This window comes from Papaver somniferum, chromosome 3 (genome assembly GCF_003573695.1).
Source record: "Papaver somniferum cultivar HN1 chromosome 3, ASM357369v1, whole genome shotgun sequence".
Taxonomy (NCBI): Eukaryota; Viridiplantae; Streptophyta; class Magnoliopsida; order Ranunculales; family Papaveraceae; genus Papaver; species Papaver somniferum.
Window position 1 is genome coordinate 138595969 of NC_039360.1, and position 72089 is coordinate 138668057.

Genomic DNA, 72089 nt, shown 5'->3' on the forward strand with positions numbered 1-72089 from the left:
TAAGTTACATGAGATGAAGATGACGTAAGTGGTGATGTATAATTGTTGATGAAATTATAGCAGCATGTGAAGAACATGAAGAACCAGCTGAGGTTGTGATACAAAAGGGTTGGTGAAGATGAAAAGGTGAGCTGCTAGTGAAGAGTGGGTTGTATTGGTGGTATGGGATTGATCAGGTTGTGGCTGAGACAGAGATGAGTTTAGAACTGGAGTATTGCGTGGTTGTTGGCATTAAAGTTTTTGATAGAGATGTTTGAACCTGGGATGGCAGGTGGTGTTTGGTTATTGAATACATGGATTGGAGGTGGTGATGGAACTGTTGTGTTGGTGAATTTGATATAGGAAATGAATCTAGAGTTTCCCAGAATTGCAGGGATGCAAATTAGAAGCATAGGATTCATGAAGCTGAACTTGATAATGGAGAACATGGTTGAATGTATTTACAGATACACTCTGGTAGTGGAGTATCTGCCTGAAATGTAAATGGTAATGAATTAGTTTGCAGGTGAAGTAGTCTTTGGTTGTCGTGGTGCTTGAATATATAGTTAAACTCAGTTGGAGAGGATATTGTAATTTAGGGTTTTAAATATGATAGAATATATGAAATACATGGAAGAGACTATTGTGATCAAACTGAATTGGCTTTGGAGGAACGAAGTGTTACAGGAATTATGGAAGTGTCCATATGTGTGTGAAAGAGTCTGAGTTAGTTTGAAATTATATGTTGGTAATTGCAGATATGAGGATTGTAACTCTGAAATTAGTGTGATCGACTATTTGGTAGATGAGTTTCAACTAAGAATTAGATGTGCAAATTAGTTAGTGTTAATGAAGTTTCTGTTGAGAATGAATTGGATTTGTAATCGAGATTGCATCTAGAGTTAATGTGCTTTTCAGCTAAGAAGTTGATTCTACTAGGGTTGTACCGTTGGATTTGAATTGTATGAACTTTTTTTTCTTGAATAATAAACCTGTTAGTCATCCCAGTCAGATTCTCTGACTGATTCTGTTCTTAGTTGATTCAGGGTATCTTCCTGAGTTGAATCGGTTTGACTCAAAACCAGCTCAGTGAGCCAAGACCAGACTAGACCTTGACCTTAGTTGGACGTTGATTGTTAGTTGAATCCCATTGACTGTTAGTGACCGTTAGTTGACCTTGTTGGACTGGGCCTTGGATCATTGGGCCAGTTTGGTGGACTTGGGCTTAGAGCCAGTCTTTCTTTTGAACATGAACTGGACCTTGTGGTCCGAATTAGCTTTTAGTTCCTTTTACAAAATTGTAGATACTCATAAGTCCTATCAAATGGAATAGAAAACCAACCTAATTGATTGGTAAATCTTTATTTGTACTAAAGATAGATGATGAAAAGATGTAGAACCATCAAATAGTTCACTTAGAATATAACTAGAGAATTGTATGAGATTATGTTATGAGCCTTGCGTGAGCCTCTTGGCTAATCCTTAGGGTGCTTCTATTATTAACAGTTACTCTGTATTAACAACGATCGATTCAAAGGATGATCATGTAGACTTCGGATCTTGAGGTAGGCGAGGCTTGTCTTCAGAACAGGTGGGAACTCTTGTAACTCTCTTGTAATCATTAAGTTACTTTAAATGGTGAGCATGATGTGTCTTATTAATTTTGAGCATGTTTGAATGTAGCTATTTGTTTTTATGCAATACATGTTTGAGTGCAATTGATTGTGTATGTTGCGTATATGCATTGTCTAGTCTCCTCGCGAGGATTGTCTGTGTTCTCCACGGATTCTCGCTAAGCGTTTATAGGTGGGGAAGGCCACGCACTCGTACATAGGTGAAGATCAGTACCCAATATTACTATAGGTCAAAGCAACCTATAGATTACATAGACCCTAGAAGTTGTCTGTAGGCAGCTATGGGTTGATATTACTATTTTATACCTATTTTATTATAGGGGGAATGACTCTCTTCCTTGAGGGTACCTGCGGGACACATTAGGGTATCACTGGGTAGCGGAGAATAATAAGCCCCCAACTATCGAATATATGTGGGGAGATTGGTCGTTTGCATATTATGCTTGATTGTTCAGTCTTAGCAGTATGACTGGGTTACTATGATCTCGACTCAGGAAGAAATTTTAGGTTCCTGGTAGGATGGGACCTATTGGGAACCTGCTGTGCGGGGTTGAGTCATAGTAATAAAACTTTCTTATATATTCTAGACTTAGATGGTGGCATACGAATTTATGAGGAGTACGCATTCCATGAAAACATCATATGGTACCTGGATTCATGCTATCATTTGAGACTGGAGTTATTCTAGCATCTTATCCTTCACTAAGTGAGACGAGGTTAGGATGACATATGTTTAGGTTGTTTTATTTCATCTCCGTAGATCCGTCCGGTGGTGGATCTTTTACAAATATTGTTCATGGACACAATATCTGGAGAGGAGAGTTGGAGCAATCTTCTGCTTTGTGTTGTGTGTATCAGATGTGCAATCATTTTTTTTAGTAGAACTGTGAAGTATGTTAGTGATTACCTGATTGTTATAAAGGTATCCACTGAGACCCCTTTTGGGATGATGCGCTCACTCGTTCCCACTTCAGTTTTTCAGTTACCAGAAGATATGGTGCAGCGAAGATATTCGTTTCCGTCTCTTAAAGATTTTAGAGTTGTTGCGAATTGTTTTAGGATTTGTACATTATTTTTGTAATCACAAACACACTATTTTATTTATATAACTTGAGAGATTTTTCATTTATAATTGTTTCGAGTGATGGGTTTACTTTTGGGTTAAGTTTTGTATAAGATTTTCTATTTGGAAGTTAAGATATATGATTGAGATATTTAATGCCTCATTAGGTAGTTAATCTCTTGGATTAATAAGTAGCTTAATTTTGGCGTCACAAATTTGGTATCAGAGTTCACTATTAGATCTTACATGGGAAACAATAGATAATAGCCAGTGCCAGATAGATTATTAGATTACTTTAAGACTGGGTTGGGTTTGTGAGATAAATCTTAATCACTAAAAACAATCAATAACTAAAATACTTTTGAATTGATTGATCAGTTGATTTATATTAAATGATGGATTGCTTATTATTTGTTTTGTGCATATATGTTACGTTGATAAATTATGAAGTAAAATTGTAGGTTGAAACCAAAGACACTATAGTTTAGAAATTTCAATAAAGAAATACAGATTAATTGGTCTCAATTATTCAATATTTAGATAATCCAACACTAGGGAATAGTGAGGCTTGCAGTACATGTGTGTTCTTGTGGTATTTGTTATGTAGGTAGGTATTGTCAGGCGTCGCGAACCTAGACATGGAAACTGCATTTTTGTATTGCTATACATAGAAGGAAAACTTGCTCTTATTAGTTAACCGATAGGATCCCAAATTTTATTTAGATTCTAATAGAGTACCTTTTCTCGTAAAAAAACCATTAATCTATTAAATTAGAAATGAAATTAAATTGTAAGAGTAGTTAAGATAATAATTCGACCATTAATGTTAATAATAATAAATGATAATAAGATCACTAATAGTTATAACAAAAGTAATATTAACACTATTCAAATAGTATCGTAATGAACTTTATCTAATTAAAATCTTATTGGTAAATATATAACGATAAAAGTAATAATTAGGATCAAGTAGCTACGCAAAATTATTAACAATTATTTACAGTCAGATTTTGTAAATTAAATAAAATTAAAATTACATTATTTTGCGTTTGAAGTAACTACCATATAGTTAATATAAGACTTATTAGGTTAAGATTTAAGAAGATGCGGATATATTGCATAAAATAGAAAGACTAAATTTCTTAGTAATTTTATACCCAAATTAACTTTAATATAATAACTGATTCAGTAAACCACTAAAATACATATGAAGAAGTAATAAAATATTTGGATGCTTAGTACAATGTTAGACTTAAAGGAGAATAAATTGTATATGAATAAGATTGTTTTAAATTGAAAGAATTTTTTTTAAAAGACTATTAGAACACATTACAATTTTACGTTGACCTAAATTGAAATAATATTAAGTTACCAACGCCAATATTTAGTAAGATATATATAGTATACCGACTCGATATGAATAAGTAAAATCAATTATAGTGATTGATTTTTACGTGAATGTAGAGTCATTTTTAGAGAATTAAGATTTAGTGTACCAACTGGGATATCGACAAACCAACAACGATAGTAATAACGATAGTGAGTATAATACTACAACTGATAACAATATCTCAATAATTATGTTATTAGCAAATTTAAAGTAGACAATGTTTAGAAAATTAATATGTTGTATAACCGTAAAATTAAAATAGTAGATATCATAGATTTACGTGAAATCAAATTTGAATTAGTTATATGGATAAATTAGATCAAATTAATAAATTATTAAATATGAGACTTTAAGCATTAGCGTGAAGAACTTGGATATACTTATCTGCTAGAAATTAGTTCTAGAGACAATCAATTCATGAAATAGAAATTAGACTAATGAACCTAGAGCTACAAATTATAAATCTTAGTTGTAGAAAACCATATAGGCTTGTGTTTCATTTCTTGTTACCGTGAACTCATTTAAAATGGGTTGAGTTTTTCGCGTGGTTGTAAGATGAGCAGTACTTGCACTTAGTCGAGAGATAGTATTTTTCTTTAAGGTGGAGAGTTTTGAACGTTTAGAAGGACGGTTCAATTTTCGAGGACGAAAATGTATAAGGTGGGGAGAATGTAAGGACCCTCAAGCTCGTCAACGCTATTTGACTGGTCTAGCGATGATCAAGTCATGATTTAGCCGCTAATGAATCGATTAGATTAACAGAACGTTAATTAATAGAAATTAAACTAATAATTATTTAGATTCGAAACTAGTATCACTAGATAGATCTCGAAAATTTACGCGAAATAGACTACTCGAACGTGTCAATCGGATACCAGACGAAGAAGAAATCTTCAGTTTAGCATGAGGGGCAAAAATTGCATCTAAACCGTCTGTCTGCCCTTATCATTTATCGGGTGCCTTTAGCAATCCTGGTCGGCCTTATATACACCAGATCGAGGAAAATCACTTCATCTCTTCTTTTATCTTCTTCTCTGTTCCTCTTCTCCTTCTCTTTCTGTCGATCTCAATTCGAAGAATTGAGTTGTTATCGTGTGATAAATTGCTCGGAAACTCGTCAGTAAGTTGAATCAAAAGAGTAGATGAGTGTACTGTGGTTGATTGAGCTTAAGAAGGAGGAGTTTGAGTTGATGTTGCTGAATCAAATTAGGGTTTTGTTCATGTGATAAAGATATCCAGAAAGGTTGATGAATCTTGTGAGGGTTTGGTGATTTATGGTGGTGTTGATTCGAGGAATTAATTCAATCTCAGAGGAACGGTAAGATAAATTAGGGTTTCAAATTAATCCGATTCTCTTCTTGCAATTGTTGTTATTTGATTGAATTATTATATGGTTTTGTGTTTGATTGAAGTCTAAATTGATGTATGAAGTTTAATTTGATTTCATAGAGAAACTAGAGTTCCAGTTCTTCCCTAAATTAAATTAGAAATTAGGGTTTGAGTTTTAATTACGAATCACCTAATCGGTACTTGAAGGAAGATGAATTGATGATTTTGAGTTAGGGTTTTGGATTGTGTTTTGGAATTGAGAAGTTATAGTTGGAAGTTAAGTTACAGGAGATGAAGATGAAGTAAGTGGTGATGTATAGTTGTTGATGAAATTCTAGCAGCATGTGAAGAACATGAAGAACCAGCTGAGGTTGTGATACAAAAGGGTTGGTGAAGATGAAAAGGTGAGGTGCTAGTGAAGAGTGGGTTGTTTTGGTGGTATGGGATTGATCAGGTTGTGGCTGAGATGGAGATGAGTTTAGAACTGGAGTATTGCGTGGTTGTTGGCATTAAAGTTTTTGATAGAGATGTTTGAACCTGGGATGGCAGGTGGTGTTTGGTTATTGAATACATGGCTTGGAGGTGGTGATGGAACTGCTGTGTTGGTGAATTTGATATAGGAAACGAAGCTAGAGTTGCTCAGAATTGCAGGGATGCAAATTAGAAGCATATGATTCATGAAGCTGAGCCTGATAAGAGAGAACATGGTTGAATGTATTTACGGATACACTCTGGTAGTGGAGTATTTGCCTGAAATGTAAATGGTAATGAATTAGTTTGTAGGTGAAGTAGTCTTTGGTTGTCGTGGTGCTTGAATATGGAGTTAAACTCAGTTGGAGATGATATTGTAGTTTGGGGTTTTAAATATGATAGAATGTATGCAAGACATGGAAGAGACTATTGTGATGAAACTGAATTGGCTTTGAAGGAACGAAGTGTTACAGGAATTATGGAAGTGTTCATATGTGCGTGAAAGAGTCTGAGTTAGTTTGAAATTAGATGTTGGTAATTGCAGATATGAGGATTGTAACTCTGAAATTAGTGTGATCGACTATTTGGTAGATGAGTTGCAACTAAGAATTAGATGTGCAAATTAGTTAGTGTTAATGAAGTTTCTGTTGAGAATGAATTGGATTTGTAATCGAGATTGCAGCTAGAGTTAGTGTGATTTTCAGCTAAGAAGTTGATTCTACTAGGGTTGTACTGTTGGATTTGAATTGTATGAACTTTTTTGTCTTGAATAATAAACCTGTTAGTCATCCCAGTCAGATTATCTAACTGATTCTTCTCTTAGTTGATTCAGGGTATCTGCCTGAGTTGAATCAGTTTGACTCAGAACCGGCTCAGTGAGCCAAGACCAGACTGGACCTTGACCTTAGTTGGAAGTTGACTTTTAGTTGAATCCCATTGACTGTTAGTGACCGTTAGTTGACCTTGTCGGACTGGGCTTTGGATCATTGGGCCAGTTTGGTGGACTTGGGCTTAGAGCCAGTCTTTCTTTTGAACATGAATTGGACCTTGTGGTCCGAATTAGCTTTTAGTTCCTTTTACAAAATTGTAGATACTCATAAGACCTATCAAATGGAATAGAAAACCAACCTAATTGAATTGGTAAATCTTTATTGTACTAAAGATAGATGATGAAAATATGTAGAACCATAAATGGGCTTAGAACCATTAAATAGTTCACTTAGAATATAACCAGAGAATTATATGAAATTATGTTATGAGCCTTGCGTGAGCCTCTTGGTTAATCCTTAGGGTGCTTCTGTGATTAACAGTTACTCTGTATTAACAACGATCAATTTAAAGGATGATCATGTAGACTTCGGATCTTGAGGTAGGCGAGGCTTGTCTTCAGAACAAGTGGAACTCTTGTAACTGTCTTGTAATCATTAAGTTACTTTAAATGGTGAGCATGATGTGTCTTATTAATTTTGAGCATGTTTGAATATAGCTACTTGTTCTTATGCAATACATGTTTGAGTGCAATTGATTGTGTATGTTGCGTATATGCATTGTCTAGTCTCCTCGCGAGTATTGTCTGTGTTCTCCACGGATTCTCGCTAAGCGTTTATAGGTGGGGAAGGCCACGCACTCGTACACAGGTGAAGATCGGTACCCAATATTACTATAGGTCAAAGCAACCTATAGATTACATAGACCCTAGAAGTTGTCTGGAGGCAGCTGTGGGTTGATATTACTATTTTATACCTATTTTACTATAGGGGGAATGACTCTCTGGCTTGAGGGTACCTGCGGGACACATCAGGGTATCACTGGGTAGCGGAGAATAATAAGCCCCCAACTATAGAATATATGTGGGGAGATTGGTCGTTTGCATATTATGCTTGATTGTTCAGTCTTAGCAGTATGACTGGGTTACTATGATCTCGACTCAGGAAGAAATTCTAGGTTCCTGGTAGGATGGGACCTATTGGGAACCTGTTGTGCGGGGTCGAGTCATAGTAATCAAACTTTCTTATATATTCTAGACTTAGATGGTGGCATACGAATTTATGAGGAGTACGCATTCCATGAAAACATCATATGGTACCTGGATTCATGCTATCATTTGAGACTGGAGTTATTCTAGCATCTTCTTCTTCATTAAGTGAGACGAGGTTAGGATGACATATGTTTAGGTTGCTGTATTTCATCTCCGTAGATCCGTCCGGTGGTGGATCTTTTATAGATATTGTTCATGGACACAATATCTGGGGAGGGGAGTTGGAGCAATCTTATGCTTTGTTTTGTGCGTATCAGATGTGCAATCATTTTTTTAGTAGAACTGTAAAGTATGTTAGTGATTACCTGATTGTTATAAAGGTATCCACTGAGCCCCCTTTTGGGATGATGCGCTCACTCGTTCCCACTTCAGTTTTTCAGTTACCAGAAGATATGGTGCACGTGAAGATATTCGTTTCCGTCTCTTAAAGATTTTAGAGTTGTTGCGAATTATTTTAGGATTTGTACATTATTTTTGTAATTACAAAAACACTATTTTATTGATATAACTTGAGAGATTTTTCATTTATAATTGTTTCGAGTGATGGGTTTAGTTTTTGGTTGAGTTTTGTATAAAATTTTCTATTTGGAAGTTAAGATATATGATTGATATATTTAATGCCTCATTAGGTAGTTAATCGCTTGGATTAATAAATAGCTTAATTTTGGGGCGTCACAGATCCCTAGAAGTGTTACATTGTCCTCCCATATCCACATACATCCTAGGTGGTTGTGATGCCCCCATAGTAGACCTAGGTATTTCTGTAGAGGGCTGAGGACAGTGCGATGTAACCTCTCCGACATGAATATACTTGTTTTTCGTCCAAAAAGGTTCTTAAAAAACCCAGTCTATTTCTTTTGTGTGACTGGTACTTGTTATTCTCTTGGATGAAAATTTGGTTTTTCTTCATCTATATCACACACAGGGTTCCATGGCTCGTTATGATACACTTGTTCTAAATCATCGTAACCATATTCTGCTCTTTTTTGCTTTTATTTTTTCTTCCACTGTAACTTTAGCAAAAAAAAATCACCGCTGGCGGCACTTGCTTGCCCGGGACAACTGTACCTCTTTTTTGTGCTAAATGCAATTTGAAGCGTGAAATACCTGAAGATGTTTCCCTTTCACATATATTACACTTTAATTTTTTACCATCACCCATTACAGTGCAATATGCATGAAAAGGATCTCGTTTGGCAGACTATGTGGATGTCGATCCTTCCATCGTATTCTATAACTAGAACATTTTACTCGGCAGTAAGTGACATATATTAATAAGTTCAATGGTCATATTCGATCAATATAAATATTTATAGTGTCGCATTTGTTACAAAAATGAAAAGTAAGCAGAGAAGTAGAAGATTGATTTCATTTTATTTCTCCTCTTTTAAAGGATAATTATTACCGAAGAGGAATAAAATAATAGTATCAAACTATTTGTTTCTCCTTATTCACTAGTACTATTCTTGGCCTTTACTCAATTTGTGTCCATAAATAGAAAATTCTAGATGTCTATTTTGTAGCTAGGTAATCAATATACATATATTCTTAAAACAATAGGAAATTTGGTTGCATGCGTATAAGAACATAGGCTAGATAAATCTTTTGATCATAAAGACAATTTTTTTTAATGCTTCTAACTTTTGACCCTTTTTGAATGACGAATTAGTTATTGAGCATGAAGACATTTCGTTAAAATGATTACACTTGTGTAAAGTAACAATTATTTAACCAAATTTAACTATATTAGTTAGTGTTTAATATGTTTTAACTAACATGGATATTAACATCCTGCTGATTAAATTTCACTACTTTTAACATGCATGTATGAAGTTATATTTAATTAGCATAAAAACTAACACCATGCTAACTTATTTCATCATGCCATCATGCTAATTAATTAATTAATTCATCATTATGAAATTTAAAGTGTTAAACTTAAACCTTATGCATATGAATTATTATTATAGTAGTTTGGTTACTTTCTTCTTCTTTTTTTGGCATAGATTTTATTGATTAAATTCAAATTATCTTGATTTTTCTTCCTCTGATCTTGATTTGAACTTTTGTTATTTCCTTGAAATTTTATTATAAAAGTACAACATGGAGAAAATGACGAAAACATTGCAAAAGAAAAAAGAAGGCAACTACTAACTTAAATGTTCATATAAGAAAGTACATGTATAGTTCAAAGATAACATTCGACATCAACATCCGGTATCATGAAGAAAAAAGTCAATTTTGCTTATAAATAAACCACATAACAACAAACAATAAATTTATCGATAAGTACTTAGTTAAAATGAAAATTCGAATAAATTTAAAAGTACCTCTTAAACTTGTAGTTGAAAGTTGAAACTTGGAAATTATAAAACATAGAGGAGTGAAGAATTTCTCCGTGAAAGAAGCAGAGTAATAATGTTTGTTACTACAGTAGTACACATTCTTGTATTTTTAAAAGGTGAACATAAAGAAGATAAAGGAAAAAAACAATAGTATAATCATGATTTTGTCTGCTAAAAGAGGGAAAATGAAAAGAAAAAAAGTAAACAACGGATGCGACATATTGTTGGTTACCTCCCCCAATTGGATCAACTTGAATCTTCAAGTGAACCAAGTCCAATTCTTTGTTAAAACTTAAGATGAGATAAAAATTATAGATGCATCATCATCCAGTGGCAGTGTGGGGTACATGACTTGGGAGTCTTGGACGTAATAATCATATCATATGATCAGAAGTGGAATTTGAGATTGAATCTATTAATGGGTTGATTGACTCTACTTGACTGACCATGCACATGCCTAGTTTATTCCGTTTTTAAGCATTCAATGATTGAGTTTTAGAAATTAGTACCTTATTGACGAGTTAAAACCCTGCCTACTTGTTGGCATCTGAGGGAAATTATGCAATCTAATAAAGGGACAAGTCTACCTAGCTAGGTTATACACTCTCTTAAATTGGATTGCTGCTTGTTTCTTTCTTCACATTACTTATGCATGTATTGCTTGCTGACAAATTTTAGTGGCTATAATTGGCCGTCAAGAATTTTATCAAACTTTCGTAATTTTTATAGTGTAAAGAATTTTAAAACACCTGCGTAAGGAATATAAACATGACTATCGAATTATACATATTTCGTATACTAAAAATAATCAATTAAAATGGTAGTTTTATAAATATCCCATTTTTTTATGATATAGGTCACCTATTAGTGCGACAAAATTTAAAAATGAACATGTCATCTATTTAGGGACGAAGGGAATATTAAAAAAGAAAAAAAAAACTAAGTAACAACGTTTTTTAGACTCGTTATAACGTTTCACGCATGTTATAACGGTTACATAGGAATTTCAGATCATAATTTTTCTTTAAAATTTTCTATTTAACTGTTATAACGCCCGTTATAAAAAAAAAACGTATAGAAAACGCATTTCCCTCCCTAAATAACGCGTTTTTGCTCAAAACGTGCTCATACCTGTCAAAACGCGTTATAACGGTCACGCCTACTGCTCGTGACCTGAGACGTGAGACGTTTTTCAAACCTTGAGTTTAATCACTAGAGTATTATATATTAAAGCTTCGCATGTTATGTTTTTAATATAATAAGACTTAAAAGATATGTTAGGAATGGAAACAAGTCAAGTCAGTATTACTAACCTCAAGTGGAAGGATGATGTCCTCGTTGCAGTCCTTACTTCGTCTCATTCTTCAGCTCTTCGGAGTAATACTTGTATGTCTCAACATTTCTAAACGTTCTAGTATAACCTAAACGAAGTTGACTCTAGTATTTAATCAAGCGATCCTAGATGAGTTTTGATACTAAGATATGACAACCAAACTTGACATATCAACGCTTGGTAGGTTCAACCGAGCTATGATGTGACAATCTCGTTCTCATATAGGTCAATTTCGAGCACACGCCTCAGCCGAGGCCAAACGTCTCGCCTCCGCTGTGTACATATGGCAATTGCTAGAGGTTGATGATACCTTGCAGTACGACACAAATTAGTCGTACTGCTCTCCTCTATTGTGTATAAATGTCCACTGCTAGAGGTTGATGATACCTCCGGATTACATCAACGATGGGTTGATGACACCTCGGTTATGTTGTTCACCTTCAGGTCATAGCGCCTCCTTGGGGACGAACTTTCCCTAAGCCTCTTCACAGAGCCGTCCCTATCACCTAAAGGAGAATGTTTGCAATTAGGTGAAGGATAGGCCTCAACCAAGCTTGTGCTCTCCACACGACCCACACAACTACAACAAGTCTTCCAGAGCTCTTCACATGACTCTGATTGGATTCTATACGTGCAAACACATTCATTCCTCCCTCCAACTTTGCGAAAACTCGGAGTTAATGCTAACACATCAGACAACACATCACACACAAAGGATGATCACATCACAAATGGGGGATAAACTTAGGGTTTTGGTCCGGCGGTCTACGACAACGTGTGGTTATCATCTTACCCCACACAGAAAGAGAATAGTCGGTCGTGAGGATTGATATTAGGATAGACTAGACAGTTTGTCTATCCTTAGCTATTCCCGGGATCTAGGAGAAGGTGATGATCCTCTCTCCTGATCATTATCCCACCTACTAGAGATTAGGGTTTTGCTGAACTATAAATAGACCTACTTGGTCATTCTAAAAACAAGAACACATAATATTTAGAACAACAACAAGTTCCCTGGAACTATCTGTCTCTTAGAGTATTTTTGTATACAACACTTTGCAACTGAGAAACTCTAATATCATCTCTTTGGGCTTCCCTCCCTAGACCAACCATACCTCCCATCTGCGACTGAAGCCTTCATCTTGGTTTAGGCAAGGTGTAATACCCAGTTTCGGTAGTAGTTAGCTGGATGGAGTATAAGTAATGGTATGTCATTTCCTAACACCGAGGGTGGGTATACTTGAATGAGTTATGGGAAAAACTTCTCAGTTAAACATGCTCGGCCAGGAGTAATCACGGGATGAGGGACCTCTCGGGAAGCTACTGTTGGATGACCGCAGTAGTGCCGTTAAAAGTCACACACTGCTGGAAAACCGTAGTGGGTAAGTGGGATCAATATCGGTGGTAGTTGAGATACATCTAGGGAAGGGTCACTTTTACTCGTGTGGTAGAGCGGTCTCACATGAGGCAGTGAACGTCAACATTATACCGAGGCCTTTTCAGCATAATTGTCTCCAGAGTTGGCAGAAAAATCTGCAGTTAAGCGTGCTCGGACAAGAGTAATCCAGGCATGGGTGACCTCCCGGGAAGCTTCTGATGGATTATCGCAGCGATGCCCGTTGAAAATCCCACACTGACGGATAATCGCAGTGGCTAAATGGGGACAATATCGGTGGAGGGTCGGGTCATTACAAATGGTATCAGAGTTCTAGGCTTTAGATCTTGAATAAAACCGTAAATAAAATATTTTTGTATATTGTTGTGCATGCTTGATTTATTTGATTGGTTAATTGCTCTTTCCATGTTTTAAGTTGTATTCTTGATTTTGTGGAATTCATGGGAATACCTAGTTGTGTGCTGGATTGAATTGTATTGTTTTTTATTATATTATTTATACTTTGTGAAATTTAAAAATTGTATATTCTAAATTTTGGGACGAAATTTCTTTTAAAGGTGGTAGAATGTAGTACCCAGTATTTTTAGTTACCGTTTCAGTTCGGGTTTCATTCAAGTTAGCTTAAATTATTGTTTTCTTTGCCTTAGCCTAGTTGTTTGCTTGAACTAGAAAGTTAAGGGTGAAAATAGAGTCACCTAATTAATTTTAATAAAAATAAAAAAGATAAAGAAATAATTAATGAAATAATAAATATTAGACTTAGCAATAATGATAACATAAGTATAAAGTTTATTATAAATGGAGAGAAAGGTATCAGAAAAGTTAGAAACCAAAAGCTATGGAGAGGAAAAAGAAGACGAGTTAGAACTAAGGTTCTAGAGGAATATTAATTAGCAAAATCAGTAGAGGGTCCATATGATTGAGGTAGAATGCAAAACCCTTTCTTTTTTGGCGTTTATCTTTGGTGTTTATTTCGTATGCCTTTGTTTTGTTAAGTTCTGTAATTTATTTGAATAAATATATATCTCTTATTGATGATCAGTCTTGTTCTATTGATAGATAACATGATTAGATATCTTTTGTTAAAATTTGATAATTTTCCAACTTAAATTTACCGTTGAATGTTTCATGTAATTTGGAGCAAACTACAGGAAGAGAGAACACTGTCATCACAATACAACATAGACTATTTGTCAAGAAGAAGATCTTCGTTGAGGGTTATGTGTATATTCTTATTGGTCCATAGAGAGGATACACATAAAAGAATAGTCACGTTGTATATTGATGAACATGAAGTTCATCAGAGGTGTTGATACACTCCTTTTTACCCTCTTCACCTACACTAGAATTATTAGGAGAATGACAAGGGTTACCTGGATCAGCTGCTTTCCTTGCCTTCTTGATCTTGCGTTTGAGGCCGTTGATACTGGTCTTGAGTTCCGAGACACGATTATTGATGTGAATGTAATCAGGAATATCAGCAAGATCATTATTGAGGGAAAGAGAGAAGTTTGAAGAATTTTTCTTTCTTCGACAACTTTTTCTTCTTACAGGTCTTTCAGAATTATCAGTCATCCACACAACATTGTTCCCTTTACAGTTGTAAGTAGAAGAAATGTTGTGGTCATAATCATAAAAAGCCTTTATGCAACCTTTTTCATGATTGTGGGATGAGTTTTTAACTGGACACTGAGGAACAGGTTTAAATACTTCTTTCGACATCCAAATAAGAATGTTGTGAAGTTTTTGATTCTGTATACGAAGCTGACATCTTCTTTCAACATAATCTTTCTTTCCGCAATAATAGTAGTTGACATGAGAGTTTTTATTTTTCCTCAACTGAGTCATTCTTGTAGGCTCACGAACTTTACTATCAAATATATCTACGGTAGTAGAAGGATTTTTTGCCTTAACAAAACTCATTTCACCTGTACTTGGAGCTTCTATATCTTTATAGCCCAGACCACGTGTATCACGATGTTCCTTGCAAGCTCCAAGCATAGAAGATAGTTTTGTAGAGCTAGAATTGAACTTTTTCAAATTCTCTTCTAATGCCTTGATACTTTTAAGAGTCGTACTAAGATCAGTCTCCAATTGTTTTTCCCGTGTGAGAAAAGCCTTTTCTCTGACGTTGAAACATTCTTGTTGAGAGACATACTTTGCATTGGTTTCTGCAAGTCTTTCTTTCAACACAAGGATATTCTGACGAAGATCATTATATTCAGAAATTCTTGAACATGTATCTCCATTACGATCTTTAAGAGTAGCTTGTAATAAGCTATAATGACCTTAAAAGAGTTTTCTCAATTTTCTGTTTTCAACACAGAGATGAGTTAGAAATTAAGCCAAGCAGGATGTTGACTTCTTTTTCTTTAGAAGACGATCAAATAGGAGGATGTACTGTGACACTTCATCTTCAACATCTTGTCCCTCTTCTAAATCGCTCCCATCAGAGAGATCATTTAATTGTTCGTCAAGACGAGCTTCCCAGTTAAGAGTGGGTTTAGACGATGAAGAAGATGTGAGAGGCATATCAGGATTTTTAGCCAAGCTTTCCTGAACTAGTGATGCGTGTTTAGAGATAACACCTCTGTCCATATCAGATCGCTACAAACACAGACTTGTAAGGTCTTTAACGTGTTTGCCTGCTCTGATACCAATTGAAAATGCGGGGTTCTAACAACCACACCCAACAATTCGTTTGCAATCTTAGAGGACTTACTCCAATACACTTTCTAGAGAATCAACTAGACAGTCAGACTCAATCTAGAATAAAGTATACCAAAGAGTTTAATATCTCTAAGATTTCCAATCACTTTCCAATACACTTTCCGCATTATATTTTGCGAGCCCGATTGAATAAGAGGAGTAACTTGAACGGTACCAAAGACCAATGTTCAAGTGTCAATCAATGTAAATCAACAACCCAAGGTTGGATATTCTAATTGATTGATCTTAACACACAACCTGCGATATTTCAATTATATAACAAAATATAATGCGGAAAAGAAATAACACAGACACCAAAATTTTGTTAACGAGGAAACCGAAAATGCAGAAAAACCCCAGGACCTAGTCCAGATTGAACACCACACTGTATTAAGCCGCTACAGACACTAGACTACTACCAATTAACTTCGGACTGGACTGTAGTTGAACCCTAATCAATCTCACACTGATTTAAGGTACAATTGCGCTCCTTATGTCTCTGATCCCAGCATGATACTACGCACTTGATTCCCTTAGTTGATCTCACCCACAACCAAGAGTTGCTACGACCCAAAGTCGAAAACTTGATAGACAAATCTGTCTCACACATATAAGTCTATAGGATTGAATAAATCTGTCACCCACAGAAATACCCAAGAGTTTTTGTTCCGTCTTTTGATAAATCAAGGTGAACAGGAACCAATTGATAACCCGGACTTATATTCCCGAAGAACAACCTAGAATTATCAACCACCTCACAATAAACTTAATCGACTAGCGAAACAAGTTATTGTGGAATCACAAACGATGAGACGAAGTGTTTGTGATTACTTTTCTATCTTGCCTGTCGGAGATATAAAATCTCGAGCCAATTATTTCAATTGTACTCAACACGATAGAAACAACAAGATCAGATCACGCAACTACAAAGATAATAGTTGGGTATGGCTTCACAATCCCAATGAAGTATTCAAGTCGTTAACCTACAGGGTCTCGAGAAGAAACCTAAGGTTAAAGGATAATCGACTCTAGTTATGAAACTAGTAACACACAGGAGGTGTGGGGATTAGGTTTCCTAGTTGCTAGATTTCTCCTTTATATAGTTTTCAAATCAGGGTTTGCAATCCAAGTTACCTTGGTAACAAGCATTCAATAATCACCGTTAGATGAAAAACTTGATTTAATGAAGCTAATATCTTTCAACCGTTAGATCGAACTTAACTTGTTACACACAAATGAAATGTACCGTCATTTAGGTTTATGTAACCACACTTAAACGTGTACACCATGTTGGTTCACAAACAGTTAACCAAGGTTAGCCATATGATTACTCTCATATTCACCTTATTCATCTCAACCATAACTAGTTCAAATGACTCAAATGAAACTACTTAAAGAGTTGTTCAATTGTTATAGAAAACATAATTGAAACCAAATCAGTTTGATTCACTTGAATCAATCATGAACATTATAGCCACACGGTTTGCAAAGATTGCATTCCTTATGATTTAAATGTTTAAGTCCATGATCTGACCGATTTGACCAAGTAACCGGCTTAAGTATGCGTGCGGGTATGCGTACTTAAGCAACCAAATTTGAGTTTGTTAAGTTTCCAAACTCAGCTGAAATTTTCGGTTCGAAAACTTCCGCCAGTATGCGTACGGGTACGCATACTTAAGGTGACTAGTTTAAGAGTTTGTAAATCCCAAACTCGGCAGATATTTTCGGTTCGAAAAACTTCCGCCAGTATGCAGAAGTTTCGGGTACGCATACTTATCTTGTCTCCTTCACCGATTTGGTATACACACATATGCATACACTTGGTTCCCGGTTTCTGGATTTATGCACTAATGTGCGAACACACTATGTATGCTTATATCCAAACATGGTTACATTCTCAACTCTTTATTTCAATCATTGAAACATTCTTCTATAATGACAATAGCCGTTTTCACACACTATTAGCATCAAAGCAATTTTCAAGATATTGAAATAATCACTATCGAAACATTCCAAGCCTACATCAAATGATTGTATCACACAAACCATGTAATATGTTACTCGACAATTCTCATGATATAAGATGAACTTGGTCGAAGCGAAAGCTTACCAACACATATTTCAAGAAATATGTAAGCGAGATATACTCAGCTTGAAATCTCAATTGTGTATAGAGAAAACTATATCTTAACACGACTTATGTCTCAATATAGGAGATAGTATAAATAGACTTTCCAAGTGATAGATGAGTTCAAGTCTCCACATACCTTTTGTCGAAGAAGTTCCACAAGCTCCCCTTAGTAGTTCTTCGTCTTCAAATGATGAACTCTGTGAAATCTAAGCTCAACTACACTATCTATGTCCTAGTCCGAGACATCTATAAATAGGTTAGAAATCAAGACTTATAGTTTTGATCACTAACATCGACAAACATGCTTGAGATAGCAACGCATGCGAGTTCGACCGAGCAGTGCTCTAACACTTACTGACTATGAAATGAACACTGGAGGTATGGAGATCTTTTGTGATAACTCTAGTACGATTTGAATTACTAAGAATCCCATCGAGTACTCAAGAACAGAACACATTGACATAAATATCATTTTATCAAAGATCTCTTTAAAAATGGTATCGTTTAAATTGAGTTTGTGCCTTCTGAACGATAATTAACTGGTATTCTCACCAAAATCGATAGATACTAGAACTTTCCAGGGTCTTCAGCAAGTTATTGGCGTTGTTCTATATCATGTGGTGCCATGTTGTGCTTAAACCTTAGCGAGCACAATACAACTCGCTTAGGTGGTGCCTCTAGCCATTAACCTTAGTTGTTGTACCGTTAGGAGTCCAAATTTGTGCACCCCTCTAAAACCGGGGTGCACGTTACAGCTATCTATATTGGATGATTTTTTTAGACAAAACCACCTATAATCATTTCCAAAACTGAGGCGAAAATTTCATTTTTCTCTCCCCGCTCCCTTTATCTTGTTCTTCCAGTATGTGTTTCTGGATCTGGACTATTAAATAGTTTTGATAATCTTGTTTGATAATGTTATTGATCAGAAACACAGATACAATTCGGATATACCAGTAAGTCTTTGTAATTTAAAGATCCCGATCTATTTACATAACTCTGGTGAATCTCTTGGTCCAAACTTAATCAACCAACATGTGAAGCAGAAACTTATGGGAGCGTTAGTATTGTCTATAGAATGTTTCGAAAACTTGATCAATTGGGGGTTTAGGCATCTTATTTGTGATCAAAAGCATTTAGTCGATTCAAAATTTTGATGAATTGGAATTATGGGTGATAAGCTAGGATTTCTAGTATTGCATCAGAAAGAGGATGATGTTAATGATGGTTGTGGGTAAAAGAAAAAGAATTGCTCAGTTGCTCCAATTTTTAGGTCGAACCATCACCGTTTGAATCAAAACACCAGATGCTTTGTCAACAGCAAGGAATTGATTGTTCGAAGTTTGAACTTCACACCAAGTAGTTTCAATGTCTTTGATCCAAATTTCATCTCAATTTTTCTCCATCTCCATTGATATCAAATTTAAGTAACCCATCCTCAAAAAAATTAGTGTTTCATTTAACTTAAAGAAGGGGATTCATTATTGGGATATTGGTATAAAATTACTTAATGGTGAATTAGATTTCTTTTCCATCGAAAAAAAAAATCAGAGAGACCCATGTTCAAAGAGAGCTAAACAAAGGGAATGGTAAAAGACAGAAAATCAAGAAACCAATGAAGAACAAGGAAGGAATTATATCTTATGTGTATCAAAAAATTTAATTTGGCAAAATTTTAAGATTTGGATGGCAACCAGAGAAGAAAATATGAAGAGGATGCACTTAACCTGACAAACGATATAACAAGTGAGAGAAAATATTTGTTAGTTGTGCTGCATTACTGAGGCTGGTTTTGGATCGAAAATCCCTCCAACAAAGAGGGCCGGAATGCGCACCCGATTTTAGGGGGTGCACAAATTTATACTCTACCGTTGGCGTGCCGGGACACACTTTACTCCCCTGCAAATGGACATTCTCAAAGGGCACCCAAACAGATAAGGGCGCTACATTTGGCACCAACTCATAAAATAAGATAAGACATACAGACACAAAATAGTCTTGTTTCAGAAGTTCAATACTGCTCCCTATCTATCCTATTCCCGCTCTGAATTCGATAAATGGAGGGTTTAATTATGACTTCTGTGGTTCAAACCCCAATTAATTCAAAGAATTTCTCGATTGAATGTGGTTTCTATGATGTTAGGAAGAAGCCCTTTGGAGTGGTACTTAAACCTTCGAAGAGTTTTAGGACTTCAAGACTTGTTTGCATGGCTGTAAGTGTCCAATCACTCAAATTATCAGTAATCTAATTTCAGAATTTCAATTTTTTTCTCCCTTTTCAGTTTAGTTAAACCCATGTTGTGAATTTAACGAATTTGCTATTGTCTCTCTATTTTCAGGAACCGTATCTGATAAAGAAGTTGGATTCTGCTGAGAAAACTTGGAAAGAATTATCTGTAAGTAACTTTGTTGTTGAATTTTTACTATATTTGTCAAGCACTCATGCTGCTTACGGTAATGACTATGAGAGGTTACAAAAAGTCAAAGTGGATTGGCCTGGGTCAATCTGGACTAGTTGAAAGGAGAGTTGTACGTTTATGTCTGGTATTTTGATTTTTCAATATGTCTATCTACTTCATATTATCTGTATTAGAAATCCTTCAATGATTCAAACATCAAAAACGCTGAACAGTAAGGAAATGTAGAAGGCAAAAGATGATGAATCAGAATGAAGCTGACTGCATTTAGTTCAAATTTTTGTCAAATTGTTATTTAGCACCTAGACATGTTGTACGATATTAGGTTATCATTTGAATCATTAGATTATAACCATTAGGTGATATTTCATTGTGATGTCATTATTTGGTGGAACCATGGTAACTATTGTGTTGCAATTGTTCATGAAAGGTTTAACTGTTATTGATTTTAGGTCAAGCTGGCAGATCCTGATGTAATATCGAATAATAGCGAATACCAAAAGCTTGCACAGTCTATGTCAGACCTTGATGTGGTATGGAATACATTTCATTCTTATGATAGAATTCATGGGAACTTATACTTCTGTAGTTTAGTCTAATAGCAGTTGAATTTGTTTTGTAGGTGGTGACAATATATAGGAAGTTCAAGGATTGTGAGAAGCAATTGGAAGAGGCGAAAGGTGTTTGTCCTGTATCCTTCTGCTAGATGGTCTTAGTTTGTTCTATAAGAGTGAAGGGTTGTGTTGACATATATTTGTGACAGTTTTGAAGGACGAGGGTGGTGATGAAGATATGGTAGAGATGATTCAATCTGAAATAAAAACTTTATCCGACCAGCTTAAAGAATTAGAGGAGCAGATAAAGGTTTTGACTTCATTGTTGATTACCTTTTATCCATATTCTCGCTATAGAGATTATTGCTTTGCTTTCTATTAATCTACACCTTCCATGTGCAGGTATTGCTGCTACCTAGTGATCCTCTTGATGCACGAAATATCCTTCTTGAAGGTACACGTTTTTCTTTTGGTGTTGCAGCCATAATCTTTTTTCTTCTTGGTTATTCTTTGTATCTCACTTAGAAGTAGATATCAATGTCTTCCATTGGTATCAAAGTGCCATGCAGATTGGTTTAGTTTACTAGGTGTTGGAGTGGACGTTGAAGTTATTGCCTTACTTGATTTTGAGTATCTATCAAGAGAAGATAATAAATTTATTCGTGAAAAATAAATAGGTGACCATGTATCAGGGACCATGAAGGTTTGACCATGAAAAAGGTAGTTTAGAACAGAAAAAGAACCAAAAATCGTCTTAGACGATGCTCTTAGAAAAAGTATCTGATGCTGACACTCATTATCTTTCTAAATTTGTCCATGTAAATATCCTCTTTGCAGTGAGGGCAGGGACTGGTGGTGATGAAGCTGGAATCTGGGCTGGTGATCTTGTAGGTACATTTACTCGTATCCTTTGTAATCACTGCAAGTTTGTAACAATAGCAATGTCATAATGTTGCAGTAGCTTATAATAGGATATAGGATCTTAATATATGGGTAAGAAGGAGAATCTGGATCTCAACATTTGTAAAATTAATCTCTCGTCTTCTCTTCTTTTAGGTTCGTATGTATCAGAGATATTGTGAGCGTACCTCTTGGAAATATTCACCACTCTCATGTTCAGAGGTATGCATGTTACTGCTTACTCTATCGTGGAAAAATTTATAATACCCTTATAATTTGATGCAACTAGCTGAATATATCTTTATTTTCAGGCTGAAAAAGGAGGTTATAAAACATATGTGATGGAAATTAAAGGAACTCGTGTCTACAGTAAATTAAAATTTGAATCTGGGGTACACCGTGTTCAACGCGTTCCTCAGACAGAAACACAAGGTCGTGTGCACACTTCAACTGCAACTATCGCAATTATGCCAGAGGTTTGGCTCAGACATAACACATGCTAATCCATGCAACTGATATGAATATCAGTACCATATATATGGTTTTCCTTTGTCATTTATTTTGTTATTACTTATTAAGTAAATAGCAGTTTCTATGTTTGTATTGTCAAGTCCAACTATATATTCGTGACTAGATCATGGTAAGGCAGTTAAATAGATATAGGTTGCCTTCCATTCGTTGACCTGGGTATTGTTTGTTCTAGTGTTTCTTCCATTTTATCAGGAAATTAAAATCTTAAGTTTGATGCTTACTGCATTAGCTGTTGTTGATTCAGGCTGATGATGTTGAAATCGTAATTGATCCTAAAGATATTGACCTTACGACAGCAAGATCGGGAGGTGCCGGAGGTACTGCTGTAATATTGTAGTCACTGAAATTAGATGATGAAAATTTAGAGTTGTGATAGTTAGTATCCCATGATTGTTTTGCATGCATCTTACCATATTTTAATCGCTATGCAGGACAGAATGTCAACAAGGTGGAAACAGCTGTTGATCTCTTCCACAAACCAACAGGAATCCGTATATTTTGTACAGAAGAAAGATCTCAGCTTAAAAACAAGACTCGTGCACTTCAGCTACTGCGAGCGAAACTGTGAGTATAATGATGGGCCTTTCTTCCATTCTTATGTTCTCCTCAACTTATTGATGTCTAGCGTAGTGTCTTCAGTTGCAATTGCTCTCCTACTTTTCACTTCCATTCTGGTTATATATTCATTCCTTTGTTTGGACGGATTTCATTTGGTTCTTCTACTTCTCATCCTGTATATCAATACTAATTCTATGCTCGTTGCAGGTATGAAATAAAAGTTAGGGAGCAACAAGAGTCTACAAGGAATGAACGAAACTCACAGGTTAAAAAATAATTGATATATGAGTTGAGCAAACTTTGTTAATCATATTAGTTTTCAAGTCTTCCATTCTTGTGAAAAGAAAATTCCATTATCCTTTTCTGTATAACAGTCTGTGTTTACAATTTTATGCTATTTCCTAAAATTACAGATTGGTACTGGAGCTCGATCAGAAAAAATTCGGACCTACAATTACAAGGTATGCTCTCCCTTTTGACTTTCCATTGCCTAAGTTACTATCAAGGTTCAGATTCAGTGTCGTCATAATTGATATATCTCCTTTGTGTTGCTTTTTACAAACTTGAGTAGGATAATAGAGTTACTGACCATCGGCTAAAGATGAACTTTGAGTTGACGTCCTTCCTTGATGGTGATATTGAGACAGCGATTCAGGTATAATTGTATATCATGCCAGCTTTTCATCTCAGTTATGTATGCCAGCATTACACACCAAAACACGCACATTTGTTTTCCATGTTAATTTCTTTTATGTGAATTTTCATGCCCAATTACCGCACTTGCCTTTTCTTGCAGTCATGTGTCGCTACAGAACAAAAGGAACGCATGGAAGGCCTTGCTGAGTCTGTGGGTGCAACCAGTGGTTAAATTACAGCTTCCCTTTGCCGAATGAAGAAGCCCCAGGAAAAACATAGGTATATCAATCAACATTTCTCATCTTCACTTTTTGGATCCGTGTAGTATAGTTTCAAACATGTGCATTTCTCCACAAATCAAGAACCCAGATTAAAATATAGGATATGTATCATTTTACGTATATTATAAAACGTAACTGTCAAATTTTAATCAAGTCTGTGAAGAGGATATTAGAATTTAATATGTGTTAGTTTTCTCCCAAGCAGATTTTGTCCAATAAAATATTGGAAATTTGGAATTGACTCACTCCAACACTGGCAGATTCAGCTGGAAGTCACTGTAGCTTTCGTTTGGATTCCGTATCCAAAGTATGTTCAAGATCTCCCTGGAACATGCTCTGGATTTGGTACATTGGAGTCTCCTTCGGGCCCATAAAACTTGATCTTCTAATATTTTCATGGATTTTCTTTATATCTAAGATTTGCTGGAAAAATAATCAAATTTTGAGCACTAAAGCCAGTATCCGCTCAATATGTTTTTTTTCCAGATTCACCTAAGAAATGATAAAACTATAATTCAATTGGCTATAATATCCCTCAAGACATTCTAGGACCTTTTCCACTAAATTAGCAAATAAATAAATAAATAACAAAAAATATCCCAGTTCCTTCCTCATCGCCAAAATACCTAGTTCCAAGACCTTAGGACACATTGAAGCCTTGGGAAATCAGTAGATGCAAAAGCTTACAAACCTGAACATGATCATCTACAAAATTGTCAGGACTGATGAAACATTGGTGATATTAGGATCCTGAGAGTTGTTCCCCCTGGTAGGAATTAACGTTCCATCCCACTTTGGTTGGGGCTTCTACTCTCTGGTCCTCTCTGCTGGTGCAACCTGATAATCCTCGAGGCAGGTGTGCTTAATGAACTTGATCAAAGATTAGTTAGAAGCATATGTACCACACGGCTCAATGCAGATGGAAATACAATTGAGCCTGAAAATGGACCAGATTAATTAAGGGTATGTAGTGCCTAAAACAACCCTACAACGTAAGTAGTGGACTGTCGATGACAGCATCATTCCCTTGTATCTTAAGTACTCCTGTATCCAACTAAGATATACTTAATTAATTAATTATCCTAAATTAATTCCCATGCAGGCACTACTAATTAAGTATATCTAGCTTGCTTTGTAAAAACCCCGATCGCGATTTTATTTATATCATCATATATATCAGAATATATAGATAGAACCAGCTCAATCATAATCATAGGAAATTAAATAGTCAAGCGACATATTTATTTCATGGATAGAAGCTAAGATCCTCAACAGAAAAGAGTTCAGGCCAAAGGGAAGGAACTTCACCACCATAGATGGTATTAGTAGTTGTTGCACTAGCGGTAGTACTCGTATTCCAAGCATCACTGCTCTCGCCGAGACTACTACTTGCGCTTCTTCCATTATTATGAGCAACTGTAGGGGTAGGATGGGTCTGATCATCTGGAAATGATGATAGGAGACACCCTTGTGATACTTTTGGTGTTCTTTCATCTCCTTGGTTAAGCAATGCAGAATCAGAACATCCATGTCCTGGACTTACAATATCACAATGACTATTGTTCAAAGATGTTTGGAAATTATCACCAGGGTTGTAATGTAGTTCAGCTGGGAAATCATGAACATTATTGGGAACTACCATATTATCCAACTGAGATGAGGAATTTATCATAGAAGATGTGGAGTTCTCTTTGATAGATGAAAGAGAATTCATGAACAGATTCAAGGCTTGAATATTATCTGCTATGCTGGTTGGGTAATTAGTACTGATTCCCATAGTTGATTGAAGAAGACACTGAATATATTGAACCTTAACCATATCATTAACAGCTTCAGTCTGTATTAATCTTGATACTAACTCTTCATATGGAAGCTGGTTACTATTGTCCATAAACTCTTTCAAACTTGCCAAAGCTATCAGTTGAGGCAAGCTCGTTAAAAGATCGTTTATCGGACGATGTGTCATTGGATCAAAACCCATCTGTATAAGTTTCTTCTTCATATGTGTATTCCAGAAGTTCTTGATATCATTATCGGTTCGTCCTGGTAGGTGTTTTGCAATGGCAGACCACCTTATTGTAATAAAAGCTAGAATTAGAAAAATCATTCTATCATATAGATCAACAATAGCCTTAAAAGTTAACGGATAAAGTGTGAAGCTGCCAGTGGTATTATTATTATTACTTACTTGTAATGAAAGCTAGAATTAGAAAAATCATTCTATGATCATATAAATCAATAGCCTTAAAATTTAAAGTGAAGCTGCTAGTGGTATTATTATCATCTTACTTGTTGCCAAGGATGGAGTGAAGATTGAGAATAATGTCTTCTTCTTCTTGGGAAATTTTTCCTTTCTTTATGTCAGGACTCAAGTAGTTTGTCCATCTTAATCTACAGCTCTTTCCACATCTGTTTAGACCTATGAAATTAAAACTCATGCATGATTGTTAATACAAACGGCTATATATACGCAGAATGCTGCAAATGTAACGTAAGAGAGAAAGATGTACCTGCAAGTTTAGGGAGAGTTCTCCAACATCCATGACCATGAAGTTGAATGTGTGAGACAAGTTTTTGGTCTTCTTCAGGGGTCCAAGGACCTTTCTTAATGCCATTATTATTCTCATCATCACGGGGAGGAGGAGGATATCTTCCCATATTAATTTTGATTAGTTGCTTGCTGCATCCTCTCATTAATTCATTCTTACCGAAACTAAAGCTACCCATTTATATAGTAATCCGCATGCACATTTTTGTTAGGTTTGTTTCTTCCTCTTGTAACGTATAGTTACATTTTGACACTCAAAGGAGCATCAAAACAAGGATTGACTACTATTTTTCTTTCGGTAGATAACAAATGTATCCTTTTCTGGTGTTAAGTGACTTTAAAGTTTGTGACAACTTGAAAGAACTTGATAAAGACAGTGAATCTGTGATGGAATAACTAGTAAATATAATCAAGATCCTACGTTCTATATATTCATGGTTTTTCTTTAGTGAATACCAAGACGTTTATACAAGTCTCTGGGTGGTATATTGGAACCAGATAAAACAGTAAATTCCAAGACATTTTGTTACAAGAATCCAAATGAAAATTTGTTCCAAGGAATTTGTATGGCAAAGGGATAGAGTACGCAGTCTTCGTGTGAAGAGGCCGTTGAACTACTTCTACAGAAGGAGTTGTTTATTGGTCTATTACTTGCTCTTCAGTTGTAAATGTGTATTTTAAGTTTTCCATTCATTTTTGTCAACTAAAATTTACATAAGAGTACTGTTTATTAGCATCTCAAATCAATGAATGCCTTCTTTCATTAAAAGAGACCAGAAGAATAGCAAACTTGTTGGTGACAAGTCCGATTCCAGCCCATTTCTATGGGATTACGTATTGCACAGTTTTGTAAAACCTTTTTTCTTTGCTTCTCGCTGTTTTGACTCATCTGATCCGTTGAGACTTTAAAGGCAAGTTACTCTCGGCACACTAAATAACAAAGACTGTTTGTCACCTGGCTAAAGAGGACGCCGGTTGAATGTTGGGTTCATGTCCAACTTTTATGCACTGATCAAGCTAGGCCCAGTTGGCGAATATCAGGTGTCACGAGAATCCAAAGGAAGTCTGTCAAAAGAGAAGGCCTCCCCGGCGGCGAAGGTGGTCTAAAGAGATGGTCTCCCCTTAGCAAAGTGGTGGTCGTTGAATAGCAAAATCTATTGTGAAGTACACTGTACTTTACGGATAATGTTGGTAGTCTTGTAAAACAGGAGAACAAAAGTACATGTGTAAGCCATCGGATGATAACCTTTCTTGTAAAAAGAAAATGTCATTCTTTTTTTTTCCTAATAAAAACCCACTAAGACTAAGGAAAGTTACACACGGATAGTCTTTTTTTTTTTTTTTTTTTTGGAAAAGGTGAATTTATTAACTAGCAAATATAGTAGATTCATGATTTCATCTCTATCGAAAACATTAGGGTTATTTTGCGTTTCCTCCCCTCCCAATATGGCTAATTAGCGTTTCCTCTCCAAAAAGATTCAAATTAGTGTTTCTTCTAGTCGTTAGTTTTTCCATCCAATTTCCAGTTGATTGAGTCAGCACTATTGCACACGTGGTAAAAATATACACGTGTCACACATAGTTCCCGAAATTCCCTTATCTTCTTCAGTCGATGAAAAAGACGATAATTTCCGCCAAATCGGAAGATTATTCCCTTCTTCGTAATAAATTCAACCAAAAACTCAATTCAAGAAACAACTCCCGCAGATCCAATCACTTTCTCTGCTAAATTCCTTTTTATTGTTTTCTTTACTAAAATTAAATATTCCCCTAATGAAGGGGTCGTTTCTAACCTCTATTTAGAAATCCTAACCCTAATTGACAACAAAGGGAGGGAGGCTCAGATAGCAAATTGGTTTCAGTTACTTAGAGATCCTTCTCCCAATTCCAGCTAACATACAGACCAATCTCCATCTTTGCAGCACCAGTTCTGCAAATGGGTTGTACCAAATTCAATGAACACCAGCAAACTTTAATTTCCAAAATCAATTATTTCCGAAGTACAACCATAACATCAATTTCTATTCTAAACCATATGAAACATCACCAATTTATGTTCATCAAGGCATCAACAACTCCATCTATTGCTTCGACTCAATTTCAGTATATATAAGAAACCTATTTTAGCCGACAAACGAATTCCATCACCACCACCGGTTGTTCATTTTTTCTTGAGTACTTTAAACGAAACCCAATTTCAGTCACATCCAGAAATAACCAAATCCATGGTTCCTGTCAATCACCATTTAATCAAGATCCATTCTAGGAAGTTAATAATGGAAGTTAATCAAGATCCATGGTTCCTGAAGTCTCAATTTCAGTCACTTGAGCATGTCTTCCATAATGGAAGTTAATAATGGATTCAAAGAAGCTTATTGCCTGTTTTTTATGGAACAATAACAACAGCTTCCCTTGAAGATAATTCAAAGAGTGTTTGATTTGATTAAAGAGAGACTTAGTGGAATAATAAATTGATTATTGAATGAAGTAGAGAAAATAAAAACCCGATCTTTGAATTTGGATGTATGGATCGAGTTGAGATTGGCTATATAGAACAACATTGGGTGTTTAGAGCAGGAGTATCTACTTTACCTACCGAACAAAGAAATGAAATAAACGAGAAATTTCGAAAACAAAAGAAATGGCAAAAGCTTTGGGGAAGAAGATGAGGGTATTTTAGGTAGTTCGCCATAAAAATTTATATCTTTGACACGCGCACATGATTGCTGACTCAGGTAACACAACAATGGACGGAAAAACTAACGATGGGAGAAAACACTAATTTTAATCTTTTTGGGGAGGAAATGCTAATTAGCGATCTTGGGAAGGGAGGAAACACAAAATAACCCAAAACATTATAAAGAATGTTAGAAACCTGAACCTTTTGCTGCAATTTGGATGACATGAGCTGTATATTTTTTATCCTTGCTTCTTTAGCTATATAGTCCGCTGCAGAGTTGTATTTCCTTTGAATATACTTTACCTGAGCTAGAGGTAGATCTTGCAACTTAACCTTGATTTCCTGTAAGGTGTTTTCGGCTGACCATGAGAAATCTGCATTTATCATGTTGATAGTGTCAATAAGAGTTTTGCAATCAGACGCTATTAATACGCTTGATACTATATTTTATTGCAGCCAAGTGACTGCCTTTAGCAAGGCTATTGATTCTACATGTAGTGCCGAAGTTGTCTTCTCCGAGCCTGCCGACACGTGCATGAAAGACGCATGATCTACAGAGTAAAGGATAAAGGAAAATCCCATAGACTGATCCTCTTTTTTATAAGAGGCATCTATGAAGATTATCCAATCCTATTTTAAATCCGACCATTTGTTATTTCCCTGATCCACCTTCCTAAGGTTATTTCCATTTTGAAGGGATTTTGGCGGAACCGATTGCAAGAAACTGCGTATCTGATTGATGAGATCCATTGGATTAGGAGAAATTTCCTCAAACACTATTGAACATCTGTATTTCCAAATGAACCACATAACTGTGGCTATTTTTTCTACTCCACTCTTTGTTTCCTTTACTGAAATCCATCCATTAACCCAGTTCTCAATTGTATCATTATCTCCAATTGCGATGAGACTGTCTAGCGAGAGCCCACACCAAATAGCTCTAGCGAACGGACAAGCTCTGAAGAGGAGATTTTATGTTTCGTGAGCTTGTGCATCACACATCTGGCAGATAAGGTTGAAATCTTTGTTGTGGGCTCCAAGTCTTGCCAAAGGAGGGAGAGCTCTCTGAATTAGCTTCCAAATGAATAGTTTTATTCTTGGAATCGCTTGAATTCTCCAAATTTTTTCCCATGGGAAATCAACTGGAGTATAGTTATCCTGAACCTGATTGATTAAAAAATTGTAGATGTTTTTTGTTGAGAAATTTTCCGTATGATGATGTTTCCATCTCATTTTGTCTTGTTCCTGTATCCTTGGAGTTATTGATAGAATTTTGCTTCTGTCTTCTGGGGAGAAAAATCTGTTCACTTTTTCCGTATCCCAATGGTTATCTTCTGTTATTAATTCCTTCACCATTTTTGGCATCTGATCTTGAATATTTGTAGGTTGAGCTATGATTTTTGCATTTGGAATCCATCTATCTTCCCATATTTTTGTTGATCTACCATCTTTAACTTGCCAGATAAATTGCTTTTAATAAGGTCTAGACCTTTTTTATGCTTGTCCAGATCCACGTAAATTGGAGGTTCTATTTTTTCTAGAGGGTTAGAGTTTGGAAAATATTTAGCTCGTAGAAGTTGTACCCATAATTGGTCTTTTTCTGTGACGAGGCGACTGGCAAGTGATGTAAGAAGAGCAATGTTGAATCTGTGGGGATTTTTTATTCCTAGACCTCCTTGAGAGATGGGTTTACATATACTGGTCCAGGCTCTGATGAAACCCCCTTGTCTCTTCTGCCCTTCTTTATTCCACCAGAAATTTCTCTGGATTCTGTATATTTGATCAAGAGTTTCTTTTGGAAGGGCGATCACCTGCATTTGATACGTTTGGAAAGCTTGCAAAATCGATTTGATTAGTACTGTTCTACCAGCTTGTGAGAGAAGTTTTGACTTCCATCCTTGCAGAGTAGAGTAGTATTTCTGAAGTAACGGCTCAAAATTTTCTTTCCTATTTTTGTCAAGGAAAAGCGGGGTTCCAAGGTATCTGTCATTTTTTGTCATCAGTGGGACTTTAAGAATTTTTGCAATAATTTTCCCGTATCTAGGGTGTAATTTGGGGCTAAAGTAGGCGCTAGATTTTTGGAGGTTAACCATTTTCCCGGTGACATCTCCAAATAAAGAAAGAATATCTAGCAGATTTTTTGCCTCAATTAAGTTGGCTTTTGTGAAGAGGAAGCAATCATCAGCAAAGAAAAGATGAGAAATGTTTGGCGCGTCTTTATTGATTTTGAGCCCAGATAATTTCCTATCAACGACTTCTTTTTCTAGAAGCCTGGATAAAATTTCCATGCATATAAGAAAAAGGTAAGGAGAAAGGGGATCACCTTGTCTTAAACCTCGAGAGGTATGGAATTGTGGGCCCGGAGCGCCGTTAAGGAGGATTGAGAAAGAAGTTGTTGAAATGCATTGAAAAATTAGCTGAACCCAGTTTTCACTAAAACCAAAACCAAGAAGAGCTTTTGATATGAAAGACCACTCCACCCTATCAAAAGCTTTAGATAGGTCTAATTTAAGCGCCATACAGAGAGTTCACAACCCTTAGTCTGAGCATACATAATATTACTTTTTAAGCAGTTTAGCAAGGGAATGTTGACACAAAAAACATCCTTTTTACATCTTTCCCATTTAGCTAATCTATCCGCTTCTTTATTTAGGCTTCTATATACATACACTACCTTACTATATACATTATCCCCTAAAAGAACCTTCACATCTGATAGAATTTTTTTTGCTTTCCATTCACAATTAGAAGGTTTGTTTCCCAAAAAGAAATGACATTTTAACAGTCACTTTGCACCTGACATTCATGCATTTGTATTTCTTCTGCCCATTGTAACGCTCCTCTTACTGCAAGCGCTTCTCCACATTCTGAGCTTGTTGTGTATCCTGCAAAAACTTTGTTATCAGCAATACAATCATTTTTCCATAAAACTAAAACAACCCCAAATTCTCTCGTGTTCTTATCAAAAGAAACATATGCATGTATACTGTTTGTCGTGTTTCTTAATGATAATTGTCTATAGCTTCTTCCCGTATTGCTATGATATTCTCTGTTTACTGAAAATACCATATCTATCTTCATTACAGACCTCCATTCATTTATAGCATTTCTAATTAACTCTATACATGTAACTGGGTTTGCCTTTTCCCCTTTAAACAGAACCATATTTCTATAATTCCATAACCTCCAACATATAATGTTGAATACTTCCTTCCACTCCTGAAGAGGAGAAGTAAACCAAGGCTTAACCCAAGAAAGAAAATCATTATTACTCCCTGGAAATTAAATTCCTAACCCAAACCAAACCGATCGAGTAAAATTTCATTCTATGGTAGTGTTGCATATCGTGTACTGGTTAAGTATTTGCACTTTTAACTATTTTCTGAGTATTAAATTTTGGCAACTTTATTGGTTTCTGATTTTCTTACCAGGGCATGGTATCACTAACATTAAACAAACACCATAATAAATAGTGGAGACATTAGTTGACACGATACATGAGACACCAATAACGGAAAACCCTGCAAAATCAACAACATAACGAAATGCTAAGAGAAGAGCAGATAATACAAAGCTCGAAGGAACAAGAAAGAACGACATAACTAGAACAACGAACTGAAATTCAAGGAATGAAACGTGAATTGCCAGAATCTAAGAAGCGTCGTATGGTAATCCTAGAAAGATTAACAATTATCCAACCAGAGATAGGGGAAGACGAGCTTGACCCCTTTGAATCACAACTAATTAAATATCAGCAAAGACAAAATCGGAACCATCAAAACCGATTTGAGAGTACTCATAATAATACAAGACGGGCATCATTCTCAAGACATAATGCACCCAATGGTGGAACATCATATATATGTCATTCATCATAGGAACAGTAAACGGACTATTTCTCTTTTGTATTAATCATTTTTTACCTGACATCCACAGTCCACCTCGCATCTACTACACGTGCAGAGTTCTCATTGGCTGACCTGAGTAGATATTTCACCAACACCTGAAGAATATCTCTTATATGAATATCTGTGCGTTTTATCTTTTCTTGATTATGTTCAATCTCTGTAAAAACAGATCTGTCTGTAATTGTTCTTCCATTAATAAATTTTTTCATTCTCCTAAATATACTAGGGTATCAGACTGAAAAAATCTTTATTTTCTCAGGTTTTTCGATCTTTGGTGGGTTTTGAAAACAACCTACAAACTGACCTGCAAGTGCACAGGGTCAGTTGTAGCTAGTGATGGGAAGAAAGGGTTTGTCCACAGGGACTTGGAGGGGGCTATTGAAGTTTCCTAGATAGTCTGAGCTAGTGACAGGCAGTGAACTAAAGAATGAAGGTACTAGGGTCTTTGAATCTACTTCTTGATCCTAAACTAAGGCAGATACTAATCAACCATGTTCTTGTTTCATCTCAGGGCAGATTGTAATGGATGATTTATCAACTAATTTTACTAGCATACCCCTAGCATCAGCTGTCTTTCTACAGCACAGCTGATCACAGGTTTGCTTGCACAACCACTTAATCTATCAACTCTAAGGCATTTGGGCTCAATCCTTCTAATGTACTGAATTTTTAACCATTATCACTTACTTACCCCTAGCATCAGCTGTCTTTCTACAGCACAGCTGATCACAGGTTTGCTTGTTCAAATGGATACTAGCAGTCCTAACTCATTTGTAGCACTACAAGAACAATGACAAATTACTAACTATCTTAACATAAAATCAAGAGTTTCATCTAAACCCTAGCACATGAAATTAAAACATGATAAACATAATTAACATTTGAAATTAACTGACTTCAAAACATGAACTGAAAAGAACTTGGAGGCACTGGCTATTCCAGGCCCCTTGGGTGAAGCTCTGGCTAGCCCAGGCATGTCCACAGTTACAACCCAATAATACATATTTATACCCACAGACCCAAATTCCCAAAACTACAAAATTAGGGTTCTTCCCCAAAAATCAGTTGAATTTAACCCTAATTCAACTGATTTTTGGGGAAGAACCCTAATTTTGTAGTTTTGGGAATTTGGGTCTGTGGGTATAAATATGTATTGTTGGGTTGTAACTGTGGACATCTCTGGGCTAGCCAGTGAACACATGTTTTAGTTTTCATTTTACTTCATATATCAGTTACATTTTCAGTTCATGTGGAATATTTGTGATGCATAAAAATTGATTGTGAAGTATACTGTTATAATGTGGAGCATGTGTATATGTGTTAATATCATGATTATAACCATGTCCATGTTCTAATTCTTTTGCTAGGGCTTAGAGGAAGCTCTTGATCATATGCTAGGATAGTAAATGTATATGTATTGTCTTGGAATGATTTAACTGCCTTAGGATTAATGAAATGCCACTTGAGTTACTTCACTTGTGATCAGCTGTGCTGTTAGAAGACAGCTGATGCTAGGAGTGCAGCTAGGTCAGTTGTAAGAATTTAATCCATTAGAGAGACTGCCTTAAGCTCAGTTAGCTAGTTGAGCTAAATACTTGTGATCAGTTGTGCTGTTGAAAGACAGCTGATGCTAGGGGTCATTTAGCTAGGTTAGTTACTCTTTTCTTCATTGTAATCTTTCATGAAAGAACATGACATACATTGCATCACAATTTCCTTAGCCTAGGGTCAAGTAGTGGAATCAAAAGCCTTAGTACCCTCCCTTGAACTCAGATAACCTTAGAAACTCCCAAAGAGACTTCAGCAAATCCTCCAAGTCCCTGTGGACAAACCCTTTCTTACTCCACCTATCTACAACAACTCTGTATACTTGCAGGTTAGTTTGTAGGTTCTTTTCCCCTTACACCAAGTTTTTGGCGCCGCTGCCGGGGACTCGGTTAGCGGCGTTTTTTTTTTTTTTTTTTTTTTAATTTTGATTTTGTTGTTTCTACCTTGTTTGTTGTTCTCTGCATTTGTTTGCTGGTGCAGGTCTTGTTGCTGGCTATCCTTTGCTAGCTAGCTAGCTAACTGTTGCCTGTTGCTAGACCTTTCTTAACCTTGCTGCTGAGCTTGCCAAGCTGCTGGGTTGTAAGAACTTGACCCTTGTTGCTGCTGCCCTGCCTGCAAGCCCTGAACTGAACCACCTGCTGCTGCTGATGCTCTTGTGCTGCTGTGGTGCTCCTGCTGGTGCCAGGCCAAGAATCCTGTGAGTTGTTGCACCTGTTGCTGAACCAAAGCTGCTGCACCTGGTGCCAGGCCAACTGACCCTGTGCACTTGCAGCTTTGCTGAACCAAAGCCCAGCTGGGCTGTAAGCTGCAGAAGGTGAAGAAAGTGAACCAAAGCCCAACTGGGCTGTAAGCTTACAGCCCAACTGGGCTTTGGTTCAGCAAAGCTGCAAGTGCACAGGGTCAGTTGGCCTGGCACCAGGTGCAGCAGCTTTGGTTCAGCAACAGGTGCAACAGCTCACAGGATTCTTGGCCTGGCACCAGCAGGAGCACCACAGCAGCACAAGAGCATCAGCAGCAGCAGGTGGTTCAGTTCAGGGCTTGCAGGCAGGGCAGCAGCAACAAGGGTCAAGTTCTTACAACCCAGCAGCTTGGCAAGCTCAGCAGCAAGGTTAAGAAAGGTCTAGCAACAGGCAACAGTTAGCTAGCTAGCTAGCAAAGGATAGCCAGCAACAAGACCTGCACCAGCAAACAAATGCAGAGAACAGCAAACAAAGGTAGAAACAACAAAAAAAATTAAAAAAAAAAAAAAAAAAAAAAAACAGCGCCGCTAACCGAGTCCCCGGCAGCGGCGCCAAAAACTTGGTGTAAGGGGAAAAGAACCTACAAACTAGCCTGCAAGTATACAGAGTTGTTGTAGATAGGTGGAGTAAGAAAGGGTTTGTCCACAGGGACTTGGAGGATTTGCTGAAGTTCTCTTTGGGGAGTTTCTAAGGTTATCTGAGTTCAAGGGAGGGTACTAAGGCTTTTGATTCCACTACTTGACCCTAGGCTAAGGAAATTGTGATGCAATGTATGTCATGTTCTTTCATGAAAGATTACAATGAAGAAAAGAGTAACTAACCTAGCTAAATGACCCCTAGCATCAGCTGTCTTTCAACAGCACAACTGATCACAAGTATTTAGCTCAACTAGCTAACTGAGCTTAAGGCAATCTCTCTAATGGATTAAATTCTTACAACTGACCTAGCTGCACTCCTAGCATCAGCTGTCTTCTAACAGCACAGCTGATCACAAGTGAAGTAACTCAAGTGGCATTTCATTAATCCTAAGGCAGTTAAATCATTCCAAGACAATACATATACATTTACTATCCTAGCATATGATCAAGAGCTTCCTCTAAGCCCTAGCAAAAGAATTAGAACATGGACATGGTTATAATCATGATATTAACACATATACACATGCTCCACATTATAACAGTATACTTCACAATCAATTTTTATGCATCACAAATATTCCACATGAACTGAAAATGTAACTGATATATGAAGTAAAATGAAAACTAAAACATGTGTTCACTGGCTAGCCCAGAGATGTCCACAGTTACAACCCAACAATACATATTTATACCCACAGACCCAAATTCCCAAAACTACAAAATTAGGGTTCTTCCCCAAAAATCAGTTGAATTAGGGTTACCTAATTTTTTTGAAATTGATCCTTGAAATCATCGACCCATGCCTTGTAATTGCTCCCTGACCTCTTCTCATGCGCCAATTGCAACTCTAGGTTACCTAATTCATCAGTTTTTCACGCCTAGGGTTTCAGACAAAGAAGCGTGAAAAAGTGAGAAAATAGGGAACTAGAGGGCTAGGGGGGAGATGAGTTTTGGTTGTTGGGCGATAGGGTGATGATGGTGGCGGAACTAGGGTGGCTGTGGCAGGGAGAAGGTGGTGGCGACAGTTGCAGGGAGAGGTGGTTTTGCAGCAGGGTAAGGTGGAGGAGATGGGTTCGATAGAATGAGAGAAGGGTCTGTTTGTTTGGGGTGTAGGTGCTCGGTCGCTAGGGTGTGAGGCGGGTCCATCAAGAGATGATGTTTCGTGAGATGGGCCGTGGGATGTGAAGCTGGTAGGTGGATCGGATGGTTCCTCCTGATGAGGTTGGTAGCGACCGTCAGATTTTTTGATACAACGAAGTTAACGGTTCTAGATGGGGTTAGGTGTTGTAGTGTAAGGCGGAGATATCAAACGTTGATGAACAGCAAGGGAGCGACCGTTGGATTCAACTACCATCTAATCTGAAGGCTTGGAATTTCAGCGCTGTGGTGCTTGGCAGAGACTTCAGATTTTGATGCTCTACGAAGGAGCGACCGTCGGATGCTTCTGAGAACTGATCTGATGGCTGAGAACGGAGGCGTTTTTGTGTGTAGAAAATGAGGTTGTGCGCACCATTCTTCGCGGCTTCCTTGCGTAATTTCTCCCGGCTTTTCACTACTTTTCTGCTCTTTTCGCTCCGCGACTCATCCGAACTTTATTTATTACCTAAAAATGCAAAATTAATTAATAAAAACATTTATTCTTGAAAACAATGAAAATACAGAATATGGGATAAAATGTAGAATTACTGCACAAAAGATGAGTTAAATGCCAACAAAAAAAGGATAAATATATACAATATTTGGCACTCATCAATCTTCATTCTTCCGCTTCATCTCTGTTATTTGCTTAACTTCGTAAAATCTCATCTTCATTAACAATGGAAAATCCTACTTCCAATTCTATCACTAAGTTTCCCTTAATCAATTACAAGGATTTTTTCTTTAAAACTCAAAGAATCAAACTTTCTCACTTGGAAAAATCTTATTCTTCCTGTTATTAGAAAATAAAAATTCATGAAATTCCTAGATAGGTCTTCTCCTTGTCCTCCTCAATTTACCAACAATTACAGTGAATTAAATGGAGTTGAGAATCCTCTTTATACAGATTGGATTGACGAAGATACTGCAATCTTGATGTGGTTACATTCAACGATTCTTGATTCTGTAATTACGTATTTCGCTGGATCTACGACATCACATCAGTTATTGATCAGTATTGAATAACGTTTCGCAAGATCTTCTTCGACTCACATAATAAACTTCGAACTAAGCTTTTAGAAATCAAACAAGGCGATAAATCCATTCGTGCTTTAATTACTGATATCAAATACATTTCCGATCAACTTGTTGTCGCTGGTGAGGTTATTTCCGATAAAGAACTTGTGGTTATCACATTATCTGCTTTTTTTTTAGATAAAATGTAAAAACTTTATTACGATATACCGGGATCCAAAATCCTGTTTAAAACTGTTTGGATATGAGAACCATCATGACTGAACTCTTCTACTAGGAGTTTATTTCTCCATACTACTTTAGAAATGGAATCTGCTTCTGAATTAAGAGTCCTATGAACATAAGAAATCATATACAAATTAAAAGAGATGAGCAACTGATTAATCTCTTGAATAATCTTCCTATTCTCCCATCTAACTGAAAGAGCTTTATTGTTGATCGAGTTGACTACAGTATGAGTATCAGAGATGATGTGTACGCCGTCTAACTCCATTGCCTTAGCCCATTTAAGACCTTCAAGTACATCTCTACACTCTCCTGCTTCTGCGTCAATTATTCCAGCTGCATAAGATCCCTTGAACCCAACGAAGGCACCTGCAGTATCATAAAAGACAATACCAGAACCAGAATCGTTAGTGAGTTTATCAAATGAAGTGTATACAAAGAATTTAAAGAGAGATGCTTCATTCAAAATATCCTGCAGGCAGTTGAGAGAGTTAGTAGTCATCACAGTTGAATTAGGAGCACTAATTAAAGCATCATCTGAAGCCTCATGAGTCAATGCACTATAACTAATCAACTGTCTTTGAATCCTCTCTGCGGTACGAATCGGATTGAGAGATTTATCTTGAAAAACACAGTCACACCTCTCCTTCCATATTATCCAACTCCCTACCATTAACAGACTTCTCCAATTATTGACATCCTCATTCCCTGCATTCTGAACATCTTGAAACCAAGAGATAATCCATTTTGTAATCGAATGACACTGAGTAATTATATGATCAATATTTATATTAAGAGATCTCCATACTGCTTTAGCATGGGAACAGCTGAGGAGAAGATGGAAAAGAGTTTCATTCTCTTGCTTGCAGATTTCACAGTGTCTTTCAATATCTTGCATTGCCTGAGTTAATCTCACTCTTGTAGGAACTATATTCTTCAAACACTTCCATATAAAGAGTTTAACCCGATGAGGCATCTTCATTTTCCAGAGCGCTTTCCAAACTGTTGTTGGAACTGCATTAAGAGCAGCTTGGTTTCGCACTCTTGCTTCAGTAGGTTTCTTGTAGGCAGGTTTGACTGAGAAAATTCCATACGTTGAAGGGTTCCACCTAATGATATCTTGTTCATCAAGAGAAAGCTGCATATTTTTAATTTTGTCAACAATTTCTGGAGCAAAAAGAGTGCTGAGAAGAGGAATGTTCCATGTATTTGAGCCTGGTAAAATCAACTCACTGACAAAGACATACTGCAAGTGTGTTGGATGAAGTGGCTCTACTTTGATGTCAAGGCCTATGATCCATCTATCAACCCATATTTTAGTTCCTTGCCATTATTGACTTTCATACTGTAATGTTGCTAAAGCACAGAAAGACCCAATTCAATCCCTTTCCAAGTCCAAGAAGAGTTATTTATTTCTCCTTCAATATGTAGAAATTCCTCTTTCTTGAAGTACTTAGCTTTCAGTATTCTAGTTAACAAATGGTCAGAGTTTTGACAGATTCTCCATGCAATTTTAGTGAGTAATGCATGATTTAACATTTTCAGATCTCTGAATCCCAATCCTCCCAAGTCCTTGGATAAACTCATGTTATGCCAACCCTATTAGACTTGTATCCCCACCAAAATTTTCTTTGTAAAGTGTCAAGTTTCTTAATGAGAGTCTTAGGGATCTTAAAGGTGCTCATCTGGTTGGGACAGCATTAAGCACAACCTTGACCATTGTAGTTCTACCAGCTTGATGTAAATTAATACCTTGCCAATTTCCAAGTCTTCTTTCAAAAGCCAACTTAATATCTTCAAAAGCCTTCACTTTGGATTTACCAATAATTAGAGGAGACCCTAGATACTTCTCATTTTCCTTCACACATTGAACTCCCAATATATTGTTGAGAGTATTGCACACTGATGGATCCATGTTGTTACTGTAAAAAACTGAGGATTTGTCAAAGTTTATGACCTGACCAGACTGTGAACTAAAATCCTTCAAAACTTGAAGTAGATTATTCACACTGGTTAAATTAGCTTGAGTGAAAATGAGACAATCATCTGCAAAAAGAAGATGATTTATAGGTGGTGCTCCTCTAGCAATTGAAATTCCTTTGATAGTTTTTGAGTTATGGGCTTCTAAAAGAGTTCTAGAAAATCATTCCATTGCAATAATGAAAAGATAAGGAGAATGGGGGTTTCGTTGTCTAATTCCCCTAGTAGGAGAGAATTCTTCACAGGGAGAACCATTGAGCATGACAAACAAAGAAGTAGCACTAATACATTCCTTGATAAGATGACACCAATCTTCAGAAAACCCAAAGCTTTGAAGGAATTTAAGAAGGAAAGACCATTCCAATATATCAAATGCTTTAGACATATCAAGTTTTAAAGCTAACCAACCTCATTCACCTTCTTTTCTCTTTATATAATGAATAACTTCATGAGCTATAATGGTGTTATCATTAATAAGTCTACGTGAGACATAAGCAGCCTGATATGGAGAGATGATTCTTTCCATTAATGGCTTCATTCTAGATACCAGTATCTTAGAAATGATTTTGTAAGAAGTGTTGCAAATCCCAATAGGTCTGAAATCAGAAGGAGTACTAGGTTTATTCTTCTTTGGAATTAAAGATATGTATGTTTTGTTGAGCTGCTTGGGTAAGAACTTAGTATCAAAAAAATTCTTCACCATATCACAAACATCACTACCAACTATACTCCATTGTGATTTGTAGGAACCATCTTGGAAACCTTCAGGACCAGGGGCAGACCAACTCTACATATTTTTGAGAACCTTGTGAATTTCTTCATTTGAAGGAGGCAAAAGAAGTAATCTATTTTCTTCTTCTGTGATTAAGGTAGGAATGTGAGCATAGTTTTGTTCTTCAATGATAGTTTTTTGAGAAGTACTTATATCCTTAAAATGTTGTGAAAGTAAACCAGAAATATCTTCTCTGGAATGTAACCAATCACCACCATCTGTTTTTAAGGAATCAATATTATTTCTAGCTCTTTTCCTCTTTGTTAAAGTATGGAAATACTTAGTATTGTAGTCCATATCTTTTACAAAGTTATCTATGGACTTTTGCTTGTATAACTCCTGTTGTATTTTATTCCACTTATCCAACTCTTGACTGACTGAAAAAGCTTTTGAAGTATTCTCTGGAGAAAAAGGCAAAGCTTGCAATTCAGATAACTTTTGTTGCAATGCATTCACATTCTGATCAATGCTTCCAAAATGGGCTTTTTCCATTTAGATAAAGTGATTCTTGTAAACTGAAGCCTTTTAATGAGCTAGAATCCCGGAGAGCCTTGAACTGATTTTTCCCAAGCCTTAGCAATTTCAGCTGAACAAGTTCTATCTTGAAGCCAAGTCTAAAAGAATTTAAAAGGCTTCCAAAGCTTTGGTTGGGAGTAGTCAGTCACTAATATAACAGGGCAATGATCACTTCCATTCTGACTTAAATGAAGAAGCTTAGAGTCTTGAAAATGCAAGTTCCAAGCACCATTGGTGAGAGCCATGTCTAATCTTGATTTCTTATTCCCAGTTCCCAAATTGTTATTAGACCAAGTATGCTCTCTTCCTATAAAACCCAAGTCATGTAATCCCACTTCCTGAATGATAGAATTAACAAGGCCATCACCTGAAGAAGAAGCTGGAGAAGAAGTATCTAGAATGTGAAAATTAAGATCCCCCAGAAGAACCCAAGGTTGAGAAATATTAAGACCGATATCTTTGATGAATTGCCATTGAGATTTCTTCTTAGTGTAGTCACAATAACCATACATACAAGAAAGAAGCATTTCTAGTTGACCAGGATCACATTGAACTGCAGCATGAATCATATTGTCCTCACATCTAACAACATCAAAAATAAAACCATTCTTCCACAAGAGGGATAATCCCCCAGACATCCCAATGGGTTGAAGAAATTTCATATTAGGGAATTTAAGTGGAGCTAATAAACTTTTCATCTTGTCTTCATGAATTTTGTTTTCGCATAAAAAGATGATATCAGGATCTTGAGTTCTAATTAAATCCCTAAGATGATCTCTAGTTGCAGGGGTATTGAGTCCTTGAACATTCCAGGAAATAACTTTCATTTTGTAAAGAGAGTTAAGTAGATGAATAATGTAAAACAATGTGAAAATTTTAATAAAAAACCTTATAGAAATATGCATGAGAATTGTATGACTAACGTAAGATTTGCATGGAAAAATTTAATGCTATTAGGGTATCTAATTGATGACTGATAAAAGCTAATAAATGTAGAGAGAGTAACAACAAAAAAATTACGTGAGCAGAAAAGATTTAAATGCAATATAAGAGTGAGAAAATTAAAGATGAAAGGGATATGTAATACCTGATCCCCTTTGAGTGACTGAGTCATCTGATTAACTCCAGTTGTGATTACTTGAGTATTTGTTGGGGAAGTCTCAGGTGCAGAAGGAATAGATGAAACGACTTCACCAGCTCTGTGACGTTTTCCAAGCCTGCTGTCTTCTTCTGACGAAATTTCTTCACCCCTAAGTAAAAATTCTAGATTGATAGTTTCACCATCTTTAGGGGGGACAAACGCATTCGATTTGACAAATTTTTTCTGGATCTTTTTGATTGCTGGAGTTTTGATAGAAGCAGAAGCAGCCTCATTGTTTGCAGCTACTATTGAAATATTTTTACGAATTTCTGTAATTTTTCCCACAAAATAGGGCTTCTCATGAGCTTTCTTCAAAAAAATTGCAGCATCCTTACAAACTCCTTTTGAATGATTAATAATATAACACTCACTACATATGCTCTTGGGTTGACGCTCAAAGAAGTATTGTTGCCACTTAGTAACTCCTGCATTGGTAGAGCACTTCACACCCCTTCTCAAAGGCATTGAAAGATCCACATTAACACAAACTTTCACTGGAACTCCATCAATAGGAATTGCATCCTTAGGTTCTATTGCTACAACTTCACCCATGACTTGGATAATTTGAAGTATTTGAGCTGAATCCAAAAAAGCTGAAAACCCAAATCTTTCTTTGTGTAAACCATTGCTGGAATGTAATCATGAATAACCATAAGGTGCCTGTTAATACTCCAGGGGCGTTCATCGATAACTCTATTGAGTAGATCCCATTGACTGAACTTGAATATAAAAACATTTGGTTCCACCTCTATAATTCTTAGGTTTTCTAGAGTTAAAAATTGCCAAGTAAAGGTGATGCCTTTTTCCACCATGTCATAAGACATACGACCTTCAATGATAATCTTACCAATAGCACTGGATTCCCATTCATCTTTGATATCTTCTTCCTTACTATCATTTTTGATAACCACAAGTTCATTAACATCACCCAGATCCAATGTAGCTTACTTAAACTTGTTAACTAAATCAACCACTTGACTGGATTGAGCTTCCTCCATAACGTGATGCTTTTGATGAAAGTAGTTTACGCAACAAGATAAATATTCCTCACTGAGAAGATATATATGAAGAGGTTTTTTATTGAGACTGGGATTATGAGAATATTCAGTAATACAGCTCTGGATGTGTAATTGGGTATGAATAATCTTGTTATTTAATTACGGAGTAATTTTAGGTTGCAAAGCAAGGTAACAAAGATATTTCGAATCTTTCCTAGTTATGGTAGAATGAAAGCTGGCAACAGTGATAGTAGACAGTAAAATAAGGTAACAGTATAACTGCATGCAGTTGACTCTAGGGTTTTTGAATTTTTTTGAAAAGTTTGGAAGGCAGGATGAGTTACTATCCAGTTCTAATGAGTTGAAAGTGATCCAAGACTTCTTCAACACAACATCATTAGCAAAAGCAATGATTCCAATCCTGTTTAAACCCTTAAGCAAAACCTTGATAAAATACTCAGCAAAAGCTATAATCACAACAACAAAAGAGGCAAAAGCCATTAGAAAAATCAAGATAATAATCACATGTAAGGGGAATCAGAGAAGGATTAAAAATCCATCAAAAACAAGTAATATTGAGTAAATAAAGAGATTACTAAAGAAAACAATGCAATAAGATTAATAATAAGATTCGATGATCATGAAAAAAAAAAACTATGATTAAATTCTAGCATAAACGTTATGATTAATCATGCATAAAATGAGAAAAAATTAAAAGCTGAGTTAACCCGTTTTCGCCCGATCCTCAGAGCACCAAAAGTCGAGATTTTTTTAGTGTCACTTTATCTGCTCTTAATTCTGATTATATACCTTTTGCCACTTCTATGCATCATAGTTATCCACCATTCACTAGTTTAGAACTCCATAACAATCTTCTTAGTGAAGAATCTGTTATTAGTGATAGAAACAAATCCATTCTTGTTGAATCGTCCAATAGAGCTTTTACTGCTGAATCATCCAATCGAGATTTTGCTGCTACTAATATGCATCATTTTCGACCTTATGGACGTGGCTATGGAGGTATATCTAATATTTATGGTGGCCGATCCAGTGGTTTTACTTTTGGACGAGGTAGTAAATTGTTCATACTCCTGGAAATTTTTCTACTTGTTCTCTATTATGTAGAGGTCCAGCTACTGGTTCTTCATCCTCTCCAACTATTGTTAGACCACCACCAGTATTACCATATGCAATCACTTTACCTCCTCTAATTTGTCAAATCTGTGGAAAATATGGATATAGTGCTTTAAAGTACGAAAACAGACTTCATTTTTCCTACCAAAGTTGTCACACACCACAACACCTGAGTGCTATATTGGCTTCAACAAATATATTAGGAGAAAATCCCTGGTATGCGGATGCAGGTGCCAATAACCATATTACAGTTGATGAATTTGAGCTTCAAGCTGCAACTACATATAAGGGCATTGAAGAAATTCAAGCTGCTAATGGGGAAGGTATAAGTATTACTCACACTGGGTTTCTTTGAAGTCCACTCCAAATCATACTTTTAAACTTAATAATATACTTCTTGTACCAAAGGCTTCTCAGAATCTATTGTCAGTACACAAGTTTACTTCAGACAATCATTGTTCAATAACATTTGATTCTTCAGGTTTTGCTGTGAATGACTTATTCACTGGGAAGACAATTTTGCAAGGCCCTCACTATAATGGATTATATCACTTATAGTTTATTCATCATTACACACTAAATAAAGCACTCTCTGGTGTTCCAACAAATTCTTCTGATGTTTGGCACAAGAGACTTGCTTATCCATCATATCAAACTGTAAAGCTTGTTTGTAGTTCTTTAAATTTACCAAATGTACTCAAGTTACCTATATTCTGTAGTGATTTTCAATTAGGTAGGAGTCACAATTTACCATTTACCATGTCCACTCATTGTAGTACACAACCTCTGGAGTTGTTACATCTTGATCTATGGAGTCCTAGTCCTATAAAATCCATTTCTGGATGCAAGTACTATGTTAATATAATTTATGATTACTCTAAATTTTGCTGGATATATCATTTGTTTGAAAAGTCTGATTTCAGGAAAGTCTTCTATCAGTTTAAATATCAAGTAGAGAATCACTAACATCACAACATTATTACAGTAAGAACTAATGGTGGTGGAGAATTTTTAAATAATGAACTTTCTTCTTTCTTGGATGTCCGCACACACCTGAGCAGATTGGTGTGGTTGAATCTAAACACAGACATTTAGTGGATGTATGTAGAACTTACCTTATTCAATCAGGCAATTCAACTAATTTCTGGGCAAAAGCTTTCTCAACAACAAATTATACAATCAGTAGACTACCTATAAGGTCCATTGACTTCAAATCACCTTATGGGGTATTACTTCATAAAGCTCCAGATTATAATTTCTTAAGAGATTTTAGTTGCTTGTGCTTTTCTTGTTTTAGGCCATACATGGTGGGCCCGGAATTGTGTATAAAATTGAAATGAAACGCGGGCCTACAGTAATACCGCAAGTGCACGGTCGTTGGTTGTAGTCCGTGCAAGTACGGGTCGATCCACAGAGACTGGGTGTGTTTGGAGTTTCTAGCTATTTTGGGTTTCTAAATTGCTGTTGGGCTTTGAATGGTCAATGGGCTTTGAGTACTAATGGGTTTTGATAACAATGGGCTTGGTAGTATTTTGATGTGAACTGGGCCTTTGGGCCTTTGAGGGACTGAACTTCAAATGTAGCAGTGAACCGAGCTTGGCTTTTGAAGTGGGCTTTTGCCTTTCCCAGAAGCTAGTTGATCTGGGCTTGGCTTAGTAATGAGCTGGGCTTTAGCCTTTGGTTTCAACCCTAACAGTGTGCAATGGGCTTAAACCAGTGAACCAAAACAGGAAATGGATTAAGATACTGAAGAAATGCCAAGGAGACAGTTGCACACCAAGGCCTAAGCCAAGGGCAGTGATGTGAAGAAATAGCAAATGAAAGAAAGAAAACAGTAAACAATGGAATGAGTCTAAACATGAAAAAGAGCAAAACAAACAGTGAAGACAAGAGGATGAACTCAACTGATCATGCCAATTCTTCCTTACAGCAGGTAAAGGTAAAGGTTCAAGCCTTCCTTTACCTAAGGTTTTCACCAATGGATAGTTGAATCACAACTAAAGTGTCATCCTAAGCACTAAATGTCTGACTAAAGCACAATTAGTCAGAGAATTTGACAATGTCAATAGGTATGAGTTGTGGTAATATCACATAGTTTTATCCTAACTACAAAGCATACATGATATGCACTGTGAGAGTAAAATGTGGTTTACCTGATTCAATTCTATCCTAGAACATTTCACACATCTAAGAATGACATGAACAACTGAGAACATTACAAGACATAACAGAACATACACATTAACAGAACATAATATGAACAGCAAAAAAAATGAACATTAACAAACAAAGTTCTGGACACTGGCTAGTCCAGCATTCCATCATTGTGACAGCAAATTAAACACAACATTACACAAACATTACATGGCAGTGAATTAATCATTAACAGTGAGCATTTAAACTAACATGACAAATTAACAGTGAACTAACATGACAACAACAGTGAACAACATGGTGAACTAACAGTGAGCATTTACAGGAATATCACACATTGAACTAGTCCAAGAACAAGAACAAGTGCAATTAAAATTAACAGTGCAATTAACAGGAACAATTAACATTAACAGGAACAATTAACAGTGCAATTAACATTGGAATTAACCTAACCCAAATTGGGTGGAAACTTGGCTAGTCCAAGAACAGTTTTTACATCTCCTACACATCCCCTTTTATAGTTTTACAAATCCCTAAAATTTCTACAAACCCTAATGTTGATAACCCTAAATTGATTTTTGGGGAAAATCAAATTTGACATACCAATTGGATAATTTCGACCCAACCCATGCTTTGTACTGGCTTTACGCTGCTCGAAATCCCCTATTCTTCGTCTTCTTTGCACTGCAACCCTATCTTGGAGCGAAACCCTAAGCCTGCCTCTCTTAATCTTAGCACCTATGTGAGAAGACGCTACGAGGGAGAGAGATAGACTAGGGGGTTCGATAGGTCTCTTGGTCGGCTGGTTGTGGTGGTGGTGGAGCTCGAGGTCTGGTGGTGGCAGTGGAGTTGCAGGCGATGGTGGTTCTGGAAATGGTTTTGGGAAGATGAGAAGGAAGAGATCGATGGGATTAGGATTAGGGGTTGTTTGGTTGGGAATAGGGTATGTGTTGCTATGGTGTGAGGCGGAGACCTCAAGAGTTGATGTACGGCGATGAAAATCCGTTGGACGATCCCATATAGATTGAATCGAACGGCTACGATAAAGAGGGTTTTCACGATTGTTGGATTATGAGATACAACAAAACTGACGGCTTCAGATGGAGTTAGGTATTATAGTGTTTGACAGGATCTTCGGAGTTTGATGCACAATGATGAGGCGACCGTCGGATGATGAGATGGATCCAATCTGACGGCTCTCGTGGAAATGGGTATGTATAATGGAAATGGATTTGGGTAAGGGTTTTGGGCCTTGGGTATACCAAGCCCATATCTTCTTTAAGAACAATTCTTCCTCTTCAATCCCACTTCTAATTGATCCGGCTCTTGCAAACATCAATCTTCGCTTCCTCCTATCGAGAGTCTTTGCCGTTCCTTTGCTCTTTTCGCTCCGTGAGATAACCAGGATTTATTTAGTACCTAAAAATGCAAAATTAATTAAGAAAATTATTTATTCTTGAAAACAATGAAAATACAGAATATGGGATAAAATGTAGAATTAATGCGCAAAAGATGAGTTAAATGCCAACAAAAATATATATAAATATGCACTATTTAGCACTCATCAATACACAACTAATAAACTTCAACCAAGAAGCATTTCCTGCATTTTTATTGGTTATATCAACTCTCACAAAGGTTACAGATGTCTTCATGTTAAAACTGGCAAGGTATATGTTCCAAGACATGTTACTTTTCAAGTAGCACTTTTACACTTAAATCTTCTCAGTTGGCTCCTTCAATATCTGAACATTTTAGTCCAACTACTGAAACTACAACTCTGAACTCTATATCAGCTGAAACTGCTACATTGTGTGATTCCGAAGTTTCTCCTACTGCATCTGCTTCCTCACTATCATTTGCAGTATTATCATTATCTCCTCAAGTTCATGAACCATCTACTATTGATTCACCCACTTCTTCAGTCTTGGACATTAATATTCATACAGTGACAACAAGAGCTAAAAAAGGTATTTTCAAACCTAAAGTTTATTCAACCAAGTACTCTTTATCTGCATCTATTCAAGATCAAAGGTTACGAGTACCAACTTGTGTTAGTCAATTTCAAAAACCTCCTCCTTGGAAACACTCTCTTTTTGAAGAGTATAATGCTTTACATCAGCGGGTACTTGGTCTAAAGTACCACCACATCCATCTCAAAATGTGGTAGGGTGCAAATGAGTATTTAGAATAAAATAAAACCCATATGGTACGATTTCCAAATATAAGTCCATATTGGTATCTAAGGGTTTTCATCAGCAGGAGGGTATTGATTATACATAAACCTACAGTCATGTTGCAAAGCCTACAACTATTAGACTTATTCTAGCACTTGCAGTCAACTTCAACGGGTTCATTTCTCAACTGGATGTGAGCAATGCCTTTTTACATGGTGACTTAGCTGAAGAAGTTTACATGTAGCAACCCCCAATCTTTGTTGATGCTGATCATCCTAACTATGTTTGTAAACTTCACAAGTCAATTTTTTGGCCTTAAGCAAGCTCCTAAATCCTGGTATGAAAAGTTGATGACTGTCTTACTCTCTTTTGACTTCAAGCTTTCTACAGTTGATTCATCATTATTTGTGCAAAAGCGTGGTCCCAGAATTACAATTATTTTTATCTTGTGGATGACATTCTCATCACTGGAAACTCTCAACCTTATTGCAAGGAGCTTATATCTCAACTTCAACAACACTTTCCATAAAGATTTGGGGAATTACATTACTTTCCTGGACTACAAGCTAAGAGAAATGGGAATGGTCTCTTTTTTTATCTCAAACCAAATATGCACTTGATATTCTTGACAAGTTTGATATGGAAGGTGCCAAGCCTTGTAATTCACTAGTTCTAGTTGGTTGTAAACTTATTTCTCATTTAAGTACACCTCTGTCAGATCCTACAACTTAAAGATCACTTGTTGGGGTACTGCAATACTTGACTTGGAAAAGACCAGATATCAGTTTAACCAGGTTTGCCAACATATGCAAAATCCAACTACTGATCATTTCATTGCTGCCAAAAGGATTTTACTATATGTCAAGGGTACAATTGACTACGAGATTTTATTCAGTAAAGGTCTCAGTGCTGTCCATGGCTTGCTAATTGGGTCGGTGATCCTGATTCTAGAAAGAGTACTGGGGGCTATTGCATCTTTTTTGGCTCCCATCCTATCTCATGGTCTAGCAAAAGACAGCCAATTGTTGCTTGATCTTCCACTGAGCTAAATTTCGCAGTCTAGCAAACTCTGCAACTGAAGTCTATGGATATGCACGCTTCTCATAGATCTTCATATTTTTCTTCCCGCACCACCATCACTTCTCTGTGATAATATCAGTGCTATCTCTTACTCTTCCAACCTTGTTTTTCACTCACGCATGAGACACCTAGTTGTTGATTATCATTTTTTTAGGGAATTAATTCAGGATAAAGAGCTGAAGATCGCTTATATCTCTACCATTGATCAGGCAACTGATATTTTTACCAAAGTTTTTGATGGTCCTCGATTTGAACTTCTGCGAGGAAAATTGTGTGTGCTGCCAAAGTCTACCCTACTCAATTTGAGGGGGGCTAATAATAATAAACAGACAGTTTCTCTTCTGTCTTAATCATTACATAGCTGACATCCACCACTCGCATCTAATACACGTGCAGAGTTCTCATTGGATGAGCTGAGTAGATATTTCACCAACACTTGAAGAATATCTCTTATATAAATATATGTGTGTGTTTTTTTCTTGATTATGTTCAATCTCTGTAAAAACATATATCTCTGTAATTGTTCTTCCATTAATAACATTCTTCATTTTCCTAAATCTACTAATTCGAGACGGAGGTAGTATTTTGCAGTAACAATCCGGAGGTGCATGACACGCCGAAATAATATCGTCCAAGTTCAAAAATCGCAAAATACCTGGAAGAACATTACAAACTAACACCACTGATGAAGAATTATACAATACAAATTCCGTTCACTCAGAGAATTCTATACAAGTCAATCTCAACTAAATACAAAGCAAGCAAAGTTACACCTGTTTGACGGCATGGACAACACAGTGGAACATATGCACAAATTCCTTATAGAACTCAACACGCATGTATCGAATGGATCTAGGGCTGCATAACGGGTAGGGTGGGTAGGATATGGCCTATACCCGCCACCCTACCCGTTTATTGGCGGTTAAGAAAATCTTTACCCGTCACCCTACCCGCCAAATAGTGGATAGGGTAGGATACGGTTAAAAAACTGGCGGGTAGGGTAGGGTTGGCGGGTATGGGTAGGGTATATGCACCCCTAATAGGAATTGCTCGAAGACCAGTAGGATAGGATAATTTCGAGCTTTACCCGTCACCCTACCCGTTTATTGGCGGTTAAGAAAATCTTAACCCGCCACCCTACCCGCCAAATAGTGGATAAAGTAGAATACGGTTAAAAAACTGGCGGGTGGGGTAGGGTTGGCGGATATGAGTAGGGTATGTGCACCCCTAAATGGATCCATCTGTTTTGAATGTGGAAAGTCCTTGACCGACCCGATCGACATTTACATGGTTTATCGGACTAGAGGAAAATCTTATTGCTTCATGGACCGAAATGCGTTATATGTTCATGCAGAAACTCTACTCGCGACAAAAGCTGTTAACAAAATATACCTATGCAAGAATAAATATAAAGTGGGTGACAAATACTTAGACCTTGCATGGACCTTCCGATCAGAATGTTTACAAAACAACATCAAAGTCCCAGAGAATGAACTAATCAAAATATGCACTAACATGCTACCACCGGAACTTAACTTCATCCCGGGGCCTGTATAAATGGAAGCCTTTGCTGACTTGGAAAACGTGTGTGGACGCACCGATGATATGGACGAATCAATGCCTAAGGAACCCAAACAGTAATATACGCCAAAAAGAAGGGAGGAGGTAACCAGAATAAGCGTCCATTGATGGTGATTTTTGACGAAGGAGAAAATCATAAAATTGCCTCTTCCCAGCTGTAGAAATATCAGAATTTTGTATGTCTCTGACCCGGCGTCAAAAGCCTAATAACCAATTCGGGGTGGAAAGAGTAGTCCGAGATTGAAAATGTACAAGTGAATTCGGATAAATTGGATTTAGTCAAAAATACGGTCAACGGATCAAGATCCGGTAGTATTTTGAAATTCATACGTACATATATAATTCGTTTTACTAATTTGAGTTCGGTATTGAAATCTCGCCTAGTATTAAAAAATTAAAATATATGTTTTTGGGTTATGATTTTTGATTTGAATGAATATATATTTAATATATATCTAGTATTTGACGGCAAGACTAGTGCAATGGCCAGTGATTCACTACTAATGTAGGGAGCAACATGTTTTGAGGGAAATTTTTAAGTATTGCAGTCATATTATTCGGGAATGAATGATTTCTTAAAATTTGTGAATCATTCGTGAATAATACAGCGAATTACTAACTAGGTTCAGAAATATGAAATTCACATTTTATATTCCGCATGAGAATTTAAATAAAATTCTTGTTACATGTATTTTTTACTGATTTTGTAACCTTTCAAAGTATAAATATATACAAACATATTGGAGCTTCGTCCGGTTGAGCTTTCAATATTTAATATATTCTATTCTTCATACTTTATGACTCAGTATTTGTTTTTGTATTCCAAACTCACTCTGTTGAGACTTTAAAACACGATTGGTGCTTATTGAAACAGTTGCCAGATGTTCTCTTATTGTACAGAATACACATTCAAAGCCAGTATGATGCTTCTACCATCCATACCTCGTTACACAAATGTAACTTCTTTATTCCCCAATGCCAGACCACCACCACACTTCACAAGCTGATCTCATGAAAAATTAACTTCCTTGTGGCAATGACTATACTGAATATCTATCATCTTTCTAGCCACACTTCTCCATCTAGCAAAAACAAACCAAAGAACCTTTCCTCTAGTAAAATCGCCTATAATCGGTTTGGAGTCAGACCTTATTATGATTCTTCTGACACCCAACTCAAATGCCCATTCCAGAGAAACAACCACTGCTAAAATTTATGCAATAAAGTTAGTTGATATACCAATTCCACCGCTAACAGTACCTAAAACCTGATAATGTTGATCTCTAACAATTATCCCATACACAACCATACCTTGAAACCTGTCATGTACTCATCAGCATATTGGGCGTGTAAACTAAATTACCTTGGGACCTTGTATTACTGTTGGGCTTAAATTGCTAGAATAAGAATTAGTAGTTAGGTTATTTCCTAGAGTTCTGAGTTGTATTTGATGTAATCCTGGTTGTAGGATTAAGTCAACCAGGAGTGGGTGTTTAAAGGCCAATCATTGTGTAAGAAAGAACTTAATGAATGAAAACCATATTTTCCTTTGGAAGATAAACTAGGCTCTGGTTTCAGAGATAAGGTAGCTTTCTACCAAGTAATTCATTCATCCCTTGTACTAGTTTAGTACAATTGGTATCAGACTCCATTCTGGGACCTAAATCATGACAATAGGTGAGAAACATACCATTAACAGTGTTCATACAATTGCTCAGGAAAATTCAATTGCAATACAAGAAATTCGTGAACAATTGAAGGCTCTCACTGCAGAAGCAGCTACTCGTACTGCTGCTGAGGCTAGAACGAACACAAAATTCGACCGCATCTTCAAAGCCTTACAGATCCTTCTCCCTCCTGAGGCACAATCTGATGCAACTATGGATCATGGTTCAACTTCTGGTTCTAATCAATATTGAAAAAAATGAGCTACAGGAAGTCATGAGATGATCAAATCTACTCCTCCTAGTAAGTTTTCTTGAACACCCAAGGTTGATTTTCCACGATTTGATGGAACTAATCCAAGGGGTTGGGCTCAAAAATGTGAAAGATATTTTGCTTTTCATAATTTTCCCGATTCGGACCAAGTTGATATGGCTGCCATCCATTTTGATTATAAAGTAGATCCATGGTTCTTAAATTATCAACAAGGTAAGCATACTATGTCTTGGGACACATTTGTTCATGATATGTGTGTTCGATTTGAGGATGTAGCAAATGATAATTATGTTGGTAGTTTTAACAAGCTGTCTCAGATTACTACAGTTGAAGATTATTATGACAGATTTGAGCATTTAAAGCTTATATGGTAGCCAATAATCCAACATTGCCTGAATCCTTCTATACTCTGAGTTTTATCAGTGGTTTGAAGGATGAAATCCGCACTATAGTTCAAATGTTTAAGCCAGAGGATACTTCTCGTGCTTTTTACTTAGCCAGAATGCAACAATCTTCACTTGTTAACTCTACTAAGCCAGTTAAAAACCCTTCTCGGCCATTATTTCCATCACTCATTTCTATTCCTCGTCATCCTTCCACCACCAAACAATATTTTTCTCCATCCCCTAATTTTCATAAACCCTCTACTTCTTCTACAAACCCTATCATTACTCATCCCCCTACACATACAAAAACTGACCCACCACTTCCACCTATCACTTACACCTCAACAAATAAAAGTTCGCAGAGATAAAGGCCTCTGCTATAACTGTGATGAGTTCTACAGGACTGGCCATGTTTGAAAGATTCAAAAGTTGTTCATGCTTGTTGCTAATGAAGAAGACCTAAGTGATCAAAGTGATGCATCACCTGATGAGCCTATGACAGATTCTCCCTTTAGTTGTGACACCACTATGGAGATCTCATTACATTCCCTGACCGGCTATTCTGTACATGACACTATTCGTATTTCGGGACATCTCAATAATCACCCTATAATGGTTTTGATCGACACATGTAGTACTCATAGATTCATCGATGCTCACATTGCAGACAAGCTTGGTGTACATATTTCACCCACAAGTCATATGCTTGTGACTGTTGCAAATGGGGATAGCACCATCAACAAAGGTATATGTAGCAACCTTAAGTGGGAAATCCAAGGATACAATTTTTCTGCTGACTTACGTGCTCTTCCTCTCGATGGTTGTGACATGGTGTTTGAGGCAGGTTGGTTGCGACAACTAGGTGATGTATTCTTTAACTTTACTAAACTCACAATTTCCTTTGTGCATGATGGGTGTCAAATTACATTGCAAGGAAGCTCTTCTAAACCTTCTCCCAGTCTTCTCACTGCTACTGCATTTAAGAAATTCATCAAGAGTAAAGCACCAGCTTTGATTGGTCAATTTTTTCACATTAATGCTATTCCAGTACATCCAATTCCTAGTGAAGTTTCTACCTTAATAAACTCATTTGCTGATGTTTTTTTCTAAACCTACCTGTTTGTACCGTGTATAAAATACTCGGAAGGCCCATTAATCAAGCCCGCTAATCAAGCCCATAAAGAAGATTCTAGAAGTTTCCAGAAGTCTTGTTTCCCAAGTTGCTTGCATATTAAGTTTACATCAAAATTAGGGTTACATAACACTATAAATATATGTATTTTAAACCCTAAGAGGATGGAACTTTAGGTTAGCTAACCCGAAGAAAACTCTTGTATACTACAATCAAAAAATAATTTTTCTGTTCCCCCGTGGATGTAGGCAACACTTACTGAACCACGTTAAATCCTTGTCTCTTATTTATTTTCTATCGATTCATAACCCTAATTTTCAATAATCATCATCAAATCAATCGTGTTTTGTGCCTAGAATTTATTTTGGGTACAAACATTGGCGCCGACTAAGGGGATTCGTGAAAACAATCGTGTTTTATCATTGAGAAAAGTGTGGAAGAAGCCCTGCACGAATTCCAAGCAAAAATCAGCAAAAGAAAAAAAATATATTAGGGTTTGCAGCGAAACCGTTGCAAACATGAAGAAACTGTTATGAAATTGAAGCATAAACTGTTGCGAATCCAGTGCTGAAGGCGTTACAAAAGCGTAACATTCATTAGTGTTGCAGAAAGAGTGACAAAAGCAATTATCGTGTGCAGCCATATAGGTCCAGCCTCCTGTACAGTACTAGCTTCAGCAATCGCATCCGCCAGATCAATTGAATATGATCCGTATGATGGGTTCAGCCTCGGGTACACCATCGATCCAGTGCTTCTCAGCGCCACGTGGGTCCACCTCAGCAAAAGTTATCCAGTCACCTTGTGCCACGTCACTGACACATCAGCAGCAAGGTCCAGTCAGCCTGACCGCCACGTCAGCACTGTAGGGCGCCACGTCAGTAGTCATGATCCAGTCAGCAAAGCCACGTCAGCAATCCTACAGTAGTTGTTTTTACTGATGTTGCCACGTCAACATCGTTCAGATGCCACGTCATCAATCTCGTACTTGTCAGCAACGCCACGTCAGCTCTTATCTGCCATGTCAGCAAACTGTGCATAATCAGCATTGCCACGTATGCAACAGCACGCGCGCTTCGTTCAAATCTTGTTTCATCAATAACTTCTTCGTTTTAAGGCCGAATTGAGTGATTTTTGGCTCGTTGGAATCGTTATTCAATTCCCTACAGCATGGAAGCAAAAATTCCAGTGTTCGAGAAACTTTGATATGCACTTGGAGCAGCAATATGATCGAGTTCGAGGTTCGTGGATAGCGATATGATCGAGTTCGAGATTCATGGATGGTAATATGATCAAGTTCGAGATGAGGATTGATTAGAACCTTCAATATTTAGCCTTACATCACTTCGCAAGCACCTAAAGCCTCACCTTGCACGTGAGCACATAAGTCTTGCTCTTATCGCAAGCATAAAATCTCGCCTTGCACGCGAGTATGAAAGACTTGCACCTTGGCAAGCATAAAGTCTCGTCTCAACCACGATCCCAATGCCCGATATTGGTACAAAGACTCGTACTCAACACAAGCAACATCCAAACTGCCCGAGCAGCGAGCGCTTCAGCCTTGTTACGTTGCGAGGAAAAAAAACCTTGCCCCATAAAGCCCAACGAGGACGAATATGGACTTGGCAAGCTGTGTATTTAGGAAGGAAAATTTAAGGTATGTATCGCGTTTTTTAAGAATGGTAAACTAACATGAGCATATTTTGCAGGGAAAACCATGCCGGATATGTACGACAGTGTGCCATGATTCATTTGTGCAGTTATGTACATACCTCCGTCGCATGTAGCCTTAATCTTCTTAACTTAAGACTCAAGCACGCACATTACGTTTCACTCAAGACTCGACTATCTCTCGAGCATCACAAGTCCACCACGTGGCAAAAAGTCTCACCTAGCATGTGAGGAAATTTTTTGCAGGTGATTACAGTTGGGGGCGTCTTTGTAATATCTCTACTCACGCTTGGGGGCGAGTTACGTCATCAAAGGTCGACGCAGAAGGATAAAGGAATTTCTTAACCCCCAACAAGTTGGAGGTTAAGAGGGGGCGATGTTTGTATCGTGTATAAAATACACGGAAGGCCCATTAATCAATCCCGCTAATCATGCCCGTAAAGAATATTCTAGAAGTTTCCAGAAGTCTTGTTGCCCAAGTTGCTTGCATATTAAGTTTACATCAAAATTAGGGTTCAATAACACTACAAATATATGTATTCTAAACCCTAAGAGGATAGAATTTTAGGTTAGCTAACCCGGAGAAAACTCTTGTATACTACAATCAATAAAGAATTTCTATGTTCCCCCGTGGATGTAGGCAACACTTTCCGAACCACGTTAAATCCTTGTCTCTTATTTATTTTCTATCGATTACCCTAATTTTCAATAATCATCATCAAATTAATCAACTGCCACCTTCTCAACCACTTGATCATAAGATTCCACTTAAACCTAATTCAACACCTACTTCACAAAGACCATACAAATGTCCCTTTATGCATAAAGTTGTGGTGGAACAGCTTGTCCAAGAAATTCTCTCTGCAGGGTTGATTCAAAAGAGACATAGCCCTTTTGCTTCTCCAATTCTTTTGGTCAAGAAGAAAGATAGATCGTGGCGATTCTGTGTCGATTATCACAAACTCAATGACATGACTGTGAAGGACAAGTTTCCTATTCCTTTAATCGAAGAGTTGTTGAATGAGTTGAATGGTTCCATTATCTTTACAAAAATCTATTTACTGTCAGGTTATCACCAGATTTTGATTTATCCACCGGACATTCACAAGACGGCTTTCCGCACTCATCATGGCCACTATGAGTTTCGTGTCATGCCATTCGGCCTTACGAATGCACCTACAACATTTCAGGCATTGATGAATGAAGTTTTCCAGCCATTTTTTCGTAAGTTTGTACGTGTATTCTTCGACGATATTCTTGTCTACAACTCATCTCTTGCAGATCATCTGAAGCACCTTCATCTAGTTTTTTCCTTGCTGCGTCAAAATTCCTTGTACGCTAAATTCTCCAAATGCACTTTTGCACAACCTCAACTAGAGTACTTGGGACACTTAATCACTGGTAGTGGAGTAGCTGCAGATCTGATAAGGTTGCTGCTATGGTCAGTTGGCCTCAACCACAAAATTTGAAGCAACTACGGGGATTTTTATGACTGGCCGACTATTATCGTAAATTTATTAAAGGGTATGGCAATATCTATAAACCACTCACAGAGATGTTGAAAAATGACTCATTCATTTGGACTGATGATGCAAATGCAACATTTTCTTCTATCAAGTCAGCCATGACTCAAGCACCAGTTTTGTCCTTACCTGATTTCAATAAAACTTTCACCTTAGAGACTGATGCATGTTCAAGAGGTGTAGGTGCAGTGCTTCTACAAGATAACAGACCCATTTCTTTTTTCAGTAGGCCTTTGGGACCAAAAGCATTGGTATTATCTACATACGAGAAGGAATTCTTGGCCATTGTAATGGCAGTTCAGAAGTGGAAATATTATTCAGTCACAACCAATTTTTCATTAACATAGATAACCAAAGTTTGAAGTACCTGATGGATCAGAAACTCTCCTCAGCACTGCAGCAGAAATGGCTAGTCAAGTTAATGGGGTTCGACTATGTCATCAGGTATAAGAAGGGCCAAGAAAACATAGTTGCTGATGCACTTTCCATATTGCCCCATGCTTCTTATTTTTCCTTGTCTGTATGCCAACCCCAATGGACTGCTGATATTATCTCCAGCTATGAGTCAGATGATGTGGCACAACAGCTCATTCGGAAGCTACTTATCTCTCCAACACTGCAACATTATACTTACCAGCATGGAATACTGAGTTTCAAAAACAGGCTATATATTGGGTCAGGTAATGACATTCGATCCTCTATTCTACATTCAGTCCACTCCTCTGCAGTGGGTGGCCATTCTGGCATTGTAGGTACTTACAACAGAGCAAAGGCACATTTCTTTTGGCCTCGCCTGAAGCAAGACATCATCGAGTTTGTCTTCACCTGTGACATCTTCCAATGCAACAAAGGCGAACAATCTTTTCCTGTAGGTCTTCTACAACCTCTTCCAATTCCTGATACAGCTTGGAAGGACATCTCTTTGGATTTCATAGAAGGTTTGCCTATGTACTTTCATAAGAATGTCATTTTGGTAGTCGTAGATCGCCTAACCAAGTATAGCCACTTTATTCCCCTTAGCCACCCTTTCACTGCCATCACAGTTGCTAAGGAATTCCTCTCCAATGTTTTTAAAATGCATGGTTTACCTACTACTATTGTCAGTGACAGAGACAAAATTTTCATAAGTCAGTTCTGGCAAGCTTTGTTTAAGTCTCTAGGTACGACACTGAAACTAAGCTCAGCTTACCATCCTCAGAACGATGGTCAAACTGAAAGAACAAACGCATGTGTAGAACAGTATTTACAATGCATGACAGGTTCTCAGCCTAAGCATTGGGTTCAGTGGTTGGCATTAGCAGAATATTGGTTTAACACCAATTATCACACCAGCCTAAAAATATCCCTTTTCCAAGCATTATATGGGTACCAACCTCCCCATTTGGTATTTCCAATTCCTACTCCTACTTGATAGGTGTCTAAAACACCTAATTTTATATCTAGTATTTATGCTTTCTTTTCTATTATCCTTGTGAATTATGTATCTTATGTGTGAGTTTGAGTTTATTAGGTGCAATGGAGTCTTTTGGAGCAAAAGAAGAAATAATCAGCTAATTTGAGCACAAAGGGGAAAACAAGCACTGCAATGACGTGCGATATGTGTAGCCTGGATAAGGTTAAGGGGCAACTCTCTCAGAGGAGCATTAAAAACAGCCAGCTGATGTTAAGGGGTGACCACATGTTATAGGGCATCCACTGGGGTATCCCTTATCTTATGCAGTGGGGTGTCATTATCCAGCCCCAGCTCATAACTTTACTAGAATCGAGAGATGTCCTCTCATTCATTTCCAGTGGGTTAGTCCTCGAGTGATTTCTGGGTGTTGAGTGTATTTTAAATCTCAGGAATTTTGAGAGAGTTTGAGAGAGTGTAGGGAGTTTGAGAGAGTTTGGTGTTTTTGAGTTCAGGGAGTTTGGGGGAGTGTAGGGAGTTTGAGAGAGTTTATTAGAGGGAGTTTGAGAGAGTTCACTCCTAACTCATTCTCTTTTAAACAATAAAAGAGTTCTTTCCTAACTCATTCTCTTTTAAACAATAAACCCTCATTTGCAAATAACATTGATCTTTAATCAAAAGAAAAAAAAATAAATGAAAATGATCATATCTCTTTATCAATAGTATGTTATTTTGTGCAACGAGATAATTTTTTTCCCCTTCAATTTAACGGTCTCCATACAATTCTAACTCCCTTTATGTATTTCTGAAATTAGGGTTCTTATTTGGGGTGGTTAAGGGAGTAGTGGTTGGTTATAGGTGGTGATGGTAGTGGTGAGAAAATAATTTTGACGGTGGTTGCAGAAGTGGTAATGTAATTCAACTCAGGGAAGCGCTAATTGTGAAGACTTCTACATTTTTTTTTTGCTGGTGCATCTTACGGGATATGTAAATCTAAACAAATCTATATATCCACACTTTTTCATGGACTCTAGATCACTATCCTAATATTTTCATAGAAATGTTTCACCGTATCATAATGGCCATCATCTGATAATCATTTCATCATGTTGGGAACAACATTTTTGTTGCTGAGATTTGAGAAATCCGTATGATTTGAAAAGAAAGATTTTGAACCAAATTTGGTTGTGAGACCAAAATACACTAAAATCTCTACTCTTTTGAGAGATTTGTTGTGAGACAAAAATACACTAAAAACTCCTTCAAACTCCCCAAAGAAACCAACTCCCTAATATTGTAGGGTTTTATGACTAACAGGGAGTTCAAGAGCTTTTTTTAAACTCCCCAGCGACTAACATGTGTTTTCTAGGAAGTTTAGGAGACTCCTCTAAACTCCCCCACGACTAACGGGGATTTGGAGAGACTCCCTCAAACTCCCTAAGACTAACAGGAGAAAACCCAAATACATTCAAATCTCTCGAACTCTCCCACTAACCCCCTGTTCATTTATGAAAATTAGAGAAAGAAAACTGCGGCTGCTGCTGTTGATCAAGAGAGGCAGATTGAATCCGAAATTGAGAGAAGAATAATCGGTTGTTATTGAAGAAACTCAGGAGGAATTGAAGTTAGAGATCGAAGCAGACACGAACTATTGGTCGAAACACAGAGAGGATGAAATCGAGGATTCTGTGGATGATTTGAAATACGAAATTGAGTTTAGAGTTTGATGGTGATTCTGTCTCTACAAGTGATAGAACAAGGGGGTGATGAGGCTAATCGATAAATTGGGCTGCAGTCAGTTTTGGTTTTGCCGGAATTCATGTTGGATTGAATTATTAGGGTTTGAAGATGTAGATATTGTTAATGGAAGAGAAGATTCTGTGGGTTATGTTCATGGGTCTTTGAAGAATTAGGTAATTGGAAGAACTGAAGATGAATTAGGGTGAAGATTGAGGTCAAGAAATCAACTGTATAACTGCTGTCGAAATTGGAAGATGGGTATGACTCGGATTTGCATCTGGCTATGATGTTTGAGAGTAGAGCTCGAGCTGGTGGTTTTGCGGGTCTGAATTGCAGTGATGGTTGAACTGAGCTGCGGTTGGAGATGGACCTGGTGATACAAAGTGGTGGCGACAACAAGTGGTGATGAATACAGGCCATGGTGCAGAGATTGGATGAAGTCATGGATTTAAAGACTTGTAGCTGAACTGAAATGGAAATGGATGGAACTGAACTTGGTGATGCTGTAATTGAAGTTTTGGAACTGAGATGATGCAGTTGGATAGATGGAAAAGCTGGGATTGAAGATTGTAGGTACAATGTTGGAATTGATGGTTGAGGTGCAAGTGCAGGGGCTCTAACTGTTGGAATGCAGGGAACTGATGGTTGCAGTATCATAGGGGCTTGGTGGTTGTGTGCCGCGGGTGAATGGGATTGAACAGTTCTTGGTATGAGCTAAAGGAGGCAATTGCAGTTGTACTGAAGCTAAATATGATTGCTGCGTTTAGCTATTTATGGCGTGAACTATGAGGTACTGCTGAAGATTGTTTTGCTAAATTGTGGTTTGTTCAGGTGGCCTGAGATGATATTGCAGCTGACAAGAGAAATAGAAAGATGGCAGAGAAGCAGTGAGTTCTTGTGTTGGTGGTTGAACTGAATGTGCAATGAACAGTTGCAGTAAAGAAGAGAATGGTTGTGCGTTGCTGGGAGCGATAAGGAGACACAGATGCTGAAGCGGTGAGATGTTGCTGCTTGTTTGCAATCAATGGAGTCAATTAAGCTGGAATGCAATTGCAGGTCTAGAATGATGGCAACAGAATGAGAGCTGAGTAAGGTTGAGCAGTGTTGTAAATGATAGTGTTGCAGTGCATCTAAGGTTGCAGGGGAGAATAGGATACAGTGCAGAGTGCAACCCATCATGGCGCAACAACAGATTAGGCTTGTGTAATGGCCTTGGCCAAAGCAACTCAGCCCATTCAGCCGAGTCAGGTAGCTGACTCGGTCACAACTCAGACTCAGATGCCGTTAGTGACCGTTATTCAACTGTTAACTTTAACATCCGACCGTTAGTTGACTCCAGTATCCGGCAATGAACTCCAGGTGACCGGCGGTGCATATCCCGGTCAGATTCCGGCGGTGACGTCAGCAATCCCGGCGAACACTTTTGGACAGAAATTTTCCCACGGGTATTTTCCACACATGGGATTGGTTGACTAATTGGAGATGGGTTTTGAGAAGACCTAATATTGGAAAGAGTATCCTTTTGAAATGGGAGAAGCATATAAATAGAAAAATCTTTCTCTAAACCTAGATATCTTATCTTTGCTTCTACTTTTGTTCTAGGGTTAGAAACATGAAAACTTTCCTTTTTCCTCTTGTTATGAACTCCATGAACATGAGCTAGAGTTTTATTATTGGTTAATGATTAAGTTGGATTTCACATAACATGGTTCTTTGGTTTAATGAATTAGTTTTGTCTCATATTTATCGTTCATGATTCTCTGAAAATATAGTTGTATGATTGACGTATTACAACATGATTGAGTATTTGTTTTGTCAAGTTGCAAATTGGTAGAACTTGTAATCACATCTATTGCTAGTTTAGGGTTTATCATCGAGCGATATCCTTGAACACAAGTAGCATAAATATGGTTATAGCTTATAGTGATATATCCTTGTAATCATATGAGAATCATGACCTTTGTTAAATTGTTTGCGCAATGTATTTCGGTTGCATTGATTAGCCTTATTTCATGAATCTTAATGCTCCGTGGGAATTGAACTTGATTAGCGCAAGGCGTTAGGTTATTCTTTTGGTAGAATTCATATTCGCATCTTTTAATGTGTTTGTTGATGACAATAGGAAATTAGCGGGATATCCTTTCGACAAGGTATTCTAGGGCTTTTGATAATGAGAGATTAAATATCAATTCTAGTTATTAAGACAAGAACATGTTAGTGAATGAAAACGAAATCCTTGACCAATATTTTTTTATCCTTGATTTGAGTGCTTTGCTTTGCTTTATTTGTTTTTAGTCAGAAAATCCCCCATGTTTATATAGGAAATCGAACAATTTGACAATCTAATACCTCTATGTGGGAACGATCCTTTCTTTCCCTTGCTTCATTATATATTTTGAGTAGTAAGAAAGTGTAATTATTTTTGACGCCTACGACAGCGGTCACTACTTTTGTGGCTACTGTTGAAGATTACTTACATGAGAGGGATATTATGCTCAAACTTCTCAAGAATGATCTCTTTAAAGCTCAGAGCAGAATGAAGTTCTTCGCAGACGAAAAAAGGTCAGACAAGGAATTTGCAGTGGGTGATATGGTGTTTCTAAAACTTCAACCCTATCGACAGACTTCAGTTGATATTAGGAAGAACTTCAAGCTCTCTTCCAAATATTTTGGGCCATTTGAGGTTCTTCAGCGCATTGATGTTGTTGCTTACAAGTTAAATCTGCCATTGGGTTCTCGCATACATCCTCTATTTCATGTCTCGCAGCTCAAAAAGAAGATTGGTCTTACTACAGCAATGTTGCCTCAACTGCCACTAGTGGATCACAATGGACATTATGTTATTGAACCAGAGGCTCTACTGCATCGCAGACTTACACTCCGTGGTGTCTTGTCAGTACCTCAAGTCTTGATCCAGTGGTCTAACTCCATCCCCAAAGATGCAACATGGGAGGAAACAACACATATACAATCTCGATTCCCAGATTTCATCCTTGAGGACAAGGATGCTTAAATGGGGGAGGCAATATCATGTACTCATCAGCATATTGGGCATGTAAACTAAATTACCTTGGGACCTTGTATTACTGTTGGGCTTAAATTTCTAGAATAAGAATTAGTAGTTAGGTTATTTCCTAGAGTTCTGAGTTGTATTTGATGTAATCCTGGATGTAGGATTAAGTCAACCAGGAGTGGGTGTTTAAAGGCCAATCATTGTGTAAGAAAGAACTTAATGAATGAAAACCATATTTTCCTTTGGAAGATAAACTAGGATATGGTTTCAGAGAGAAGGTAGCTTGCTACCAAGTAATTCATTCATCCCTTGTACTAGTTCAATACATTTCCCAAGAGCAGAGCTATCACAACAAACTAGGGTGTAGTTCTCAATAGGAGCCAACCTTCTATGTTCTTTAACCATTAAAATTCTAACATGTCTAGAATTATATTGAAAAAATTGAGAACTTGTAAATTATACACCTGGTTCCATATATAACTTCTCATCCTCTGACTTCCTTCATGAACAAGATGAATGATTCCGGCTTTAAATCTTCTCTCACAAGGCTTGGTATTCTCAAATATTATTTTATTTCTCTGGAACTATAGCTCCTTCATTGTTGCACAGGCTACAGAAACCCAGATTTCTTGTATAATGGGACTCTTCTGTTTAACAAATTTCAATATATCTTGTTAACAAACTAGACTTGAAACCAAAAATTTCTCCCAACCAACTCCAAATGATTCTGCTGAAATTGCATCTCCAAAGTAAATCGGAAAGAGTTTCTTGATCTTGAAACAAATGCAACATGTAGATACCATTTCAAATCCCTTCTTTAGTATGATGTCATCAGTTGCAGCAATTTCTATTTTCCAAATATTATTGGCTATGTTAAGATGAAAAAAAGGTTTCCATATTTTCTGACGGCAAGTTAAGATAGGTTAACTATCCCTTATTCTCTGAAAAGCTACACTGCTGAATTTCCATTTGATACTTCCAGACCAAATTCTTTTATCCCTTTCACCACTAACTGCAGGTAATTGATACATAAAAAAATATTGTTATAATTCTATTGGAAGAAACCAATCATTCTGAATCAAAAGATAACTAACCTTTGTATGTATGTTAGAAGTAACAAACTCATTGATACCCATTCTTTGAACCATAAGACAGTCCCTATCCAGATATCAAACCAAAATGACATATCCCTACCATCACCAACACACCATCTGACCTCATCTTTAAGAGAACTCCAAGCCCATTTTAGCCCTGCCCAAACAGAATAATAATGGTATATTGTACTCTACTACGTATTTTTATTCTTGTATTTAGCAACAAAAATAGTTTCCCATTCCTCATTAGAATTAATAAGGTTCCACGTCATTTTCATTAACAAGGCTTTATTTATCATCTCTAATCTTCGAATACCTAAGCCACCTTCTTTAAAAAGTGTGCAAACCTTGTCCAATGCCAAAGTAACACCCTTTCTCACTTCACCATCACCCGACCATAAAAAATTCCTAATGAATTTCTCACATTCCTTGATAACATAGAAAGGCCATTTCAAGAGTAACATATTATATATTGGTATACTACAAAGGAAAAACATAATAAGCACCAATCTAGATTGAAAAGAAGTAGTTTACCTTTCCAACAAGCTAATTTCCTTTGTAGCATCATAACCACTGACCACGTACTTGATGCTTTTACTGTACTTGGAAGAGGAATCACACCAAGGTACTTGTCTGGGAAAGAAGACCGCTCCGTTTGAAGGGATGCAACAATTTGACATTTTCTTGCAGTAAGAACTCCATCAGCAAAACATTTACTTTCTTTCCTTATTGATAATTTGACTAGAACTCATTTGATACTCACTAAGCAACTTCATAATACTTTCAAGATACTTTTCTCACCATTACAAAAGAGGGAAATGTCATCCGCAAAAAACAGATGAGTGAGATGAACCCCTTTTCTATTTACCATAGGAAGGACTTTCTTATTGAGCACCATCGTAGAAGGATTTCGACTCAATACCTCCTTAGCTATAGTAAACAAAAAAGGTAAAAGTGGATCACCTTGACGTAATCCCCTTCCCACGGAAAAAAAAACTCTTTAGGACCACCGTTAAGTATCACCGAGATCTTAGCAGACTCTAGCTTTGTTCTTAACCACCTACACCAACTATCAGAAAATCCAAACATGATCATTACTTTTAAAATAAAATCCCAACTCATCATTGAGTCATACACCTGGGAGATATCCAATATTAAACCAACATTTCCACCTCTTCTTTTAATCTTCATCACATTGACTAATTCAGTAGCCAACAAAACTTGTTCATGTATACTTTTTCCATTAACAACACCACTTGTTGAGGAGAAATACATTTATTCATTAAACTACCCATTGTAGAAGTAATAATTTTTGAGAAATTTCTCAGACTAATAACCTAAACTAAGATGTCGTTTTAGCACCAGGAACTTTAGGGAGAAGAACTAAGAAATTAGAATGTAAACTTCTTGGAATAAATTTCCTAGATAGATTGTCCACTAGTATAGAGCGACTAAATGCAGCCGCCAATGCATGCAAAAGTGAATTAGGCTTATAATTCAAAATACTGTAAGAATTGGCGTACTATCTTGTGTCGTATTTATTAATGAATAAAATCATTTAAACCTCTTAATTAAATTCAATGAATAAAAATAAAATTAAAATCCAAATTATAATTAGTAATAAAATTCAATTAAACTAATAAAATTGTTAATCACTTATTAATAATAACAATTAAGGTTTCAACTAATCCGGTTAAGCTATAAGCTTGGTTTCTTCTACTCCGCAATATGTCCGCCTTTCGAAGTTTGAAGTACTCTCTTGTTACTTCATCAATTCCAGAGATATCCATCGTCATTGTGCTTAAATCTTCTTCTGCTTGTATCTGAAAAAGCGGGGGTATAACAACCACACACAATAATTCGTTCGGAAATCTATATGGACTAACTCCAATATAATTCTGAGACCACCAACTTAAAAGCGATCTCAATCAAGAAATATATCAAAGAGCTTAAGCTTAGTTTCTCAATACAATCTGCAATCGAACAGATAAAAATCTGTGAGCCCGATTGATATGAGAAATAACTTGGACGGTACCAAAGACCAATGCCCAAGTGCCAATCAAATCCTATCAAATAATCAAGGTCGTATTTACCAATTGATTGAACTACGCACAACCTGTGATATTTCAATTATATAAACAAATATAATGCAGAAAAGAAATAACACAAACACCAGAAATTTTGTTAATGAGGAAACCGCAAATGTGGAAAAATCTTGGGACCTAGTCAAGATTTGAACACCACACTGTATTAAGCTACTATATACAGACACTAGCCTACTACAAGTTAACTTCGGAATGGAATGTAGTTGAGACCTAACCAAGTCTCACACCGATAAAGGTACAGTCGCGTTCCTTACGCCTCTAAACCACGCCGGATTCTTCGCGCTTGATTCCCTTAGATGATCTCACCCACAACTAAGAGTTGCTACGACCCAAAGTCGAACACTTATAGACAAATCTGTCTCCCACAGATAAGTCTATTCTGATATATAAATCTGTCTCCCACAGATAAGTCTATTCTGATATATAAATCTGTCTCCCATAGAAGTACCTACGAAGCTTTTGTTCCGTATTTTTATAAATCAAGGTGAACAGGAACCAATTGATAATCCGGTCTTATACTCCCGAAGAGCGGCCTAGAAATATCAATCACCTCACAATAACTTAACTTTATGGTAGCTGAAGAAGTTACTGCGGAATCACAAAGAATGAGACGAAGAGCTTTGTGATTACTTTTTATATCTTACCTATCGGAGATAAATCTTAAGCAAATCTTAGAGAATATAGTACTCAATACCATAGAACAATTAAGATCACAATACGCAACTACAGAGAAAATAGTTGGATACGGCTTCACAAATCCCAAATAAAGTCTTCAAGTCGTTAACCTATAATGGTTTTGGAAAAACCCAGGTTAAAGGAGAATAGACTCTAGTCGCAACTAGGACACAGGAAAGTGACGGGATTAGGTTTTCCAGTTGCTAGAGTTCTCCCTTATATAGTCTTTCAAATCAGGGTTTACTTTCAATCAAAGCTAAGATAGCTTAGTAACAAAGCATTCAATATTCACAGTTAGATGAAAACCTGATTTAAGATTCAAGCTAAGTCTGCTTAAAACCAAGCAATATCTTTCCACCGTTAGATGGTCTTAGCTTGTTACACACAATTGAAATATACCTTCGTTTAGATATAGGTAACCGTACCTAAACATGTATATTGATTTGGCTCAATAAAAGTTAACCGAAGTTAGCCGTATGAACACTTTTGTCTTAACCACATTCATCTAACACATCTAGATCAAGTATGATGATCGATCAATCATAAAAGATAATCAAATGAATCTAATTATGTTTCACAGAGAGTTTTTCAATTGTTCACTATCTCATAGAAATATATACGAACCAATTGAAACAAAATCGGATTGATTCATAAGAATCAATTCTTGAACATTAAGCGACGGTTTGCAAAGATTGCATTCCTTAATTCATAAATTTATTTGTTCATGAGTATGAAAAACATACTAAACCGATTTTAGAACTTAAACCACTAAGTTTGCAAATAGGTACCCAAACTATAACTTCCGGACTTTGGTCTTGTCCAGTCGTTTGCAAACGGGTATGCAAACAGCCGTCCCAGACCTAACTCAGGTAGAACCGTTTGTATACTAGTATGCAAACAAGTTTCCCGGACTTTAACAATTAAAACCGTTCGCATACTAGTATGCAAACAAGGTTCTCGGATCTCAATCATACCAAAAAGGTTTGCATACTAGGTACGCATACTGTCTTGTATCCAGACAAAGGTTTTTGTTCTAAACTCCTATTTCAATCATTGAAACATCCTTAGAAGACGACAATATCCGTCTCATACAAACTATTAGCTTCAACTAATTTTCAAGTGATCGAATGATCAATACGAAACATTTCAAGTCGACATCAAATGATTGTCTCGCACAAATCATGTAAGATGTTCAAGGAAATTTCCACATGATCATCTTTTGACTTAATATTTATTTTCCAACAAATAAATTTTTTCCAACTAAACTCGTCAAGAATATGATGAACGTAGCTAAAACAAAAAGCTTCCGACACATATTTCGAGAGACAGATAAGCGAGATAAACTTGGCTCGAAATATCATATGTGTATAATATAAAATTCTATATAGCTATACGACTTAGTCTTATTAGGACATATAACATAATAAAATTCTGAGTGATAGATAAGTTTTAGTCTCCACATACCTTTTGTTGATGAAGTTCCTCCAAGCTTTCCTCAGTAGAAGTCGTTTTTAATCGATGAACGTCATGAAGTCTAAATCTCAACTACACATTCTATCCTAATCCGAGAGATAGCTATAAATATACTAGAAATCAAGACTATAGTTTTCATAAACTAAACTTGACAAACAAGCTTGAGATAGAAACGCTTGCGAGTACGACCGAGCAATGCTCTAACAATCTCCCCCTTTGTCAGTTTTAGTGACAAAACTATCAATACATATTGATTAATAATAAATAAACTTTGTAGCTTCTCATCCATCATGCTTGATTTCCTTGGCTCTTCAACATTCCTTGAATTTTTCGCTACTCCAAGTACTCCAGCGATTATGAATGTGTTCAACTCAGCATCATTGTTGTTGAAGATCTGTAGCCATAATAATAAGAAAACAGTTGTTCCCAATCATTTTTATACAGTGTCATAGTATTATTACACAGCATCAAAGTCCAATTGCATCACAACTTTGAAAATACTACTATGGTGATATGTATCACTCCCCTTTAGTCAATACTTTCATCTCACAATGAAAACCACTCCCCCTTACATGATGATCCGTAAACCATATGTATGTAGTGTGAACTACCAAATAAGTCCCCCCCCCCCTTTTGTCAATAATAAATTGGCAAAGGCACGAAAACTACGAGATCATATTAAAATTCTCAAAGAGATAATTCATGACTAAAATAGAACATATCATCTTTGTTTCAATGATTTCACATATTCGAAACTTAGTGTATTTATCAAGAAGTTTATAAAGATACAAGATAAGTCCTATAATATTCCATAGCCGCACTCCCCACAAAGATTTGGCAATTAAGCACAAGTTCAATTAAGAACTCTCCACCATAAAATGTCATTCCCGTAAGAACAACAAGAGCTACCTTACTTTACAAGAAAAAGAAGGATTTCTTTGCACATTTTGATACCTAACAGAAACAAAATAGAACTACTAGAAACAAATGTGAAATTGAAACAACACTAAACTGGAACTTCAAGCTTTCATTCCCCAAAAGATATAGATAGATCTAGGTGAATTTAATAGACTACCGTAAGTGTTGAAACGTAGTAGTATCTAGAGGTTTGGTGAGAATATCATCCAATTATTGTTCGGAAGGCACAAATTCCATGTTAATGATACCACTATCATAGAGATCTCTAATTAAATGTTACTTGATGTCGATGTGCTTTGTTCTTGAGTGCTCAACAAGATTCTCAGTAATGCGAATCGCACTTGAGTTATCACAAAAGATCTTCATTATGCCAGTGTCAATTCCATAATCAGTAAGCATTTGTTTCATCCATAGAAGCTGAGTACAACACGAACCTGCAACAATATATTCTGCATCGCATGTTGAAAGGGATTGTGAGTTTTGTTTATTGCTATGCCATTCTACAAGACTCAACCCTACATAGTAAAACCCCCTGGATGTACTTTTTCTGTGTTCCACACATCCTTCCCAATCAGCATCTGAATAAGCAGTAAGATCTGTGTTAGTATCAAAAGTATAAGATAGACCATAACCGATAATGTGTTGAATGTATCGCATGATCCTTTTTGCAGCTACAAAATGAGATTCCTTTGGATTGGCCTGAAATCTAGCACAACAGCCAACACTAAAAGAAATATCAGCTCTTGTAGCTGTATAAAATACTTCCAGTGATTGATCGATAAAGTTTATGATCCACATTGACACCTTTCTCATCTCTATGCAGCTTGCCAGTACTAGGCATAAGAGTAAGTTTTGGAGTTTTTCTCAAGACCGAACCTTTTTACAAGATCACTGGCATATTTTTCATGTGATAAGTAAATTTCATCCTTGCGTTGTTGAATCTGTAATCCTAAAAAGAATTTTAATTCACCAACATTGCTCATCTCAAATTCCCTTCCAAAAGAGACTTGAAAATCTTTTGCTAGTTTCTCATAGGTTGATTCATAGATAATATCATCTACATATACTTGAGCAATAACAATATCCTTCCCACTCCATTTGGTAAACAATGTTTTATCAGCACCGCCTTTCGAAAAACCTTTTCCTAAGAAGATAAGTGGTTAGTTTTTCGAACCAGGCATGATGTGCTTGTTTTAATCCATATAATGCCTTTCTGAGCCTAAAGACATGATATGGAAATTCTAAACTTTCAAATCCTTTAGGTTGAGAAACATATACCTCTTCATTTAGATATCCATTTAAGAATGCGGATTTTACGTCCATTTGAAATAGCTTAATCTTGAGAAA

The 72089-nt window shown here is 36.7% G+C and overlaps 3 protein-coding genes across 5 annotated transcripts; 1 reads left to right on the forward strand and 2 right to left on the reverse strand.

Annotated features, from left to right (window-relative positions):
- Positions 1 to 19784: 19784 nt before the first annotated feature.
- Positions 19785 to 24238, forward strand: LOC113357507 (peptide chain release factor APG3, chloroplastic). 3 transcript variants are annotated; one of them, XM_026600924.1, is made up of 16 exons: positions 19785 to 20031; positions 20158 to 20214; positions 20688 to 20768; positions 20858 to 20915; positions 20999 to 21099; positions 21192 to 21243; positions 21627 to 21676; positions 21846 to 21911; positions 22001 to 22165; positions 22465 to 22537; positions 22652 to 22784; positions 22986 to 23043; positions 23192 to 23239; positions 23350 to 23433; positions 23575 to 23693; positions 23901 to 24238. In XM_026600924.1, the coding sequence occupies exons 1-15, from the start codon at positions 19876 to 19878 to the stop codon at positions 23644 to 23646; spliced, it is 1254 nt and encodes a 417-aa protein (XP_026456709.1). In that variant the 5' UTR covers positions 19785 to 19875; the 3' UTR covers positions 23647 to 23693; positions 23901 to 24238. The 3 variants fall into 3 exon arrangements, with proteins under 3 accessions (XP_026456709.1, XP_026456707.1, XP_026456708.1); XM_026600922.1 differs by having other exon boundaries at positions 23956 to 24238; XM_026600923.1 differs by lacking the exon at positions 23901 to 24238 and having other exon boundaries at positions 23575 to 23875.
- Positions 24239 to 24941: 703 nt separating this feature from the next.
- Positions 24942 to 26422, reverse strand: LOC113360027 (transcription factor MYB53-like). The gene is made up of 3 exons (XM_026603579.1): positions 26206 to 26422; positions 25985 to 26114; positions 24942 to 25767 (listed from the first exon to the last, which is right to left on the reverse strand). The coding sequence occupies exons 1-3, from the start codon at positions 26420 to 26422 to the stop codon at positions 24942 to 24944; spliced, it is 1173 nt and encodes a 390-aa protein (XP_026459364.1).
- An 11706-nt stretch (positions 26423 to 38128) lies between these two features.
- Positions 38129 to 39298, reverse strand: LOC113360029. The gene has a single exon (XM_026603580.1). The coding sequence runs from the start codon at positions 39296 to 39298 to the stop codon at positions 38129 to 38131; it is 1170 nt and encodes a 389-aa protein (XP_026459365.1).
- Positions 39299 to 72089: the final 32791 nt, after the last annotated feature.

Coding starts and splice junctions, on each gene's coding strand:
- LOC113360027 (XM_026603579.1), bottom strand. CDS start 26,422: ATGGGTAGCTTTAGTTTCGGTAAGAATGAATTAATGAGAGGATGCAGC. Junction 26,115..26,205: donor AACTCTCCCTAAACTTGCAG/GTACATCTTTCT, acceptor TTAATTTCATAG/GTCTAAACAGATGTGGAAAG. Junction 25,768..25,984: donor CACTCCATCCTTGGCAACAA/GTAAGATGATAA, acceptor TATTACAATAAG/GTGGTCTGCCATTGCAAAAC.
- LOC113360029 (XM_026603580.1), bottom strand. CDS start 39,298: ATGCAGCTTTCTCTTGATGAACAAGATATCATTAGGTGGAACCCTTCA.
- LOC113357507 (XM_026600924.1), top strand. CDS start 19,876: ATGGAGGGTTTAATTATGACTTCTGTGGTTCAAACCCCAATTAATTCA. Junction 23,240..23,349: donor TTCGGACCTACAATTACAAG/GTATGCTCTCCC, acceptor AAACTTGAGTAG/GATAATAGAGTTACTGACCA. Junction 23,434..23,574: donor ATATTGAGACAGCGATTCAG/GTATAATTGTAT, acceptor CTTTTCTTGCAG/TCATGTGTCGCTACAGAACA.